The sequence below is a fragment of the Rhopalosiphum maidis genome, chromosome 2, assembly GCF_003676215.2.
Source record: "Rhopalosiphum maidis isolate BTI-1 chromosome 2, ASM367621v3, whole genome shotgun sequence".
NCBI lineage: Eukaryota > Metazoa > Arthropoda > Insecta > Hemiptera > Aphididae > Rhopalosiphum > Rhopalosiphum maidis.
In genome coordinates, this window is record NC_040878.1 from 16,679,983 (window position 1) to 16,750,450 (window position 70,468).

Here is a 70,468-nt window from a genome sequence, read left to right on the forward strand (position 1 = left end):
ATCTTCTTTAATCATCTATTATATTATAATAAAACTGTAGTATAAGTCATTTTTTTTCAAATAATTCGCGAAAAACTGAGGGATTTTGAATAAGAATCAAACGCACGATGCCTGCTTGTGCTGTGCATCCGTGTGTTGCGGTTTCATCCCATACAAGCGCGCTCTGTGGTCGACTACGACTATAACCTATCGATCGGCGCGAAAATTGTCGTCTTGGCACAAAAGGGTCACTCAGAGGAGCGTGTAGAGTACCAAATCTGCAAGACCAAAATATTCGATGAAATAAATATTTGAACACACTCTCACATATTGTGTAATGTTTGATATATATATAGGTATTATCTAAATAATATTATCTTAATAATACGGTCCTATTTAAAATATCTATATAAAATATCTATACTTACTAAAGTAAATAAAATAAATATGTATGATTGGGCTTGTGCTATGAGTTTTTTTCAATATTTTCAATATATACCTATATACTTACCTAACAATATATTTTTACCATTTCGCATATAATAATATTGCGTGAAAATAAATTAACAATTTCTTATTTGTGACTATATTTTTATCTCTCACTCTCTTTATATATACTTAACTATACTTTACAATTAATCATATTAGTTATGCAACTATAATAGTCTATAATATTATTTATTATTAGTTAAGTTTATTTAGACGTTAATATAGTGGTGAATCTGGGTTTATTTTTTTTAAAGCTAAATAATTTAAACTATAATACTTAAATATAATACAATTAATTATAAACCGTTCTGTTTTTAATTTTTATATTCTAAAAACAAAATGTCGACAAAAATCTGTGTATAACTAAAATAGTTGTATTTTACTAAAAATTGAATATAACTCCTTATATTTCTGATTATTTCCGTAAGCGTAATACAGAGGAAGATTGGTAGTACAGTATACGATTTGGCTTTATTTTGAATTGAATATAAGTACATATTTTTGTATAATACAAATTAATATTTAAATATTATTTATTTTTAAAGCAGTATTTAAAACGTATAACCCTACTCAATGACGAAGTACACTCGAATCCTACTGTACAGCAGAATGGTTACCTACTTTCCTCCTTTTTATTTATGTTTTGGACGGAATATCATTTAAAATGGTAAAACAATTTATATAATTGGGTAACTATAGCGTGAAAAAAATATTAATTAATTTTGAGTGGAATACCCCACAGCTGTAGTTTGTTCGATTGTTGTTCATTGGTAAATATTCACCTCAGATTTTTTAAGGAAAACCCTTATCTTCTGTAAAGTTTGTTCTGTTTGTAGTATATTATTATCTTTATTTTATTAATTTATTTATTTTCTATAAAACGATATTAATTTAATATTTAGCTCAATCAAATAATACGAATAATTAAATTTCTTTAAAATTATCGTCGTTAAACTCGCAGTAGTATAATTATAAATACCGCAATATTTACTTAGGTGCATAATATTGTTATTATTTTTTTTAACACGATTCACCAAACCTGAATAATTTTTTAGTTCAGTGGATTTTATTAAAATACACGTGTTTCAATATTATATAAATATTGTATCAGTATTTTTTCATAATATTAACATTATTAAAAAATGTAATTAAATTATAACAAATAAAAATTATTTACGCTGGTCAGTGTGCTAGGCTTGAACATAACATAATTTATTTTATTTTTTTGTACAAAAAGTATGAAAGTATTGACTATAGTTGTATAATTTATATGTTTTATAAATATAATATCGAATAATTATTTTGAAAAACAGTGACTTGCATTGTCGAATCACTAGTAGTTTACTTCGGTGACTATTTATTACGGATGTTTTCTTTACAAGTCCTGGTTTTTTTTTTTAAATATTATAGAACTGAAAGTTAGTTCTATACTGACGCGCAAAAAACCTAAATATATTTTTTTTTCTTTTTTTTCAATATTTACACAATTTCCATAAATATTATTGAACATTAATTAATGATTTAAAAAATATTTAATTTAGCCAAATATTTTTCTTCAATCTTTTATGTTTAAAGTCAAATTTTATTTGGGTGTATGACAATATTATATACTGTTATTAGTGGAGGTATTTATCTAAATAAATATTAAATTAAATTTTAGGTTATAAAACCCCCAAAAACCTAACAAATAAAAATAATAATATACAGTGTACACGATTATAAATAAATAAAAAACTTAAATTATATTTTTGTAAAAAGAGCATAATATAAAAGTCTTCACTCAACAGACATTCTAAAATTTATCACAATATTTTTAATATAATATTTATCTATAATAAAAAAAATAATCATTCAACGTAGGTATAAGTTTAGTATTTTATTGAATATTTTAGATCTCATAAAATCATAACAATGGTTATGGTTTCAAATGCATTTTAATAGAAATGTTTTTTTAAGTTTATGTTACAAGAACAACAATTTTAATTTTAACCTAGCTAGTAGTTTCACTTGTATTAATATTTTTATAATATTATTTTAATGTACTATCATTTATAGCTTATAAATTAATAATAAATAAGACTAATGTAACACTGGCATGCGTTGAGGCGAGCAAAGTCCCCATCACGTCAATAATAATAGTGTTCTGTCCGTAAATTTTTCATAAAAACTCTTAAAAATCACGTATATTTTTGAATCATGATAAAATTATTATATATATACACTTTGTAATACTACCTATATATAGTGGGCTGTCTAAAATAAAATAGCTTATTTACACGCAAAGAGTGTCCGTTTTTTTAATCGTTTACTATGTATAGGTACTTCATACTTTGTTTATTTTTATTAGCTTTAACCAAAACCTTTTATGCTGTATACGTATTTGAATACTTCAGTGTTAATAATTTAAAAAGGTTTATTTTATATTTAAATTTTTCACTTAATCCTTGAATTTAGACACCTACAAAGTATAAAATATCTCAAAGTAGGAACTATTTAATATTTCGTAATACAAATTTTAAATATTACCTATATTAATATCATAAATATTTTCATCAAAAGCACTAACACAAAATATGAGATATTATAAAAGTTTACTCATAAATGTACAACAATAATGTATTTAACCAATATTTGCTTTTTTTCTGAAATTTAGATGCCATGTCTTAACAAAGAATAACTACGTAACCCATACCAGTCTAAATTTTTACCCTAAGCGGAATTGGTACAAAAATATATGTACCCTTAGTCATAAACACTGTAGTCATTAGTCACCCTTCTATCTTGATATAAATCGATGTAAATAATATTTTAGTACATTTTCGCCGAACAAATAGTATTTTTTCAATGTGTTCATAAAATGTTCAGTAAAATATTACAACTTTACTTTACTCCTATTAAAAAAAAAAAATACATTTTTTATTATGTTTTAAGTATACGTAACTTATCAATTAGTTACTAATACATTAAACAATGCTAAAGCCTAAGAGTATAATATCTAAAACATTTTTTATAATAATATTGTAGAAATTAAAATCTTAATTTTAAAGCCACAATGCGATAATGTCGATATTGTTATTATTTTATTCGTTCATACTTCATTTTTATAAGTTTTTGTAATATGACTAATAAGTATAGCAAAACTGAAAAACAGAAGTTATGGTATTGCAATATTTGTGTATTTTTTTTGTTTTTTACTGTAACGGAAAAACTCTTTAAAGTAATAAATGTGTTCTGGAAACCGGATTAGTGTGTAATAATATGGTCCTATAAATTGGATGTAAAAGCTATTTCGCAGCGTGTGTTGCAAGAGATTGTAAAACGCCCATTAATTCAGAGAAAATTACATAAAACTGTCAAAAACTGCTAAATTTACGGTATAATACGCATATTACATACAAAGCTCAGTCCAGAATCGTTTAAAGAATGTAATTATCATTGTTCATTCTAGATTATAAGAATACGTATTATTATATTAAATCTTTAATTCACTCACTTAAAGGGTCTTGACTTATATATTTATATACTAATATATGCCATACCAAAAACCTTTTGCGTGACATTAACCCACCATGGAAATGTAGTTCACGTAAAAATCGTTATACATTAGCCTGCAGAGTTTTAAGATTTCTACAATTAATAGTTTGGTTGTTTTGGTAATTTTTAATTTACGCATATTTTCAGTTCCATATTTAATTATATAACAATGAAATAAACTAAATAAATATTGCATATCCTGTACGAGCATCTGTTTAAATAATATTATAATTATTAGCCACACGTATGGCTTTAAAAATATTTACATATTTATGTACCTTGTAATATGTATATGTTTACAGTTCAATATATTTATTATTTGTATTATTTTATACGTTATGGTAAAATAATTAATTAATTTTCTTTTGTTAAAATTTTAAAAATAGCATAACGTACCTATATGATAAATATGTGAGTTCCTATTTGATTTCATGTAAAGTGATCAAAAAAATATAATACTAGTATAAACAGGTACGATATAAAACTATAGACTCGCGTGAGACATGCTGCCAAAACAAAGGAGTGGAGTAGGCAATATGTACTCAAATTTACATTGACGAAACGCCGTTAAAAATAAAGATAGGCAAAATGTTTACATAAATTTAACGATAAAATTATTGACCGCTTCACTGTATGTTTTATACTTTTTTTAATGTCCATGTTTTTAATTTGGTTTAACCGTTATATGTATACGTACACTATAATTTAACCGAAATAAAAATTTGATCGATATTGTATTCCGAGTAATGTTTTCGATTCGGCTTATTGTTTGACAACTCGCACAGCGATAGAAACATCTTGCGTTATAATAATATTGCACACGCACGAAATAATGATAAAAACAAATAATGCCCGTCATATACCTACTAGAATAACTGTTAACTACAAAATAACACGGTTTTATATGTCGCTAATGGCAACACGGTAAACTATTGTTCGCAAGTATATTCTAAAATCATTCGTATTATAATATATAGGTATTATAAAATATATTTAAATATACAAACTATTGTATAAAATATAATATTTACACATATTCTTTTATCGTCATTACTTGACAATTTATGAACATCAGTAATACCGATAAATAATATTGGGTTGAACAAAATGTAATGGGTATCTATAAACATATTTAATATTCAGACAAACCCATAAAATAACTCAAAACTATTTGAAACTTACCATTCAAGACTCGACTGCACGATGTCACACCGATATCACAAAATATATTGCCATACCGATTTTAAACGCTTAAAAACAATCGAAACACAGTCTCGTTAGTTATTGAGACATATTATAATAAATTAAGGCAGTGACGACAACTGGTAAGTTACACACCTAATATTATACATATTATTTTATAGATATACGCGTAACGGTGGCAGCGACCCTCCGTCGAAATATCTAGCGACATCTGGGGCATAACTGAGGCGTAGAAAGCAGGGCGGCCCGCTGGAATGATTCGCGGTGGACCCTAATCACGTCCGAAAAAAATAATGGTTCGTCACGAAAATGTGAAATTGACTGACTTAAGCCCACGGCGACTGTTATTCGGTTTGCTGCATCTATCGAACACCGTGTTATATCGTCGATATTACGCCGGCCAGAAATGTTCGGGAGAATATAAACGACATTTTGTCCGGGCGATATAACAGTCGAGTGTTGTCAAAAAATGGAGCAGTCCGTAGAGCGTGCTGCGAGGACCGGGATCGTGGTCCACCCGCCGATTATATATATATATATATAGGTATATGTATAGAATACGCGCGACCCAGCGGCAGGGCATTGATTTTTCGACGGATTTCGGGTCACAGATGTGTAAAGCCGCTAGGCGTTTCGTCGCATTTACTTGCCGAGGAGAGGAAACGTTGGGAAATACCGCGCCTCTTCACCCCGTCTACCAGAAAGTCTTTTCGAGAATTTACCTGCGCCGCAAATCTGCGGTTGTTTTTTTTTTTCGCTACCGTTTGTTTCTTTTACGAAAATATTTTCCCAATAACACAACAATGGTTAATCAACATATTTACATACATATAACGAGCGTTAGCTATGCATAGTTGTAGGTACCTCCTATATTGCTATGACGTGAACAATGTACACAATGTACATATTGTATATACTTTAAACAAGTGGTAACGTGGCCTTTAATATACGTGTTATTGACATTTTCGTATTCTTATAAAAAATAATAGGCACAACAATTTGTAATTAAAGTATTTTCTTTTAAAGACGCAATATTTTTCTGCTAAAATACTCTGACAACACCGAATTACATATAGTTGCTTACTCGGATAAAAAAAAAAAAACAAAAATTGATTATAGCCAAAACGAAAATGTATTATAAATATATTATAAAATAACGATACAATAATATGTGTAAGGCGCGCTGAAAATTTCGGTTCCGGTCGTGAAAATTTCGAGAGTTACGCCAGTGACGACTCGCGTAACGGCGGCGGCGACGACGACAATATTGTTGAATATTACCTATACTGTTACCACAGTGTATAATATATTACAGGGGTGGCCACTAACCTTAACTTTGGGAGCCACAAATCTAAAAAGTTGATTCGAGGTGAGCCACATTGTAAAGCAATGTTTATAAAATGGAGATACATTTTTCATTTTAAAATCAAATGAAGGAACATTTATTTACATTTAATTTTAGTCTAAGTTTGGTTCAAGAGCCGCATGCGGCTCGCGAGCCTCGTTGTGGCCAACCCTGATATATTATAATATAATAAATAATATTACTCGGTCGGTACTCGTATTATGTCCACATTCCAACGATACACCAGCCACTTACCCGCCCGTCACTCAACCGCCGCGGCAACGATTTCCGGAGCGCGAGAACGAAATAACTTTCGAACGATTGTCGACGGGGCCGCTGGGGGTGAGGGAGGAGGTCGCAAGTTGGCCCAGCATTGTACGGTGGCAGGGTGGCAGACCGCCGCCGTAAGTGCGTGCGCGGGTGTGTATATATATATATATATATGCAGGGCGACAGTCGAACCTGAGTGCACCTATGTTTATATATATATGTACACCGCGAGGAGAGGTAACGACTGCCCCCCCATCACCCCACTCACACTATGCACACGAGTCGCCGAGAACGAAAGTTTCCCCCCTAAACGCCCTTTTTGCACGTAACTGCAGCCACCGCCGCCGACACCTCCCCACCACCCCGCTCCTGACCTCGTTAGCATAGACCTCTGCCAAAATCCACCACCACCGTCAACCGTCTAGAAAGCGCTTACCTTCCGTGTGTATCTCATTTATATATATATATATATATATATACCTACATAGTGTGTACGGCGGGTGATACGAACAAATTAAAAACTATCATCCGCCGCCGTCGCCGACGCTGTTCCCGCGATTGTCACGGGCGCGCCTCGGCGACGGCGGCGCACTACCTTCTCGTGAAAACGGGTCGATGGCGCGCAAAACGACGCCCGCCGAGTCCTCTCGCCAAAAACCACCCCTCCCTCCAAGTCGAAAAAATGGCGCGTGTACCACCATCGCCGCGGCTTCGCGCACGCATATCTATATATTATATGTGTTTGCGATGTATTACCGTCCGTATATAAAATAATATTTCGCCGCCGGCAAATAAGCGCGTTGTATCTAGCCACGAATATTATATGCATAATAATAACTTTTATATGGTTGTTATATTTTTGGATATCGTTTGAGCGAATAGAACATTTTTATTTGCGCATACCTAATATGACCTGTTTTCTTTCTCGAGCTGACCAATATTTTAACAAGGTTTTATTGGACGAATACAAAACTTGGCAATTTACCTTCCCGATTTTATAGTTGAGACTTAGCACTCTTTGTGATTGACTACAGGTTTCGTTAAAATTATTTAAGAAATTTGACTATACGGTATTACAGTGATATATTAAAAAAAAAATAAAAAAATAAAGTTTTAATAATATATAACAAATTATTTTGTTTATTGAACAAGTTTGTCTTAATTTTCAATTCATTTTAACTCGCCCAAATGGCCAAATAAATTGTCCTCATTTGTGTTACTTGTCATACATAAGTACATATGTTTTTTGTTCAGAGAGGGGGGTTGTATTTCCCCTTGCTTTCTTAATATTTGACACTGAAAAATAAAGATGTGTTTATGAAATATAAGAATAAATGTGTAAACAAGACAATTTGTTTTGTTTTATAATGTGTCTAAAACTAGTTGAATATAATAAAGTTTATGTATTTTTATTTTTCATTAAAATTTCTACCGTGAGATTTGTGGACATGTTACATGTGACATTTGACATACACATTTTATAATACTTTATTGACCGGTAATTATTGTAGAATATAATTTAATTTTAATTTTTTTATAAATTATTTTATTTCAATAAAGAAATTATTTTTAAGCATACAATTACACAATTATTATTACAACACTTTATAGTAATATAGCTCTGTGCCTTACCAACAGTACTTAATTATTCTAAAACTAATCTTATGGCACACAAATACAAAGATGATATATTAAAGCCTATAACATGTTACCACAATAATACATGACACAACATAATATGTTTATGTATTATAAAATTATATGTTTAATGCTACAATAATCAATACACGGGAACGTTCTTAGTGCATTAAATTATTTCAATATGTAATTAAAATTTAAAAAGTTGACTTTTGCTAATATACTAATGTTTTGATGAAATATTTAAAATAATAAAATAATGGTAACTGGAACCTATCGTCAGTAACTATATTTCTAAATCTAAAATAATAAATTTTACAGTGGTTATTAAGTTATTTAACTCCATAATAATTTATTCGGATATTTTTAAAGAGAGCTATGATAAGGTAATGTTATTTTTATTTAATCGATTAGTTCTCAAGAAATCATAAAATTTAAATGACTATTCTTATTTTTTTTGAAATGTTTAATATGATATATTATTGTTGTTTTATGCGTGTAGCGTGTGTATAAAATTAAACAGATATTAAAAAATAAGGTTTGAAACTATTAAACCGGATCTATTAATTGTCAAAGTGAGTTAACTCTGCTTTGTTTTTCATTCTTTCAAATTTGCACCCTACCCACTTTTACTGTTGTTGTCTAAAAGATAATATCAGTGCAATAGATTTTTAGATCTAACACACGTAGTACGTAGATATATATATAATACATCACACACACACACACACACACACACACACACACACAAACGCACATATATATGCACACAAATGGCTTAATTTTGTCGTAACTAGGTGTGTGTAGAAGGGGGGTATTTATCCTGAGTTCAATAACTCAAGAAAGGGATACTCTTCTCTTTCACACCCCAAGTTACCCAATATATATTTGTTTACCTTCAGGTTGTGGGATGGAAGAGGCTCAATAGTAATAAATTAAAACTGTTTAGTATTTAAAATACATTTATAAGTAATATTTTCAAATGTTTAGCTGTCATAGAATTATTAAAATGGGTCTATATTTGGGTATCAGCAAGAGATTTTCAGATTAATGAGAGAAATAGAAATAATTTTTCAGATAACTTGAAATATAATTTTATTAAGATAGTGACTAAAGAGTTATGGAGAGTTATCGTTAAAAGAGAGTATCGTAGTTAAAATAAGTACCTAAGTGAGCTAAAATACATTTAGGTTAAAAGACATTAGAGAAGTTGTTTTAAAAGAAGTAAAAGTGGATTAGAGATCTTGTACAGTAATAGAATCATTGAAAACATTGAAAGGAAGTTCATAGGAATAAGTGTATTTCAAAATGAGAGATCAGATAGAGGTTTGAAAATATCATTGAAATAAGAGAAAAAATATTTACAGAAAAGTTTTGCAAAATTTTTGGAAAAGTCAATTTTTTTGTTATTGGAATTAACATACAAAGACCTAGTGATTTCAATAGTATCTTCACTCCTTAGTTAATTTTCAAAATAAATAAAGATTGGAAAGAAGTATAGACTTAGTTTCATTAGTATAGGAATTATAGTCTTACTTTGTTAAATACTTATATTTAATTGACGTTCAGAAAAAAAAAGAATAATCCATAGATAACTTAAATTGATTAATTAAAATGTTTTATGAACAATAGGACAATAAGAGAGTCTTAAATGAAAAAAATTGCGATAGTATGATTGATAAAATATTAAAATGTTCTTGTATTTAAAATACTTACTATAGATTTAGTACCTGGGTTAGGTTAGGTATTTAAAATCTTAAAAATGTATGGCCCACACAATATGTGTTAAAATTAAAATAAGTTTTTTAAAAAGTTAAGATAATTCTGTATTTTAAAGTATGTATGGGCACAATACATAATATTATATGTACCTAAAATATTTATATACACACACAGTATACCTATAAGTACTTGAATCTAGTTGAAACCTTTTAAAAGAAACAATTTATTACTATCATTATTCATTGTTTATAATTTAAGCTCACTGTATTTAAAATTACGAGTTTTAAAGAAGAAACTGATCTCTATAACCAAAATTTACATCCCTTGTTCTTTTAAAATAACAAAAGATAATATTTTATTCTCAGCTGTTGGATGAAAATCAAAATTTATCGTAATTATCTTTTTGAACTATGCAGTGTACATCAATATTATTGTTAATTTAAAAAATGTATAATTACAATTTATGTACGTAACAACACTATAAAGTTCGATTATCAACAGAATTGTATAATATAATATTATATAATATTATACACATATATAGTAAGTTATAGTTCTATAGAACCATATTATATAGATTATATAATATAACCAATACTATTTACATACCCATAATTTACACAGATTACATAAAAAAATGTAAGAATTACATACATAGGTATTCATTACTTAATCAATAATTTTACCACTTTTTATCGTATTATTATATTAAATGTTTTATGCTTGTAATAAGTTCAATTTTTGTTAAAAGAAACTGACTATTTATTGCAAACTGTTTTAATAATGTCTGAATAATTTTAGTCTAATAGTAAAGTTAATTGTGCGTGGAGTCTGCATGATATACATTAATTAGTAAGTTAGACACTCCATAATCTACACACTTCCTTTATTTGGTCAGCATTGGACATTGCTATTATTACAGTAATTCAACCAAATTAATAAACTAAAAAGAATGCCAGCTAATTGATAGTATTATGTTGTATTATAACCTTAATAATAACTCGATATAGATTTAAAATACGTCGCATAATTTACATATAGCTTAGTTTATACCTAAATTGCATTTACATATCATTTTAAAGCATTGGAATTTTATACAATTTCTAAATTGATACTATATTATTATTGATGTCTAATATATTTAAGAAAACGCGAGCCTGTTAGAGTTAACTGTAAAGAATAAACACATGGCAAATTGTAAGTTTTGTATAATCATTTTTTTCTTGTAACTAATGAGTAATGATATAAATCTGGCCAAATATTACATTAAAAAGCTGCCCAAAGATACTTGTACTAATTTTTTAATTATTGCTTCCAAATTTTTTAATTAATTAACATATAAAATATATAAAAAAATTCCATTCTAAAACCAAAATAATGACTATATTTCATTTGATCTCAAAATATATTACAATATTTATGTTACATTGTTTATATGTTACAATATTATTATTTATTACCATCTCCTAATGAATGAAAACTACCTAGCCAATAATAAACTATAAGTTGCAATTCAATAAACATTGTAAAAATAAATATAATATGATTTTAGAATTAGGGAGTGAAAAATTGTATTGTTGATCAAAGAAGTGTTTATAATGTATACATCTAAAAAAAAAATAATATAGGTACTTTGATTAGTTAATAGGTAATACAAATTAAATAAGTATAGAAACATACACTGGCAATAAAACAACATTAATAATTAATGTAGAACATATAGGTACCAATATAAAAACTTAATTTAATATTAACTAATAGATATAACTAGTGAAATAGTAAAATATATATAAAATTAACATCCTAATTATACGTGTTCGTATTAAATCGATTAATCCGACGGCATTAACATATACCAATTTGTTGTTTATAAAAAATATACACATATCCTAAGTGTTAAAAGCTTAAAAAAATGAGTTATTGTATACTTATTAAAATAACTTAAAACTTTCGCATTCCTAGACAGCAAATGCACTGTTTAGCTGTTAACGAGTATGTTTTCCTCTAACGACACAAATACGTTACCTACCTATACTAAAATATATAATCAAATAATATAAATATTATGTTTATTGAGGTGTTATTTTATGAAGGCTGGTAAAAATTACATACGAGGTCTAATCAAAAAGTATCGAGACTGATACGATTAATCGTAAACCAGTTTGAGTATGAACTTGCATGTGCTATATTAATCTAACTTTATATGTTGGGAAAATATATTAGACATAGATTAGATTAAAATTGTTTCAGTCGGCTTCTAGGTGCGATTAAGTCAAGTATGTTTTTACGTCCCGTCGGATTTCATAATGAGCGAAAATACAGAACAACGAGTGTGCATTAAATTTTGCCATAAACTGGGAAAAACGGCTACTGAAACCTACCAAATGTTATTGTTAGCTTATGGAGATGAAACCATGTCCCGTGCTCGCGTTTTTGAATGGTTTAAACGATTTAAAGAGGGTAGAACAACTGTTAAAAGTGATGAACGTGAAGGACGCCCATCAACAAGCCGCAATGAGGAAATGATACAAAAAATACGAACAGCAATACGAGGTAACCGTCGTTTGACAATTATGGAACTTAGTAATGAGTTTCAAATTTCATTTGGATCAGTTCAAACCATATTGACGACTGATTTAGACATGAGAAGAGTTGCAGCCAAATTTGTACCAAAACTGCTCTCAGGTGAGCAAAAAGAAAATCGAAAACAGATCGCCACTGATTTGCTAGAGTGTTCCGAATCTGATGATTTTTTTTTAAAATCAATTATAACTGGTGACGAGACTTGGGTATATGGCTACGATCCAGAAACAAAGATACAATCTTCGCAGTGGAAGACACCTGATTCACCACGACCAAAAAAGCTCGTCAAGTTCGGAGTCAAGTGAAGGTCATGTTGACCGTTTTTTTTGACTACCAAGGTGTTGTTCATCATGAGTATGCTCCTAAAGGACAGACTATAACAAAGGAGTACTACATTGATGTTCTTCGCCGTTTACGAGACGCTGTACGAAGAAAAAGACCCGAGTTTAAAGAGTCTGGTAGTTGGAAATTGCATCACGATAATGCACCAGCCCATTCAGCCCATGTTGTGCAGCAGTTTTTGGCTAAACATGGTATCCCAGTTGTTTCTCAACCCCCCTATTCACCAGACCTAGCTCCATGTGATTTTTTTTTATTCCCAAAAATAAAAATGGCGCTTAAGGGTAAACGTTTTCAAGATGTAGATGAAATAAAACAAAATGCGACGGAGCAGCTACGAGGAGTTTCTAAAAATGACTTCCACAGGTGTTTTCAAAAATGGCAGGAACGTTGGAGAACATGTATGGACTCAGAAGGAGCATACTTTGAAGGAGATTGAATGTAAATAACTTTATCTAATATATTTTTTTTTTTTTTTTAACAGTCTCGATACTTTTTGATTAGACCTCGTATATGCTATTCTCCCATCCAAACACGTGCAGTGTGTCTATAATTATTGGACCTGAACGTTATAATGATAATAATATAATATGTAATAATTAAATAACTGTGTGCTGGAAATCCTAAAAATATTACATAGATATTATACACATTACGTCGTCATACATTATAATGTGGATAATTCGCTGTGATTACAAATATTATACTGCTGATTCATATTATCAGTAATTACCTACCAGTCGTGTGATACGCGTCGTTATCGAACAAGCGAACTGTTGAAAATCCAAAACAGATGTTACAGTGTATATTTTAATAGATTATTATCCATTGAACATTTAAAACGAAACACAATTGACCGAGACTGACGTCTCAGAATAAATAGATCGTGACCCATCATCGTCATGACGGTGTTATTTAATTGATACGCTGTATACGAGAACTACAATATGTTAATTCAATAGCACGCGCTCGACAAGTACAAAATACGAATTCCTTTTATACAAACTATAATAAGTCGGTTTTTTTTTTAATTTTACAAGCCATTAAAAATAGTGACTGTAGAGACATTTATTCTTGTTAAAATTATCTGATTAGTATTTAGGGTTACAAGTTTTTATAACATACAAAATATTGTACCCATGGAGGCATTATTTTTTTACGCAAAAATTGAAAAAAAAAATACAATATAATATAATAATAATAATTTGTGTTGACAATTATAATTTACCAGTATACATGGTATACATTTAAAATTTATATTACAGTTAAATATCTGTTAAAGTTAATTGATAGTTTTTAATATTTATTTGTATGTGTTTTTAAAAAATAAAATACATTACGCATAATACAATATATTTTGGGGTAAAATCTTGTAACTATACAAAGCGATTAAACCACTCGTGGAGACTCTGTACTACAATTCAGAGATAAGGCACGAAGAACTATTATTTTGCTTATCAAATGCAACCAGTGAAATGATTGACGTTATGCATAATAAACTATACATTATTCATAATATATACTGCACAAGTAAACAACAATATTATTTTATTCGCACGAAATTTTCATAAATACATAATTACGATTACTTTCAAATGAATACAATTTGAGTATAGGAAAGTTAACTGTTTTTTATATTAAAATATATTTAAATGATCATTATTCATAATATTGTAGTTATCTATCAATTGAGAGATCAGATAGTGTACGATGACATACCGCTATCCGGGTTTTGCACTTAAGGAGCGGGAAGGTTTAATAAGTTTAGGTAGAAAAGAGAAAGATAGTTATAATGGTATATCTTAATATAGAATGTCGGTGGAAGAGGATAACGTCCTTTTTTATTACAAAAATAAATGTATAATGTATTGCTATAACAATTCCTTTGTCGATGATTAGCTATTTGAATATTTCGGTTTCGTCTAAATATATTGAAGTTAGTCGCTTTATTATAACATATTATGCCTCATAATATCGTTCATATTATATTATGAGTATATTATTTATTTAATCATTTGTTGTAAGAAATATCAAACATGTTGAGTGATAATTTTTATTTTATTTTACATTTTGTTGTAATTAAATATCTGTTTATAAATACAAAAAATAAAAAAATAGGTGATTTGATGATGTGTATAAAGAAGAAAAAATGTATAATTCGCGGTATGAAAAATTATCCTACTGGAGAAACTTCGATATGATGAGTGACACTTACTTTGCAGCTAGATATATGAGTTCTGCGCAAGACCGCCATTACCTCGTATATGCACATACATATTATAATTTGAATATAACGTTACAATATTACAATTCATACTGGCGCATAATAATAAACTATCGTTGCTTATTGTGTGTATAGACGCGTAAAAAAGTCGTAATCGCAGACGTTAACGTAGTCACATAGCCGGACACGACGATAAACTGACGTTGATGACAAAACGTGCGTCACTGTAGCGCATTATATTTATAAGTAGGTTGCGGAAGCTGCAATGTTCTTGATAGACTAGACGCACAGTCGAGACGAGTGTAATATTTCGATTACTGTATAAATGTATCGTTCTTCTGTTCGCGCGTTCTCCGTCTCCGTGACACAACTACGCGATGGGCGCGTGTAATACATATACCTAATAATATTATTTAAAAAACAATTTTCCATTATAATAACAGCCATCGATGGTCAACATTACACAAGCAGATCGTTATCATAATATCGCATGACGATTGAAATGCGTGAGATACACAATAACTGCGAATCGTCGATGATTTATTTACGCAAACAATGAACTATAAAGTGACGAAATAATAATTATTATTATTTATTATTCACAAATATGAATACACACATTTATCTTGTACGAGCGCAGGACGCAGGTTAATGTCCATTATTATTTATACATATATAATTTAAAATGATATATGATATAGGTATAGATATTATGTGTTGTGTTATAACAGCTGTATAGCGCAGTTACGCCAATGGGGACGGGTGCGCACACGCGTAATTAATATATCTGATATCAGTGTAATGATACTGCCGATGTCCCTTTCGTGGATGCATATAAAAATCCCCTAGCTAACGCGTATTCCGGTATAAAACAATGGACTGGAATGATTTAACTTTTAGACCATCCTGAGAAAAAATTGATGAGAATAGAGAGTTAGAGAATGTGTTTTGTAATTGTTGGACGTTTGTTACAGCAGCGGATGTTTTATCGAAATAGCAAAAATATAAAGTGATTTGTACTTAATATATTGTAGCATTTGGGGATTCGCATATACATTTTATTATATATAATTAATTTTTTAATATATATTATATAATATTTTTTCATGTTTAATTACTATCATCTATGTACCAGGTATATATTGTTTTATTGGGCATCTGCCCATTAAATAATTAAATAAATAAATAATACGTGAATGCGTCCAGTGTGAAAATTTTGATTTTAATTTGTATTTATTATATCTCATATTTAATCATGATTTTTTCTTATTAAAGTAAATTTATCTGGGAAAGAGAAGATATTATGACAAAAAACACTAGATATGTAACAATTATTCTCTAACATTCTATACTTATTCATAATATTGTTTAATAGAATGTCAGCTGTCACTGTTTGTTTTCTCTCTCTGGCCCATGTGCAACATAGACAAACGAATTTTTGTATTATTCTCTATAATTTTTGTAATAGGTCATTTTACTCTAAGATTATTCAAAAAACATAAATAAACGATTTTGGGTGAAAGCATTTTATTTGTATTATCCGCGGATCTGAAAGATAAAACAAGTAATGCGCTGACATCCTTTTAACAATAATATAATATTATATTGTATTTTTATTAATTAATTTAACTTTTATTGTTATGATATTGGTATCGATGAAAACATAATATTTTTGTTTTAAACAATGTCAAATATACGATTAGCTAAAACATAAATGGCATACAGCTCATAAAATGAGAAATAATTTTGACTTTTTTATAAGGACGCGGGACATGTCATAATCTATCATGATTGGAAATGCTTACACTATGAGTAGGTACATTACTCTGTGCATAAGGTTAAACCATTTTCGATTTCTGCGAGTCTCGAAACGAAAATCAATCCGCACGTCGACGTATTATTTTAAGCCTTTAAGGTATCAATACCTCTAGTGAAAAATACCTAATTCATAGGTGATCGCAAATATCGCGTCTCCGCATGTACACCCCTATTTACCTAGGTATATTATACACGGGTATTTTTTTTACGTAACCGAATAACAGCAGTAGCAGTATCATAGGAGCAGTCATCGTCGCACATAAATATATAAAACAACAACAACAACAACATTATATAATACGTGACCGTGCGTGTGTTTGTTTTGTCACATTACACTGGTTTTGGGGCGGCGGCGGCGGCAACGCGGTCGCACACGCGCTCCTCGTCGCTGCACACTCACACCGCCAAGCAGCAGCAGCAGCAGCAGCAGCAGCAGCATAGGGACCCCTGGCCGGGATGCCCGGGCAGCTGGGGCGTACGTACCATAAATTTTGACCCAGTGACAGTTGCCCGTCCCCGCCCGTCCGCACCGGTTTCCTTCCCCCCGAACCCCGCTCCACCGCGTCACACGAATCTTTCTCGTGTATTATATACATATACAGCCCCAACTCCCAATACGGCGTAAATGCGCGGTCTACACACACACACACACACATGTATATAATATATGTATATACGATGTGTATACCATTTCTCTGCGTACGTCACCGCGTCCTTTCCGCGCCCGTTCGCGGCGATTTCGGTACGGCTTTTATTTATATACATGTATTATATATATATATATATATACGCGTTTTCGTTTCGGATCGATATTATATTATTGCGTTATACGTACTACACATTATGTATATATATATATATATATAGTATTCGGTAAGATATAGCGTTGCTGTGTACAGGCCCAGCAAAACGCGTAATATATATATATATATATATATGTTATATACGATTATATACACACACTCAGCGCGGCGTCCGGGCACATTATCCCGAACGGCGGTGTATTGGTAAATATAAATTCGCGGGTGTGTACCGCATTTTTATAACCCTTTGGAAAAAAACTTTTTATAGATACAAAATTATATAAAACGTTAACCATCGTACACAAACATATTTTCATTTATCGACAAATCAAAATACTACAGTATGTATTATAATATATACATGTATGGTCATAATGATATAATATCTATGTCTATTAACATTCATTTATCTTTTTTACAATTTTCATTTTTTTATTTTAACCGCGTACGACGTAACATAATATGATATTATAAATTTTAATGAAATCTGTGTACATTTTTTTTACAGTTTATAAAGAGGAATTTACATTATAATGTACGCATAAGTGCGATTTAATTACTGTTATTATATATCCGTAATATAATGTAAAACACAACGAGTATTTAACGTTAAATTACCGTATATGCCGATTATATAAATATCGTATCAAATTTATTTGCCGTGAGAAATCGCAAAAATTATAATTTTGCTCACAGGATTCTTGGCAGAGTATAATTCGCTTGGACGTAGTATGAATAGTATAGTATTAGAATTTTAAAACAACTATAATTTAATATTTATGTCAAAATTTCCTATATTTTCTTAAAAAATATAATGAATATTATTTCATGTTATATTCTATATTATTAATATTGTTTTATTTCCATTATAATTCAGAGATCTATTCTAAAGGCGACAACCCGACAACGACGACGGTTTCCCGAGAAAATTAAATATCGTGTCGTCTCCTACCTGTTTTCCGTCATCAACTCTAGAGATTAATGTCTCCGCGAATAGTATGATTATTATTATATTGTTGTCGTTATATTAATATTATAATACGCCTCGTTGTGGCCACAAACACCTCGGTAATGAATCTATTATAACATTACGAGTTATGGTACCGGAAATATTTCATACTGACTGTGAATGGTTTTTTTGTATTTCAAAAATCCTTATTTCTTAATTCTGATTCCGAGTTTCATTCAGAGCACCGATTACACCGTTTAATAGTTATTTCATGCTAGCACATCGTTAAAACCGTATTCTGTATATATCTGTATAAAATATATATATTGTTATGTCGATCAATATTTTACGTTGCCGTCTAAAACTCTGAATTCTAAACGTTACACATTGAAACATGAAAACCGCGTTAAAACTTTCCTTTAAACATAAAAATATATAGCCGTGGTACACAGTCCAAGCGCCATATGTATATAGAGCTGAGTTTTGCGTGAAATGCGTTTGAATGTCGACTGTAGACAATAATATAATCGTAGTTTGAAGTATAAATACACAGAAATGCAAAACATTTATGCGTTTGTGTACCTGCTAAAATGATGTAGGTGGATTCACGGAATGGAAGAATTATTAATAATTATATTATACACACTATACATATATGATTGATGCAACACTTTATTTGATTCGTGATATAATGTTATAGCTATCTACGAGCAGGTACGTGCTGTTTTTGAAAATTTTGCGTGTCTTAATAACATTATATATACGTACCTATATATACTTTTGCAATTTTCCGTAACGACTTACTATAATACGCATGATATAGAAAACTCCTACATATAAACGCACCCCTCTGAATTGTATTGTTGTATTCTTATATTGTGTATATATTATGTCACACTCGCGTTCCTATTCTGCACCGTATTTATTTTAAATCGTTTTTATTGTTCTTACGCGTTACGCCCGGTATAATGACATATTTCCCTGTATAGTATAAGACCTACCCTTCATATTATATACTAGCTAGGAACCGTGCGCGTCATATCTTTGCGATTTTAAGCCAGAAATTCACTTTCCAACGGTCTCAGCGATGAGATGTCTCTGCATCTCTAACAATTATTATCTCTAGCAGTTTTTTTTTTTATGACTTCTAGTATTATGTGCCCATAACGGATATATACCATTTAGGGTTAATATTTTAAAGATAAGGTACCCGATGGTAAAATCGTTGTTGATTTCGTACGTTCGATCAGACCCCAAAAAATGTTTTTCAAACAACTAAATAAACCTTCAATCACGTCATTTTAAGTTTTATAATATAAAATTGTCGTATTATAAACTGCTTTATATCAAGTTATAAAATATAAGAGTATACAACAAATAAATACTATTAATTGTTACCTGCAGAGACGTAAAAAAACTATACGAAACGACCTCTACACAAAATGGAATTGAAAATAGATCGGTGCTGTATAATATTATACGTAGTGTACGAGTGATATTATATAATTATCGTAGACTTTGATTGCTAGCGAAAAATTATGATTCGGAGGTTTGCCGCATGCGTCTCGACTCACGAGACATGACGGCCGGATACGTTGAAATTTGCATAATATGAATTAACATTTAAAACACCGGTTTAAAAATTAATTTATTTTGGCCAATTAATTCTTCCAACGATATCGTAGCGGAGGGAGGAGTAAGAATAATAACGGTTTTTAGAATATATTTATAAGTTATTCATTTTAAAATCTAAAAAGCACTTATCACTTATAGTGTATAGATTATATATTTTTATAAATTATTTATAATTTTGATGGTCATAAATTAAAATAATAGACAGATAGTACAATAAAGTTATTTTTTTACTGCACTGTCATACCAAAATCATTTTTCATTAAATTGTTGAATTTAAATGTTGGTGTACTTATATAGTTTCGTATAATTTACTAATTCGAAGCTGTTGGTCCATAAATTGGTCAATTAGTCAATACTATAAGAGTCTTAATATACTCTTATATTTCATTTTAAATTTATTTAAGCATGTACTTATATGTATTTTGGATAATTATAAAAAAACTGAAGTGGCACTTTAATAAAAAGATAAAAGTCTTTGTAAAGATATTTTTATTAATTCTCATAACATTTTTTAATTTCAATACTTAAAAACCTAAAAAAATGTATTCAACTTCATAAGCTATTCTTACAATATTTAAAAAAGCGAAATAAATCAAAATGTTTTAGTCAAGATTTATTGATAAACATTTATTTTTAATTTGAGATCTACTATTTGAGTAGTATAATAATTTATTATTATATAGTCCACAGTAGTACTTAATCTACAGTATTCATCATTATATTGTTAATTTCTATTCATAATGTCTATAAAATAATTTTTTTAAATTCGTTTAATCATATTTTATATTTATAGCAATCATTTTGATGACATATAATTAAACATTTGCAATTATTTAGTTTTGTAATACAGTTGTCCTGTCTTGAGCCTAGAGAATTCAATAGCATCGTCTCTACATACAGTTAGAGAGAGTGTGAGAGTGAGAGGAAAGAGAAAGAGAGGAAAATGAGGTGTGGGATGCAGATAAAAACGGGAAAAAATTAATTGCTGGGGGTGAGCTGCAATTCTCGCACCCTTCGGACAAGTGTGCCACTGTAACGGTACACAGCCGGTATCAATTCATATCTATGCGGACCGAATGCGTTGCGATACGCCAGTAAATGTACTGTTCACTGTATACTCATCGTACCTTAATACAACGCTTATATAAATTTATATAGCCTATAAGTGGTTTATCACGTGCATCATATTCGAAAATTTAACACTTTTGCAAACACTGCACATAAATATTTTTTTTAGAGTTATATACACTATAGTCAATATACATTAAATAGTACCTGCAGTGTCCGGTGCTCCATTATATTGCACGTGTTGTACAGTTGGCAATAGCACGGCGGCGTGGCTTATGAATATTATAATATATTTTATAATATAATCTGTGTTATATGCGCTCTACGTTTTTCATTTTATCGGAACGAATAATTTTTTTTTTCTAACGACATAGAATTTTTCGTGACTTTTCTCGATGAAATTGAATTAAGGACGAATCTAAGTCCACATAAAGTCCAGTTAAACGGAATAATTTTTGTTATTACTTGCTAGCAAACATCTGAAGTTGCGATAACAATGGAGAAATGATTAAAATTTATTCACATGACGTACTCGTATATTATAGGTATAATAATTATTATATTGTAATCGTCTACATATTTTTCAGTTAAAAGAATATTATCCAATTTAAAAAAAAGCCTAAATGTACGATTTAATATAGACATGTTTAATTTGTAATATAAAAAATGAAAAAAATATTACAAACCTAATCTAATGAAAATAACACAAATGTACATATTATATATTAATGGCCAAGTCGTTGATGTATTTTAAGATCAATAGTAATAATAAGAAAAAAATTAAATTGTTTATATATAAACGTACGTTTTCTATATTTTTAAAATCACAATATACTGTATAAACTGCAAAGTATTGGATAAATTGTATGTCAAAATTAAATATGTCTACATTTAGGTAAGTCAAAAATTATAACTCCGCTTAATTAATACTTAATGTTAGGTAGGAATTTTCAACATGAAAATTTATTCCAATAATATTATAATAGTTATCATATTATCGCTATCGTTATAATTGTGTTACTAGCAATTAGCAAGTGGATGATTTAAAATTCATGTGAATAAGCTTTAATATCATAAAAAATTTTACGTTAGAATTTACTATTAATATTAATACACTATACACCTATAATAAGTACGATGAATTATATGTGAAATATTTCAAACACCAAACACTATGTGTAATAAATATATTTTAAGTTAGTTTTGTGTTTTAATTTTGATTAATACACTTTATTGTTATATGGATTAAAATAAATGATTAAAGTTGAGTTAAAGAAAAACATTTAATACACACATGTTAAATATGTATTTTGATGCACTGTATTACCACTATACCAAAATAAATGTTAGTACAAAAATATCGCTTTCGATTAGGTATTTTCTAAACGCCACCCACATTTATATTAAGCCGAATAATTATAATAATAAATAATTCAGTAGTTTATAAAATATTATCCGCTATATTGAAAGTACCTCCTATTATAATATTTATATAGCTTTATAAAATGTACACCTAAGTCTCAATTTTATCTTATTAGCAGTATACTAGCTTACTAGCTAAATTAACTAAGTAAGCTATAAATTGTATTGTATTTTATAGGTATCTTAGGGGATTTAAAGTAGACAAAACATCTGATTGTAATGGTGTTAGGTCGTACTTAACGAATTAGGTAATTTATAGATACTTCGTAATAGTAATTACACGTTTAGTGTAACTACCAAAATAAATTACCTAATAAAATTCTATAAAATATAGAATATATTAAATATACGATAAAAAATATTACTAAGCTATTGTATATATTATGTATGGTAGGTATAATACGTATGGTATATGCCATATGGTATATATACAATATTTTAGTATTAAACATTTTTAACGTAATATTTACTTGGAGTGAATTTAATTTGGTCGAGAAAATAAATATTCGTTATTGCTATGGTCTATATTCGTATAATTTATACTTTGGAAACGGAACTACCTATATAATACTCAATGTTTCTTTTTATTGCAAAAACCACCAAATAAAATTGTTTAATATTCGAATTTCTATTAATTTTTTGGTACACAAACTTAAATCAACTCGTAATAGCTGCTGCCATGAAAATATTATGGTTTTTATTTGACATTTTTAACCCTGGGTTATAAATATTGGTATTCAATTTTGTATAGAAGATAATTACTTTTGGAAATAATAATGGAACTTTGCACATTTATCATTTTTAGGTTTATAGATAAATTGTATTTTATGTGTTTGTTACCCACACATATATATATATATATATATATATATATAAAGTGAGTTCCTACTTTAATATTCACAACTTAGTTGTATCTAAAATTAAAATCGTTAGAAATTATTCGTCAAATAATAATAGTATTTTAAGAAATTCTTTCTAAATATCACGTATTTGATACACATCTTAAATTCAATTATATAAATAAAACATAACTAAAGACAATATACGTTTCACACTAAGAATATTTTTGGTTCATTACATAATAATATATATATATATACAAAAATTAATATGGAATGGCGTGTTTTATATCTACATTTTTTTTCAACTTTATCTCAAACTCTATACATATTCTTCTGACTAATTAAAGATACGTTTACTAGGACTCACTGATCATATTAAATTTTAAATATAGTATTATATTTAAGATTAATGTATACATAATTGGTATGCGTATATAAATAGACAACAGACGTAACATGTTTAAGCATTGTAATATGATTTATTATGATTTATTTAATTTGGACTCCACTCCTACATAAATATGTTAGTGCATTTCCACATCAAATTTTGGACTTATTCAAGTCTGAAATTCACAAATTGCGATCTAACTATTATATGTACTACTATATACTAGTATATACGTGTCCATATGAACCTAAACGTACATAAGTATGTAAATCACACATGTTTTTGGAAAAATTAGTTAAATCAACCGAATTAGGGAAAAACTAATAAAAATAAAATATTTATATACAGTCTACACTAATAATAGTTACTATCCTTAGTAATGTAAAGAAATTACCATGACGGTTAGACGGATGGTAGTTAAGATTGTGGTGGAGGGTTCTAAAAAACGACGACAGCTGGAAATAGCTTTATTCGAATCATTACAGCAGTGCAACAGTAAAGTGTCTACTATTGTGCAATGACTACAATAGTTATATAATAATAACCATCATAATATTAATTATTGTGTTGAAAATAAATCGTGAAACGTTATTGATTAGGCCAACAGACTATATTGTAACGTGTCTATAATTTTAATATATTTATCATGTAGCTATAGGATCTATATAATTTTATATTAATTTAAGTATTGCTGTATTAAATTGTAATTATTTTATATTATATTTTTTTTCACAGGCCCGCCTTGTCAATTGCGGTAGGTATCGATTTATTTTCAAAAATGTACATCCAATAACAATTAAACATTATTAATATATAACATAATTAATCATTAAGTAGCTTGATTAGAAGTACCTAATACCTATATGTTATATAAAAAAAAAAAAAAGAAAAAGAGATCGATTTGCATTGTATCGTACTTCAGTGGAACGTTTGAACATTTCAACAATGACTTTTTTGAAGAATAAATAATTTAAAATAATTGAACATAAGTCCTGTACGCATATAAAATGAAGTACAGTATAGCGCACCCTGACTGTATTACCCACTTTGGTACACAGTCTCGGATAGTACCTACATAATCACAGTCTGACAAACCGGATACAAATCAAAAGCGGTGAACGACCGACACCACCACTGCGTTGACGGATTTGGTGCTGTCAGCGGCTCTCCCAATGATAAACGACTGTTTAACCGGTGACCGTCTAGACCGCGGGGCCGCCCTTATAACAATCATGGCCGGGAGGGTCGGAGGGCGGCCTGCGCGCGTCGTCGGCTGCTGTCAATCATCGTGCACCAAGGAGACTGCATAAAATCGCATGCAAATATATATGCGTGTATTATTGTTGCTATGTATGTTTTAATAATCACTTTAAAATTATCCCACTGTAGTTATCGATATATAGTCTACCTATATACGCGTTAAACAACAATTGTTTACATTGTCAACTAAATTTAAATATGAAATTCTTTTGAAAATTGTATGTGTGCAAAACTTAAAATTCTAACAAGTAGACACTTGAGTTATTGTTCTTTTTGTATCAAGGATTATTTGAATATTAAAGTTTATTACTGAACAGTGTACACATAATAAATGGTATGCAGTATATTCGTATTATGTTATCTCGAATTACATTGAATTCTCCTCGAAACTACCATTACACTTAATAGCGTTTTTCTCTCGATAACTCGATATCAAATTAATCATTTTTCGTTATCTTGAATACACAAATGATATTTTTATTACGGTAAAAACTAACGGTAAAGAAAATTATGCAATACATTCAGTTTAGTGATTATGACTTCGCGCGTTGGTAGTCATGACTGTAGTCGTTCGTAGTTCGTTCGTTCATTTGTAGTGAAATGGAAAAGAAACGTAAGTTAAATGTCTTTTCGATTTCGGACAAAGTTCGTTTAATACAGTTAATTGAAAAAGGTGACCGAAAAAAATGTGAAATCGCTAATGAATTTAATATTTCGCCAAACACATTATCGTCAATTATTAAACAGAAAGATACAATTTTGAAGTTCAACTATGGAAATATGAAAAAAATGAGGATGACTCCTTATTTGAATATCGATAAATGTTTATTAAAATGGTTTACTCAGTGTTGAAAAGTTCTACTATTTATAGATAATTGTATAGCTCATAATTACGATATTGAATTAAGATCCGTTAAAGTACATTTTTTACATAATACAACATCTATATTTCAGCCCTTAGACCAAGGCGTTATGGAAAATTTCAAAATGTTTTATAGAAAAGAAATAATCAGACAGTTAGTCGATAATATCGATAACAACGAATCATTTTCTATAAACATTCTTAAAGCTATAATAATGTCTGATAGGGCTTGGAGAAGTATATCATCACAGACTATAATAAATTGCTTAAAAAAAGCCAGAATTCGGTGATGTAATTTCAATAGATAACTTAACTACTATTTCTGATGATAAATGGAATTTTTGTTGCCGATCATTTTAATTTAGACGGTAACATTTTTCCACATTATGTGAAAATTAACGACAATTTACATGTATGTGGAACATGGACAGATGATGAAATTTTATTAAAAACCATCGAAAATCCCAGCAAGAGTGAAGACGAATCACAAAATGAGGAAGAAATTACTTTTGAAGTTATAATTCAACAAGCTAAACATGCTTTAAAAATATTAGAGAATTTTTTTTAGACTACTGCAGGTATGGGAGATAAGGTTTTTAGCATTATCTAATTCGGAAGACGTGGTGGCAGATTAAGTAAACTTTGATGACAGATTTTTAAAAAAAAAAATGTATTTATTCAAATATTCAATTATTTCAGTATTTTAAGCATTCGTATTATTTATTATTTATGTATTATTATTTTTAATTTTTTAATAAAACTCGATATATGTATATTATATGTTAACAGATAAAATACAATTTATTCTTTAATTGATAAATTGCTATTTATTAGTGAGGTAGAACAATATTACCTAGGTATATATAACTTATTGTATTGTTTATAGTTTATGTGTTGTATATCCATAGTTATTAATAATATTGCATTTGAATCTCATAATTCTCGATATTCAAGTAAATAAATCTTAGTGTTAAAAAAATAAACACCTATTTTGAACTCCCACCCTTTTCCCACAAAATGTATTAGTTTATTTACGCCTTTAATAAAATATTATACTCATGCATATACTACGCAATTGGGTTTTAGGCTATATAAACTACCTATTCAACCGATATTATCATGGATAGTTAGTATATCATAAAACAGATTCATAACTTAATAACATAATTACTATACTAATTATAAAAATAATACTATTAGACTTTAGAGGTTCTTCAAAAAAAATTGTTTCAAACCATTCTTGGATGACAAATTTATCATTTATGATGTTTCATAGTTTAAGCACAGGGTTATAAGCTCAATACATAATTTAAAATAAATAACATAATGTTAAGTCATTATTCATTACTCATTCATTCTGCCTACTCATTTAGCGCATATATTATTATTTCAGGAATAGAAAAAAAACTTGAAATACTTCTACGATTGATAGTATATAGCTTCAAACAACAAATATTATTATCTCTTATTGTTATTTAATATTATATTGTACATTATACATGGTTGTATTGTTATCATACATTATCTAATACATATTATTAATCACGGTTTAATTTATACTTATTTGGTATTTTATAAAAGTTACCCATGATAAATTGTCAATCATGTCTTGTGTTCAATGAGCTTATTTTCAATTACGAGAAACATTTAAATTGTATTAAATACCGTTTAGGGTCTTGAGTGTTTTTTTCAATAAATGTTGAACAATTTAAGTGCATACAATTATTTTTTAATATATTTAATTTCGTACTGACTATTGTGCTTTGTATTTTATGTTCTAAAAATACTATTTTAAGCCCAATGATGAATTAATATTTTACATTATCTATATTATGCCTTTTTAAATCCCGTGACGTTTCGACGCCTCACAACTCATAAGTGCATCGGTGATAATTTTTTTTTTATAAATATATATTATGCATTGTATATTAAGAACTTTAATTCTGTATGGTAACTGACTTAGAGTCAAATACGATGAAAAAATAACTGCGCAAATCAGTTTATGACTAGTGAAAAGATAGTTTAGATAGGAAGAGTTAAATATTTTCAAGTCGAAAAACGCCGTGACTGCTGCCCGCGGAAATCGAACAAGCTACCTACATCCGCGGGGACGTTATCGTTGGGCCGCCCGCGCACACGAGTGCAAAACATCCCAGTATAATATTGTAGAGTGTGATAAAATAAATACATGCGCACGCAATGATATAATCCCGGGAACACACGAGTCCAGCCCTCGCCAAAATATTTTCAGAGAACACCACGGCGGTGTTACCATGACGACCGCGGCGAGGGACTGTCGTGATAGTCGTATTCTTTGTCGCAAACGCTGGAAACCTTTGCTCGGTGAAGTCTGGGCCGGCACGAAGTGAAAATGAATATATTGAGGTTTAGTAGTTAATGAAAGACAGAAATAGGTGACTTATACGGCCTGACTATAAAAATTTTTCTACCTACGTTCAAAATGTATAATTGTTTTCATTACAATACCATACTAAATCATTTTAGATTCCGAACAGAGCGATAAGTGTATAAATTTTGCAATAATGATGTATGTGTGTTCTTAATTATTTTGTCTTACATCAAGTAAGATGCTTAAATGTTCAACTTTAATGCTTTTTTTGACAGGAAAATAAATCTAGTTGGTACATTAGAAGAGAGGGGTCAAAAATAAAAATATCCAAAATAATAATTGAGAAAAACAAAAAAAAAAATTAGGCATAAAAATCACGACAATTGTATTATATTATGGTAACATGAAAATATAAAGCATCACCTATTACAATTAATTAATAACTGATTATACTAAGATAAATATTATGATAATTATAACAACTTGTTTATATATCAATTAGTAATTTATACAAACTATAATATATAAATCATATATATTATAATATAGTATATTGTCGAAATTATTTTTAAAATTATCTGTAATAAATAATAAGCAAGCAAATCTTATCTAAAAAAGAGGCATATTAATAGATTAACATTTATACTGCAGGTTGTTTCCAAAAAGATATTGTTACAAAATCTATGGTGATTATAAATTTATTAAAAAACGTTCACAAACTACGATACAATATAAACTTATAAAAAAAACATTTTAAGAATAACAATAATAGTTTATTTTAAAATAATTTAATATTACTAACAATTTCCTAATATTATATGTGATAATAATGTGATAAATATTGTTTGATTAGCATATAGTAACGTGAATAAAAATCGTACTAGCCTTTGTGATACCCGAAACAAAACGTATACAACCGCCAAAAGAATGTACTGATGCAGGTGGCATTAGGATAGTGTTAAAAAAAAAAAACTGTAAAGATATTCCATCGTAATAATTTTAGAACCTTACACAATTCGCAAACTAATTATAAATCTAAGCTAATCTAAATTACAGAAGCTATTATTCTGGTATCTAATATACACTAATTTATACGAGTAGTTCAGAAAATCAATTTACTATTTTAATTTAATTATTTAAATATAATTTAAAATCATTATAAAAGACTATATAGTACATATTTACTTTATTACTCTAGTTGTATAGATTACACAATCACACAGGATAAAGTTAGATTGGGTTTGAAAGTATTACATTTGCATTTTTATAATAACGAATATCGATCATATCCCTGACCATCCAAGTTTGATAATTTTCTTGATTCTTTCCTTTACATAATATTTAATAATGTGATGTCTTCAACTTAACTGAACACCTTACATATTGTAAGCTATAGTGTCGGCTATAAGTTATAGCCAATAACAATTGGTATTGCAGCCTTCTGATTTTGGGACATTCAATACTATTACCGGGTAATTTATATAATGCCCTAATTGCCTACGTTGCCCGCAACATAAGTATATTAAATCAAACATAAAATATTTTTTATTCATTCATGTTACGCTAAATATCATTATTAAGCATTAAAACAGCAACACGGATGCATTTTTACGGTCAAAGAAGTGTACGGAAAATAAGAATTTATACTATATATAAAAAATATATTAAACTGTTATAATAATTAAATATTAATTAGATATTAACTTGGTCGGGGGGAGGGGGGAAACCATCAGTTGTTAAGTACAGTAGAACTCCGATTATCCGAACGCCAATCATCTAGACGTCCAATTAACCGGACGAGAAAAAAAAACTTTTTTTTGGTTTAAAACTATGTCACATATTATAATTAAGGCTTATTTTGTTTCAGTTAAATATGTATTAAAATTATTTGTTTATGGTTACGAATTTTAAATTATATTACATATTTATTAATCATAAATATATTATATATCACTAAATACAAAAAACGAGCTTGAGACAAAAAAGATCTGTCAACCTATATCACTACCTAAGTATATTTTATAAGCTATTTTGATATACTAAAGATTGTGCCATGTGTGTTTGTATAATGTACACAGATATAAGAACAACGTGGAAACTTTTGTACTAAATGTACAAGAGTTATAACGCAGTGATACATTTTTCAAATTCATTTTAAAAACAAATTAATTAGTTATTGTATTTAGAGCACTATATTCCAAATCCTACAAATTTCATTATTTTTTTTCCTTTAGTACACTGCGAGTCCGTATTTATTTTTCCTTTTTTTTTTATCTTTATCCCCCTTTATTATATATACCAACACATTAAATATTTAGGTGTACTCTTTCGTATCTATATATCATTTTTAATTAATAATATTATATTATGCTTGCTTGTTTTGTTTAAAAATGCCAAGTATTCAATCGCAGTTTCTGAAAAAAACATACTAAGGTTAAGTAAAACATATTATTGATACATGATATTATAGTCATAGCTACTTGTAGAGTATATGAATCCTTATTTTGGAAAAAAATTACACGAAACTAAATTGAAGTGACTATTTTATGAACAATTGACCATTTACGATTTACTAATTAGGTACCTATATTACATATTATAATAATGCGTTCTTGTTCCATAATTTAAAAATATTACAAATAGTTGCCTAATGCCCTAATTTAATTAATATATTAAGTATAGATACTACTATATTATCTATACTCAACGCCAATACATATTATTTTACTTAATCTTACATAAATTAAAGGAATGGAAATATTTAAATTTAACATTATAGTTTTATATAATATATTTATAGTATAATTCATACAACTCATGTTTTGTATTCAAGACTTAATCTATAGATTTTTTATGTGTGTACACACCGTTGTCGCCGTCATACTCCATAAATTTGTCATTTTGGTTGCCTGAAACAATTGTACAATACAATATTATTAGTTGTTAATAATATTAAATTAACATTTAGAATATGCAATAACAAAAATCGATTAAAATATACTGTTTTTCTTTTAAAATTTATAAATTATTCTTGAACAATAATATTTTAAAATTGCATCACAAACCAGTGAATCCAGCTTCAGTTAGTGTTGCTATGATGAAAGTATATAACATAATAAGTTAGTTTTTAAATTGTATATAAAACATCATAATTTATTTCTTTAAAAATTATTGATTCATTATAACAAAGTGAATATAATAATATTTATCATTTAAATTAGTAATTCATATAAAATAAATTATGTTATATGAATATTATATCATGCACTATATTATTTATTACTATACTTGCCTACATATGGGTCTATAAAACAAAACAAATAGAAATAGAATGTAGAAAAATAAATATTATATATTTTGAACAAAAATTATTAAACATAACTACTGTACATTTAAAATTATCAAATTAATACTAACCTAATACAGATTGATCCTTTTTTAGCAACCACTGTTTGTCGTCTTCGCACTGAGTACTTCCTCCGTCAATACCTAAAATATTAAAAAATTGATAAAGTATCAATAATTTACAAATACAAAAAATCATTTTAATTATTATTGATTTTTGAAAAAAATTATAACAATAGATATGTGTTGTAATAATAATATGAAATGTTATATTGTGAAAATATTATTGAGCTTGTTTTTATATTGGCATTGTTTAAAACAAAAACTTTAACACAACAATTGTATAAATATTATTGGCAGTACGTGTTTGATAACCGACGGATCAACACGTGTGTAAACCGTCCACGAGTGTGCTTTTACAGCTTACGATAGCAAACATATTACGACACTTACTTCGATAACGGGTAATTATATGATTATTTAATAATTATAATACGCCTAAACGTCTTCCTAATGAGCTCCAATAATCGGTGCTCACAGCCCAGAGAAACTCTTTCAAATAGAACACCATCTTCAGTTTCCCTAAATATAGAAAATGTCATCCAAAATAAACCAAATGTTCAGACAAAAGTAAAAACTAATACCAAAACAGTTACAAATACTTCGCCTCACACACCTATCAATAACAAAACTGGTTTGAGTCTTGTTACAAACTACACTACTACTACACATACACCCCTATCTCTTCTGCCACCACACACTTTTCCATACATACATCTGATGACAGCCACGCAACACCTAAAGATAACATATTATCTACCGATAAAAATATAAACAATAAACTGAACTATGCCTTAGTCACGGCCAACTCAAACACGCCGAAAAGGGAACAGGCTATTGTTCTTCATCCGGTCGGCGGATTATTACTGAAAGATTACATCATTGCTATGGGACAAATTATTTCTCCTTGCAACATTATATTCGTATCTAAAATTTCTATGAGTCGTGTATGCGTATTCTTATCTAGTGAACAAATACTATACTCCCTATTAGAAAAAACTCAAAACATAATACAAATAAACCAGCAAGAAATTCCTAAACGTAGACTTCTCAATCCAGCCAAAAGAATAATAATATCAAATGTATGCCCCTCCATCCCTAACCAGATAATACTGTACGCACTTGAGCAGATTAACATAACACCAATATCTGAAATAAATTATCTCAAGGCTGGCATAAAAGAAGCAGGATATGAACATATATTAAGTTTTAGACGTCAAATCTACATTAAACACGAAGATATCTCAAAGCTTTCCGGATCGTTATTAATGAATACAAATGAAACAAATTTCAGAATTTTTTTACTGACGATACAATTACATGTAAGTCAATAGGGCACACATCTATGACCTGCAATAAAAATATTACAGACAACAAAAATCCCACTCAGTCGCTCAACCAGCAGAATAACCTAACACAACATTCAAATGTATTCATAGACGATAACCTTGAATTATTAGAAAACACCCTACCTCCAGTAATTCCACCTTTTAATGCACAACTCATAAAAAACCAAATAAAATGGTCAGATGACGCTCTCTACCCTCCACTCACCAGCACAGTCTTGAAAAATCCAGAATCGACACAACACATTTCAACTTTAGTAGATAGCCCCCAACAGCTAGTAAGCACTGAAAACCTCGAAGAAACCACATTTATCGCTACTCTTCAAGACCAAATCAAAAGACCTCTATCTGAAACAAAATCTCAACAACCTCCCTCCTCTTCTATATCAATTGTTTGTTAACATATTATATTCATGTGCAAAATGTATTATAAATATTATTACATTCAATTACCATTATATAAAATTCTATTTTTGTATAAACTTTGTAAGTTAGTAATCTGTACTAGCACAGCAAGTACTAAGTCATCCTGTTGTAGAAATTTGAACACATTATTTTATAAAACTTCAAAACATGAAAAATATGACTATCAAAATATACGAGCAGATTATGTAAGAGTAAGTAAATATTAATAACATACTCATAGTAGGGTCAATAGGGATACCTATTGTTATCATCGCATTTATTGCAGTATATTATTATTCAGTCATAATTAATAATCATATTTGAATTTTAAAATATCAAAACTTGACTTAGTATTCCCTACACATAATAAGTTTAAATAATTTTTGAGGTATTATACTATTATTATTATACTTCCATTACTAAAATATTGAAATAGTTGCAGATTCTAGTTTATTATAAATTTATTTATTTATTTTCTTGCATAGGTAATATTTTATAAAACTGTTATTTTCAAAGTTGTTAATAAACCAAGTTGATACTATAGGTACCTAACTAGTTTAAAAAAATAGTATGTATTGATCAACATAGCATGATAGCTGTCTCTGTATTATCTTAACCAAGAATACATTAATCCAACATAATATACATGATTGTCTATTGCAGTAATATATTATGAATTTTAAATATTTTATTTTATTTTTTTTATATGACGAACGATTTGTAATTTTTTCTTGTGTTTCAAAACCACGGAATATATTAAATGTCAATGTATAATTCACAAAATTACTAGGTTCACGAAAAATAATTGTACATAAACCTACATACGTAATGTTTAAAAACATATGTGCAAATAAAATACATTTCCGTTAAAAAGTATGTCACTGTTTTCTTAGTTTTAACTATGAAAATTTAAGTTCTTTTTATGTTTGAAACGAAATATACCATTTGTCGAAGCAGCACTAATAAAAATCACCATAATAAAAACGCAAATTATGATATTTTGTAAAATTCATAACTGTGTAACGTTCCTTTATTGATATTATTTTTGTTACCATCACTTTTTAATTATTTGATTATTATAAGCATAAAGAACATTCACATCACCACCACCACTACACTGTCCAATAAGCTGTTTAAGTATAAAATAATTCCGAAATATATTTTATTTAGAAATTATAATATACTATTACTATTACTGGTACTAGTTATGTCATATTATTGAATAAAATCATAACACACAACAAAATCATGTATAATACAATATTATTATGAAGGGTTTACTTTTGTAGTCATCGGGGCGCGCTCTTGCAGAAAATACAATATACATTATTTCTATTTTCAAAAAATAAATTACAAGCAGATCGCATAAATAACATCTATTCAAATTCGAAAACCGTGAATTACAAATGATTATGTTTAAATTATACCTAATGATAAGGTACAAAAAAATAATATGGGCTTTTTGTCTATACATTATTTTTTAAATAATTGATTAAATGCCTTATTTATGTTATTAAAATAATAATTTTCCTTTTCTTTAAAAGCACCTTAATGTAAAAATTGAAACGCTGTTGCCCTATAAATTACTATAAGCTCAAAAATAGTTAAAACATATTAGAATATTAATTTATCATACAATGAAAAAGAAAATATAAACATTTGGAAAAAATGTCAAGTATCTACCAACTATTCAATTTTTTTTAAAACAAAATAATGATATTAAAAATTGTACCAGGAGAAAAAATAGAAATATTTATTTATTATAGTATAATTATGTATTGTTACTGTCTTACAAATCTATAGTTAACATAGCTAATATTGGCGTTCAATAGATTGTGTTATGTTAAATTTAAATACTTAATTATTCGATTAAACGGATCTATTACGAAAGTTAAAACTTAAAAGTATGAATATTATCTGAGCATAATACGTTGGATTTTTGTCAATATTTTAATTGTTAAATAAGATATGGATATTGTAAAGATGCTACTAAGACGGAGCAATACATGTTAGTATATAGTTTCTTTTTAAGTACCATAATAAGTTATCAACAAATATAATGACTGGTATTTTTTGCTATGTATTATTTTCTAAAATCATATTTAAATGTATTACTTTGCGTACCTATACCATAAAAAAAAAATAATTTCCCTTATAATCTAATATAATTATGTAATGTTTATATCCTTAGGTTATTTTACTTATGGCAGCGCATTAAATTAAAACCGGAAAGTTCTTCAGCACTACAACAATAGATTGTAACACATTTTCTAAAGTCATCAAAATCCGTCATACTTCCAAATCAGTGACACGTATCAACGCTATAGAAGCTGAAGAACTTGCAACTAGAAATATTCGAATGGGTACATAATATGTTTTTAACCGGTTAATATGTTTTTGGGTACGACAATAGATAACCCAATACCAAGATACCAGCTGCTATTATGTTACATATTATGGTAACAAACATAACAATATAAAACGTCTTCATCTATTTCTATAAATTAATAATTTATTATACCAAGTAATATTTAATGGTTATTGTAATAACTCGTTTATGAATTAGTTAATCAGCATACAATTTACATTATGAAAATCATTGACATCATTATATTTAAGATATATTTTTTATACATGTCATAATTGATTTTAGAGTAAAGTTTATTTAAAACATCTTGTATAAATGTCAATCTATTAATGTCCCTAAGTGTATTTGTAAAATTATCATTCTTCCGGAGTACTTTTAGTCCAATCTAATTTAGGAAAATCAACTTTTTGTACGGCAAACATCTTCCTGTAATCATCTGATACGAAATCTGTAAAATTTTACAAAAAAAGGCAATTAAGTAGACACAATTCTCCCGTATATTAAATATCAAGTAAGTCTCTATAGGTAACAAGTATGTTAGATTTGAGTTCAATAATATATTATATATCACTAAATACAAAAAACGAGCTTGAGACAAAAAAGATCTGTCAACCTATATCACTACCTAAGTATATTTTATAAGCTATTTTGATATACTAAAGATTGTGCCATGTGTGTTTGTATAATGTACACAGATATAAGAACAACGTGGAAACTTTTGTACTAAATGTACAAGAGTTATAACGCAGTGATATATTTTTCAAATTCATTTTAAAAACAAATTAATTAGTTATTGTATTTAGAGCACTATATTCCAAATCCTACAAATTTCATTATTTTTTTTCCTTTAGTACACTGCGAGTCCGTATTTATTTTTCCTTTTTTTTTTATCTTTATCCCCCTTTATTATATATACCAACACATTAAATATTTAGGTGTACTCTTTCGTATCTATATATCATTTTTAATTAATAATATTATATTATGCTTGCTTGTTTTGTTTAAAAATGCCAAGTATTCAATCGCAGTTTCTGAAAAAAACATACTAAGGTTAAGTAAAACATATTATTGATACATGATATTATAGTCATAGCTACTTGTAGAGTATATGAATCCTTATTTTGGAAAAAAATTACACGAAACTAAATTGAAGTGACTATTTTATGAACAATTGACCATTTACGATTTACTAATTAGGTACCTATATTACATATTATAATAATGCGTTCTTGTTCCATAATTTAAAAATATTACAAATAGTTGCCTAATGCCCTAATTTAATTAATATATTAAGTATAGATACTACTATATTATCTATACTCAACGCCAATACATATTATTTTACTTAATCTTACATAAATTAAAGGAATGGAAATATTTAAATTTAACATTATAGTTTTATATAATATATTTATAGTATAATTCATACAACTCATGTTTTGTATTCAAGACTTAATCTATAGATTTTTTATGTGTGTACACACCGTTGTCGCCGTCATACTCCTTAAATTTGTCATTTTGGTTGCCTGAAACAATTGTACAATACAATATTATTAGTTGTTAATAATATTAAATTAACATTTAGAATATGCAATAACAAAAATCGATTAAAATATACTGTTTTTCTTTTAAAATTTATAAATTATTCTTGAACAATAATATTTTAAAATTGCATCACAAACCAGTGAATCCAGCTTCAGTTAGTGTTGCTATGATGAAAGTATATAACATAATAAGTTAGTTTTTAAATTGTATATAAAACATCATAATTTATTTCTTTAAAAATTATTGATTCATTATAACAAAGTGAATATAATAATATTTATCATTTAAATTAGTAATTCATATAAAATAAATTATGTTATATGAATATTATATCATGCACTATATTATTTATTACTATACTTGCCTACATATGGGTCTATAAAACAAAACAAATAGAAATAGAATGTAGAAAAATAAATATTATATATTTTGAACAAAAATTATTAAACATAACTACTGTACATTTAAAATTATCAAATTAATACTAACCTAATACAGATTGATCCTTTCTTAGCGACCACTGTTTGTCGTCTTCGCACTGAGTACTTCCTCCGTCAATACCTAAAATATTAAAAAATTGATAAAGTATCAATAATTTACAAATACAAAAAATCATTTTAATTATTATTGATTTTTGAAAAAAATTATAACAATAGATATGTGTTGTAATAATAATATGAAATGTTATATTGTGAAAATATTATTGAGCTTGTTTTTATATTGGCATTGTTTAAAACAAAAACTTTAACACAACAATTGTATAAATATTATTGGCAGTACGTGTTTGATAACCGACGGATCAACACGTGTGTAAACCGTCCACGAGTGTGCTTTTACAGCTTACGATAGCAAACATATTACGACACTTACTTCGATAACGGGTAATTATATGATTATTTAATAATTATAATACGCCTAAACGTCTTCCTAATGAGCTCCAATAATCGGTGCTCACAGCCCAGAGAAACTCTTTCAAATAGAACACCATCTTCAGTTTCCCTAAATATAGAAAATGTCATCCAAAATAAACCAAATGTTCAGACAAAAGTAAAAACTAATACCAAAACAGTTACAAATACTTCGCCTCACACACCTATCAATAACAAAACTGGTTTGAGTCTTGTTACAAACTACACTACTACTACACATACACCCCTATCTCTTCTGCCACCACACACTTTTCCATACATACATCTGATGACAGCCACGCAACACCTAAAGATAACATATTATCTACCGATAAAAATATAAACAATAAACTGAACTATGCCTTAGTCACGGCCAACTCAAACACGCCGAAAAGGGAACAGGCTATTGTTCTTCATCCGGTCGGCGGATTATTACTGAAAGATTACATCATTGCTATGGGACAAATTATTTCTCCTTGCAACATTATATTCGTATCTAAAATTTCTATGAGTCGTGTATGCGTATTCTTATCTAGTGAACAAATACTATACTCCCTATTAGAAAAAACTCAAAACATAATACAAATAAACCAGCAAGAAATTCCTAAACGTAGACTTCTCAATCCAGCCAAAAGAATAATAATATCAAATGTATGCCCCTCCATCCCTAACCAGATAATACTGTACGCACTTGAGCAGATTAACATAACACCAATATCTGAAATAAATTATCTCAAGGCTGGCATAAAAGAAGCAGGATATGAACATATATTAAGTTTTAGACGTCAAATCTACATTAAACACGAAGATATCTCAAAGCTTTCCGGATCGTTATTAATGAATACAAATGAAACAAATTTCAGAATTTTTTTACTGACGATACAATTACATGTAAGTCAATAGGGCACACATCTATGACCTGCAATAAAAATATTACAGACAACAAAAATCCCACTCAGTCGCTCAACCAGCAGAATAACCTAACACAACATTCAAATGTATTCATAGACGATAACCTTGAATTATTAGAAAACACCCTACCTCCAGTAATTCCACCTTTTAATGCACAACTCATAAAAAACCAAATAAAATGGTCAGATGACGCTCTCTACCCTCCACTCACCAGCACAGTCTTGAAAAATCCAGAATCGACACAACACATTTCAACTTTAGTAGATAGCCCCCAACAGCTAGTAAGCACTGAAAACCTCGAAGAAACCACATTTATCGCTACTCTTCAAGACCAAATCAAAAGACCTCTATCTGAAACAAAATCTCAACAACCTCCCTCCTCTTCTATATCAATTGTTTGTTAACATATTATATTCATGTGCAAAATGTATTATAAATATTATTACATTCAATTACCATTATATAAAATTCTATTTTTGTATAAACTTTGTAAGTTAGTAATCTGTACTAGCACAGCAAGTACTAAGTCATCCTGTTGTAGAAATTTGAACACATTATTTTATAAAACTTCAAAACATGAAAAATATGACTATCAAAATATACGAGCAGATTATGTAAGAGTAAGTAAATATTAATAACATACTCATAGTAGGGTCAATAGGGATACCTATTGTTATCATCGCATTTATTGCAGTATATTATTATTCAGTCATAATTAATAATCATATTTGAATTTTAAAATATCAAAACTTGACTTAGTATTCCCTACACATAATAAGTTTAAATAATTTTTGAGGTATTATACTATTATTATTATACTTCCATTACTAAAATATTGAAATAGTTGCAGATTCTAGTTTATTATAAATTTATTTATTTATTTTCTTGCATAGGTAATATTTTATAAAACTGTTATTTTCAAAGTTGTTAATAAACCAAGTTGATACTATAGGTACCTAACTAGTTTAAAAAAATAGTATGTATTGATCAACATAGCATGATAGCTGTCTCTGTATTATCTTAACCAAGAATACATTAATCCAACATAATATACATGATTGTCTATTGCAGTAATATATTATGAATTTTAAATATTTTATTTTATTTTTTTTATATGACGAACGATTTGTAATTTTTTCTTGTGTTTCAAAACCACGGAATATATTAAATGTCAATGTATAATTCACAAAATTACTAGGTTCACGAAAAATAATTGTACATAAACCTACATACGTAATGTTTAAAAACATATGTGCAAATAAAATACATTTCCGTTAAAAAGTATGTCACTGTTTTCTTAGTTTTAACTATGAAAATTTAAGTTCTTTTTATGTTTGAAACGAAATATACCATTTGTCGAAGCAGCACTAATAAAAATCACCATAATAAAAACGCAAATTATGATATTTTGTAAAATTCATAACTGTGTAACGTTCCTTTATTGATATTATTTTTGTTACCATCACTTTTTAATTATTTGATTATTATAAGCATAAAGAACATTCACATCACCACCACCACTACACTGTCCAATAAGCTGTTTAAGTATAAAATAATTCCGAAATATATTTTATTTAGAAATTATAATATACTATTACTATTACTGGTACTAGTTATGTCATATTATTGAATAAAATCATAACACACAACAAAATCATGTATAATACAATATTATTATGAAGGGTTTACTTTTGTAGTCATCGGGGCGCGCTCTTGCAGAAAATACAATATACATTATTTCTATTTTCAAAAAATAAATTACAAGCAGATCGCATAAATAACATCTATTCAAATTCGAAAACCGTGAATTACAAATGATTATGTTTAAATTATACCTAATGATAAGGTACAAAAAAATAATATGGGCTTTTTGTCTATACATTATTTTTTAAATAATTGATTAAATGCCTTATTTATGTTATTAAAATAATAATTTTCCTTTTCTTTAAAAGCACCTTAATGTAAAAATTGAAACGCTGTTGCCCTATAAATTACTATAAGCTCAAAAATAGTTAAAACATATTAGAATATTAATTTATCATACAATGAAAAAGAAAATATAAACATTTGGAAAAAATGTCAAGTATCTACCAACTATTCAATTTTTTTTAAAACAAAATAATGATATTAAAAATTGTACCAGGAGAAAAAATAGAAATATTTATTTATTATAGTATAATTATGTATTGTTACTGTCTTACAAATCTATAGTTAACATAGCTAATATTGGCGTTCAATAGATTGTGTTATGTTAAATTTAAATACTTAATTATTCGATTAAACGGATCTATTACGAAAGTTAAAACTTAAAAGTATGAATATTATCTGAGCATAATACGTTGGATTTTTGTCAATATTTTAATTGTTAAATAAGATATGGATATTGTAAAGATGCTACTAAGACGGAGCAATACATGTTAGTATATAGTTTCTTTTTAAGTACCATAATAAGTTATCAACAAATATAATGACTGGTATTTTTTGCTATGTATTATTTTCTAAAATCATATTTAAATGTATTACTTTGCGTACCTATACCATAAAAAAAAATAATTTCCCTTATAATCTAATATAATTATGTAATGTTTATATCCTTAGGTTATTTTACTTATGGCAGCGCATTAAATTAAAACCGGAAAGTTCTTCAGCACTACAACAATAGATTGTAACACATTTTCTAAAGTCATCAAAATCCGTCATACTTCCAAATCAGTGACACGTATCAACGCTATAGAAGCTGAAGAACTTGCAACTAGAAATATTCGAATGGGTACATAATATGTTTTTAACCGGTTAATATGTTTTTGGGTACGACAATAGATAACCCAATACCAAGATACCAGCTGCTATTATGTTACATATTATGGTAACAAACATAACAATATAAAACGTCTTCATCTATTTCTATAAATTAATAATTTATTATACCAAGTAATATTTAATGGTTATTGTAATAACTCGTTTATGAATTAGTTAATCAGCATACAATTTATTATTTATTTATTTATTAATGATTACAAATGAAACAAATTTCAGAATTTTTTTACTGACGATACAATTACATGTAAGTCAATAGGGCACACATCTATGACCTGCAATAAAAATATTACAGACAACAAAAATCCCACTCAGTCGCTCAACCAGCAGAATAACCTAACACAACATTCAAATGTATTCATAGACGATAACCTTGAATTATTAGAAAACACCCTACCTCCAGTAATTCCACCTTTTAATGCACAACTCATAAAAAACCAAATAAAATGGTCAGATGACGCTCTCTACCCTCCACTCACCAGCACAGTCTTGAAAAATCCAGAATCGACACAACACATTTCAACTTTAGTAGATAGCCCCCAACAGCTAGTAAGCACTGAAAACCTCGAAGAAACCACATTTATCGCTACTCTTCAAGACCAAATCAAAAGACCTCTATCTGAAACAAAATCTCAACAACCTCCCTCCTCTTCTATATCAATTGTTTGTTAACATATTATATTCATGTGCAAAATGTATTATAAATATTATTACATTCAATTACCATTATATAAAATTCTATTTTTGTATAAACTTTGTAAGTTAGTAATCTGTACTAGCACAGCAAGTACTAAGTCATCCTGTTGTAGAAATTTGAACACATTATTTTATAAAACTTCAAAACATGAAAAATATGACTATCAAAATATACGAGCAGATTATGTAAGAGTAAGTAAATATTAATAACATACTCATAGTAGGGTCAATAGGGATACCTATTGTTATCATCGCATTTATTGCAGTATATTATTATTCAGTCATAATTAATAATCATATTTGAATTTTAAAATATCAAAACTTGACTTAGTATTCCCTACACATAATAAGTTTAAATAATTTTTGAGGTATTATACTATTATTATTATACTTCCATTACTAAAATATTGAAATAGTTGCAGATTCTAGTTTATTATAAATTTATTTATTTATTTTCTTGCATAGGTAATATTTTATAAAACTGTTATTTTCAAAGTTGTTAATAAACCAAGTTGATACTATAGGTACCTAACTAGTTTAAAAAAATAGTATGTATTGATCAACATAGCATGATAGCTGTCTCTGTATTATCTTAACCAAGAATACATTAATCCAACATAATATACATGATTGTCTATTGCAGTAATATATTATGAATTTTAAATATTTTATTTTATTTTTTTTATATGACGAACGATTTGTAATTTTTTCTTGTGTTTCAAAACCACGGAATATATTAAATGTCAATGTATAATTCACAAAATTACTAGGTTCACGAAAAATAATTGTACATAAACCTACATACGTAATGTTTAAAAACATATGTGCAAATAAAATACATTTCCGTTAAAAAGTATGTCACTGTTTTCTTAGTTTTAACTATGAAAATTTAAGTTCTTTTTATGTTTGAAACGAAATATACCATTTGTCGAAGCAGCACTAATAAAAATCACCATAATAAAAACGCAAATTATGATATTTTGTAAAATTCATAACTGTGTAACGTTCCTTTATTGATATTATTTTTGTTACCATCACTTTTTAATTATTTGATTATTATAAGCATAAAGAACATTCACATCACCACCACCACTACACTGTCCAATAAGCTGTTTAAGTATAAAATAATTCCGAAATATATTTTATTTAGAAATTATAATATACTATTACTATTACTGGTACTAGTTATGTCATATTATTGAATAAAATCATAACACACAACAAAATCATGTATAATACAATATTATTATGAAGGGTTTACTTTTGTAGTCATCGGGGCGCGCTCTTGCAGAAAATACAATATACATTATTTCTATTTTCAAAAAATAAATTACAAGCAGATCGCATAAATAACATCTATTCAAATTCGAAAACCGTGAATTACAAATGATTATGTTTAAATTATACCTAATGATAAGGTACAAAAAAATAATATGGGCTTTTTGTCTATACATTATTTTTTAAATAATTGATTAAATGCCTTATTTATGTTATTAAAATAATAATTTTCCTTTTCTTTAAAAGCACCTTAATGTAAAAATTGAAACGCTGTTGCCCTATAAATTACTATAAGCTCAAAAATAGTTAAAACATATTAGAATATTAATTTATCATACAATGAAAAAGAAAATATAAACATTTGGAAAAAATGTCAAGTATCTACCAACTATTCAATTTTTTTTAAAACAAAATAATGATATTAAAAATTGTACCAGGAGAAAAAATAGAAATATTTATTTATTATAGTATAATTATGTATTGTTACTGTCTTACAAATCTATAGTTAACATAGCTAATATTGGCGTTCAATAGATTGTGTTATGTTAAATTTAAATACTTAATTATTCGATTAAACGGATCTATTACGAAAGTTAAAACTTAAAAGTATGAATATTATCTGAGCATAATACGTTGGATTTTTGTCAATATTTTAATTGTTAAATAAGATATGGATATTGTAAAGATGCTACTAAGACGGAGCAATACATGTTAGTATATAGTTTCTTTTTAAGTACCATAATAAGTTATCAACAAATATAATGACTGGTATTTTTTGCTATGTATTATTTTCTAAAATCATATTTAAATGTATTACTTTGCGTACCTATACCATAAAAAAAAAATAATTTCCCTTATAATCTAATATAATTATGTAATGTTTATATCCTTAGGTTATTTTACTTATGGCAGCGCATTAAATTAAAACCGGAAAGTTCTTCAGCACTACAACAATAGATTGTAACACATTTTCTAAAGTCATCAAAATCCGTCATACTTCCAAATCAGTGACACGTATCAACGCTATAGAAGCTGAAGAACTTGCAACTAGAAATATTCGAATGGGTACATAATATGTTTTTAACCGGTTAATATGTTTTTGGGTACGACAATAGATAACCCAATACCAAGATACCAGCTGCTATTATGTTACATATTATGGTAACAAACATAACAATATAAAACGTCTTCATCTATTTCTATAAATTAATAATTTATTATACCAAGTAATATTTAATGGTTATTGTAATAACTCGTTTATGAATTAGTTAATCAGCATACAATTTACATTATGAAAATCATTGACATCATTATATTTAAGATATATTTTTTATACATGTCATAATTGATTTTAGAGTAAAGTTTATTTAAAACATCTTGTATAAATGTCAATCTATTAATGTCCCTAAGTGTATTTGTAAAATTATCATTCTTCCGGAGTACTTTTAGTCCAATCTAATTTAGGAAAATCAACTTTTTGTACGGCAAACATCTTCCTGTAATCATCTGATACGAAATCTGTAAAATTTTACAAAAAAAGGCAATTAAGTAGACACAATTCTCCCGTATATTAAATATCAAGTAAGTCTCTATAGGTAACAAGTATGTTAGATTTGAGTTCAATAATATATTATATATCACTAAATACAAAAAACGAGCTTGAGACAAAAAAGATCTGTCAACCTATATCACTACCTAAGTATATTTTATAAGCTATTTTGATATACTAAAGATTGTGCCATGTGTGTTTGTATAATGTACACAGATATAAGAACAACGTGGAAACTTTTGTACTAAATGTACAAGAGTTATAACGCAGTGATATATTTTTCAAATTCATTTTAAAAACAAATTAATTAGTTATTGTATTTAGAGCACTATATTCCAAATCCTACAAATTTCATTATTTTTTTTCCTTTAGTACACTGCGAGTCCGTATTTATTTTTCCTTTTTTTTTTATCTTTATCCCCCTTTATTATATATACCAACACATTAAATATTTAGGTGTACTCTTTCGTATCTATATATCATTTTTAATTAATAATATTATATTATGCTTGCTTGTTTTGTTTAAAAATGCCAAGTATTCAATCGCAGTTTCTGAAAAAAACATACTAAGGTTAAGTAAAACATATTATTGATACATGATATTATAGTCATAGCTACTTGTAGAGTATATGAATCCTTATTTTGGAAAAAAATTACACGAAACTAAATTGAAGTGACTATTTTATGAACAATTGACCATTTACGATTTACTAATTAGGTACCTATATTACATATTATAATAATGCGTTCTTGTTCCATAATTTAAAAATATTACAAATAGTTGCCTAATGCCCTAATTTAATTAATATATTAAGTATAGATACTACTATATTATCTATACTCAACGCCAATACATATTATTTTACTTAATCTTACATAAATTAAAGGAATGGAAATATTTAAATTTAACATTATAGTTTTATATAATATATTTATAGTATAATTCATACAACTCATGTTTTGTATTCAAGACTTAATCTATAGATTTTTTATGTGTGTACACACCGTTGTCGCCGTCATACTCCTTAAATTTGTCATTTTGGTTGCCTGAAACAATTGTACAATACAATATTATTAGTTGTTAATAATATTAAATTAACATTTAGAATATGCAATAACAAAAATCGATTAAAATATACTGTTTTTCTTTTAAAATTTATAAATTATTCTTGAACAATAATATTTTAAAATTGCATCACAAACCAGTGAATCCAGCTTCAGTTAGTGTTGCTATGATGAAAGTATATAACATAATAAGTTAGTTTTTAAATTGTATATAAAACATCATAATTTATTTCTTTAAAAATTATTGATTCATTATAACAAAGTGAATATAATAATATTTATCATTTAAATTAGTAATTCATATAAAATAAATTATGTTATATGAATATTATATCATGCACTATATTATTTATTACTATACTTGCCTACATATGGGTCTATAAAACAAAACAAATAGAAATAGAATGTAGAAAAATAAATATTATATATTTTGAACAAAAATTATTAAACATAACTACTGTACATTTAAAATTATCAAATTAATACTAACCTAATACAGATTGATCCTTTCTTAGCGACCACTGTTTGTCGTCTTCGCACTGAGTACTTCCTCCGTCAATACCTAAAATATTAAAAAATTGATAAAGTATCAATAATTTACAAATACAAAAAATCATTTTAATTATTATTGATTTTTGAAAAAAATTATAACAATAGATATGTGTTGTAATAATAATATGAAATGTTATATTGTGAAAATATTATTGAGCTTGTTTTTATATTGGCATTGTTTAAAACAAAAACTTTAACACAACAATTGTATAAATATTATTGGCAGTACGTGTTTGATAACCGACGGATCAACACGTGTGTAAACCGTCCACGAGTGTGCTTTTACAGCTTACGATAGCAAACATATTACGACACTTACTTCGATAACGGGTAATTATATGATTATTTAATAATTATAATACGCCTAAACGTCTTCCTAATGAGCTCCAATAATCGGTGCTCACAGCCCAGAGAAACTCTTTCAAATAGAACACCATCTTCAGTTTCCCTAAATATAGAAAATGTCATCCAAAATAAACCAAATGTTCAGACAAAAGTAAAAACTAATACCAAAACAGTTACAAATACTTCGCCTCACACACCTATCAATAACAAAACTGGTTTGAGTCTTGTTACAAACTACACTACTACTACACATACACCCCTATCTCTTCTGCCACCACACACTTTTCCATACATACATCTGATGACAGCCACGCAACACCTAAAGATAACATATTATCTACCGATAAAAATATAAACAATAAACTGAACTATGCCTTAGTCACGGCCAACTCAAACACGCCGAAAAGGGAACAGGCTATTGTTCTTCATCCGGTCGGCGGATTATTACTGAAAGATTACATCATTGCTATGGGACAAATTATTTCTCCTTGCAACATTATATTCGTATCTAAAATTTCTATGAGTCGTGTATGCGTATTCTTATCTAGTGAACAAATACTATACTCCCTATTAGAAAAAACTCAAAACATAATACAAATAAACCAGCAAGAAATTCCTAAACGTAGACTTCTCAATCCAGCCAAAAGAATAATAATATCAAATGTATGCCCCTCCATCCCTAACCAGATAATACTGTACGCACTTGAGCAGATTAACATAACACCAATATCTGAAATAAATTATCTCAAGGCTGGCATAAAAGAAGCAGGATATGAACATATATTAAGTTTTAGACGTCAAATCTACATTAAACACGAAGATATCTCAAAGCTTTCCGGATCGTTATTAATGAATACAAATGAAACAAATTTCAGAATTTTTTTACTGACGATACAATTACATGTAAGTCAATAGGGCACACATCTATGACCTGCAATAAAAATATTACAGACAACAAAAATCCCACTCAGTCGCTCAACCAGCAGAATAACCTAACACAACATTCAAATGTATTCATAGACGATAACCTTGAATTATTAGAAAACACCCTACCTCCAGTAATTCCACCTTTTAATGCACAACTCATAAAAAACCAAATAAAATGGTCAGATGACGCTCTCTACCCTCCACTCACCAGCACAGTCTTGAAAAATCCAGAATCGACACAACACATTTCAACTTTAGTAGATAGCCCCCAACAGCTAGTAAGCACTGAAAACCTCGAAGAAACCACATTTATCGCTACTCTTCAAGACCAAATCAAAAGACCTCTATCTGAAACAAAATCTCAACAACCTCCCTCCTCTTCTATATCAATTGTTTGTTAACATATTATATTCATGTGCAAAATGTATTATAAATATTATTACATTCAATTACCATTATATAAAATTCTATTTTTGTATAAACTTTGTAAGTTAGTAATCTGTACTAGCACAGCAAGTACTAAGTCATCCTGTTGTAGAAATTTGAACACATTATTTTATAAAACTTCAAAACATGAAAAATATGACTATCAAAATATACGAGCAGATTATGTAAGAGTAAGTAAATATTAATAACATACTCATAGTAGGGTCAATAGGGATACCTATTGTTATCATCGCATTTATTGCAGTATATTATTATTCAGTCATAATTAATAATCATATTTGAATTTTAAAATATCAAAACTTGACTTAGTATTCCCTACACATAATAAGTTTAAATAATTTTTGAGGTATTATACTATTATTATTATACTTCCATTACTAAAATATTGAAATAGTTGCAGATTCTAGTTTATTATAAATTTATTTATTTATTTTCTTGCATAGGTAATATTTTATAAAACTGTTATTTTCAAAGTTGTTAATAAACCAAGTTGATACTATAGGTACCTAACTAGTTTAAAAAAATAGTATGTATTGATCAACATAGCATGATAGCTGTCTCTGTATTATCTTAACCAAGAATACATTAATCCAACATAATATACATGATTGTCTATTGCAGTAATATATTATGAATTTTAAATATTTTATTTTATTTTTTTTATATGACGAACGATTTGTAATTTTTTCTTGTGTTTCAAAACCACGGAATATATTAAATGTCAATGTATAATTCACAAAATTACTAGGTTCACGAAAAATAATTGTACATAAACCTACATACGTAATGTTTAAAAACATATGTGCAAATAAAATACATTTCCGTTAAAAAGTATGTCACTGTTTTCTTAGTTTTAACTATGAAAATTTAAGTTCTTTTTATGTTTGAAACGAAATATACCATTTGTCGAAGCAGCACTAATAAAAATCACCATAATAAAAACGCAAATTATGATATTTTGTAAAATTCATAACTGTGTAACGTTCCTTTATTGATATTATTTTTGTTACCATCACTTTTTAATTATTTGATTATTATAAGCATAAAGAACATTCACATCACCACCACCACTACACTGTCCAATAAGCTGTTTAAGTATAAAATAATTCCGAAATATATTTTATTTAGAAATTATAATATACTATTACTATTACTGGTACTAGTTATGTCATATTATTGAATAAAATCATAACACACAACAAAATCATGTATAATACAATATTATTATGAAGGGTTTACTTTTGTAGTCATCGGGGCGCGCTCTTGCAGAAAATACAATATACATTATTTCTATTTTCAAAAAATAAATTACAAGCAGATCGCATAAATAACATCTATTCAAATTCGAAAACCGTGAATTACAAATGATTATGTTTAAATTATACCTAATGATAAGGTACAAAAAAATAATATGGGCTTTTTGTCTATACATTATTTTTTAAATAATTGATTAAATGCCTTATTTATGTTATTAAAATAATAATTTTCCTTTTCTTTAAAAGCACCTTAATGTAAAAATTGAAACGCTGTTGCCCTATAAATTACTATAAGCTCAAAAATAGTTAAAACATATTAGAATATTAATTTATCATACAATGAAAAAGAAAATATAAACATTTGGAAAAAATGTCAAGTATCTACCAACTATTCAATTTTTTTTAAAACAAAATAATGATATTAAAAATTGTACCAGGAGAAAAAATAGAAATATTTATTTATTATAGTATAATTATGTATTGTTACTGTCTTACAAATCTATAGTTAACATAGCTAATATTGGCGTTCAATAGATTGTGTTATGTTAAATTTAAATACTTAATTATTCGATTAAACGGATCTATTACGAAAGTTAAAACTTAAAAGTATGAATATTATCTGAGCATAATACGTTGGATTTTTGTCAATATTTTAATTGTTAAATAAGATATGGATATTGTAAAGATGCTACTAAGACGGAGCAATACATGTTAGTATATAGTTTCTTTTTAAGTACCATAATAAGTTATCAACAAATATAATGACTGGTATTTTTTGCTATGTATTATTTTCTAAAATCATATTTAAATGTATTACTTTGCGTACCTATACCATAAAAAAAAAATAATTTCCCTTATAATCTAATATAATTATGTAATGTTTATATCCTTAGGTTATTTTACTTATGGCAGCGCATTAAATTAAAACCGGAAAGTTCTTCAGCACTACAACAATAGATTGTAACACATTTTCTAAAGTCATCAAAATCCGTCATACTTCCAAATCAGTGACACGTATCAACGCTATAGAAGCTGAAGAACTTGCAACTAGAAATATTCGAATGGGTACATAATATGTTTTTAACCGGTTAATATGTTTTTGGGTACGACAATAGATAACCCAATACCAAGATACCAGCTGCTATTATGTTACATATTATGGTAACAAACATAACAATATAAAACGTCTTCATCTATTTCTATAAATTAATAATTTATTATACCAAGTAATATTTAATGGTTATTGTAATAACTCGTTTATGAATTAGTTAATCAGCATACAATTTATTATTTATTTATTTATTAATGATTACAAATGAAACAAATTTCAGAATTTTTTTACTGACGATACAATTACATGTAAGTCAATAGGGCACACATCTATGACCTGCAATAAAAATATTACAGACAACAAAAATCCCACTCAGTCGCTCAACCAGCAGAATAACCTAACACAACATTCAAATGTATTCATAGACGATAACCTTGAATTATTAGAAAACACCCTACCTCCAGTAATTCCACCTTTTAATGCACAACTCATAAAAAACCAAATAAAATGGTCAGATGACGCTCTCTACCCTCCACTCACCAGCACAGTCTTGAAAAATCCAGAATCGACACAACACATTTCAACTTTAGTAGATAGCCCCCAACAGCTAGTAAGCACTGAAAACCTCGAAGAAACCACATTTATCGCTACTCTTCAAGACCAAATCAAAAGACCTCTATCTGAAACAAAATCTCAACAACCTCCCTCCTCTTCTATATCAATTGTTTGTTAACATATTATATTCATGTGCAAAATGTATTTTAAATATTATTACATTCAATTACCATTATATAAAATTCTATTTTTGTATAAACTTTGTAAGTTAGTAATCTGTACTAGCACAGCAAGTACTAAGTCATCCTGTTGTAGAAATTTGAACACATTATTTTATAAAACTTCAAAACATGAAAAATATGACTATCAAAATATACGAGCAGATTATGTAAGAGTAAGTAAATATTAATAACATACTCATAGTAGGGTCAATAGGGATACCTATTGTTATCATCGCATTTATTGCAGTATATTATTATTCAGTCATAATTAATAATCATATTTGAATTTTAAAATATCAAAACTTGACTTAGTATTCCCTACACATAATAAGTTTAAATAATTTTTGAGGTATTATACTATTATTATTATACTTCCATTACTAAAATATTGAAATAGTTGCAGATTCTAGTTTATTATAAATTTATTTATTTATTTTCTTGCATAGGTAATATTTTATAAAACTGTTATTTTCAAAGTTGTTAATAAACCAAGTTGATACTATAGGTACCTAACTAGTTTAAAAAAATAGTATGTATTGATCAACATAGCATGATAGCTGTCTCTGTATTATCTTAACCAAGAATACATTAATCCAACATAATATACATGATTGTCTATTGCAGTAATATATTATGAATTTTAAATATTTTATTTTATTTTTTTATATGACGAACGATTTGTAATTTTTTCTTGTGTTTCAAAACCACGGAATATATTAAATGTCAATGTATAATTCACAAAATTACTAGGTTCACGAAAAATAATTGTACATAAACCTACATACGTAATGTTTAAAAACATATGTGCAAATAAAATACATTTCCGTTAAAAAGTATGTCACTGTTTTCTTAGTTTTAACTATGAAAATTTAAGTTCTTTTTATGTTTGAAACGAAATATACCATTTGTCGAAGCAGCACTAATAAAAATCACCATAATAAAAACGCAAATTATGATATTTTGTAAAATTCATAACTGTGTAACGTTCCTTTATTGATATTATTTTTGTTACCATCACTTTTTAATTATTTGATTATTATAAGCATAAAGAACATTCACATCACCACCACCACTACACTGTCCAATAAGCTGTTTAAGTATAAAATAATTCCGAAATATATTTTATTTAGAAATTATAATATACTATTACTATTACTGGTACTAGTTATGTCATATTATTGAATAAAATCATAACACACAACAAAATCATGTATAATACAATATTATTATGAAGGGTTTACTTTTGTAGTCATCGGGGCGCGCTCTTGCAGAAAATACAATATACATTATTTCTATTTTCAAAAAATAAATTACAAGCAGATCGCATAAATAACATCTATTCAAATTCGAAAACCGTGAATTACAAATGATTATGTTTAAATTATACCTAATGATAAGGTACAAAAAAATAATATGGGCTTTTTGTCTATACATTATTTTTTAAATAATTGATTAAATGCCTTATTTATGTTATTAAAATAATAATTTTCCTTTTCTTTAAAAGCACCTTAATGTAAAAATTGAAACGCTGTTGCCCTATAAATTACTATAAGCTCAAAAATAGTTAAAACATATTAGAATATTAATTTATCATACAATGAAAAAGAAAATATAAACATTTGGAAAAAATGTCAAGTATCTACCAACTATTCAATTTTTTTTAAAACAAAATAATGATATTAAAAATTGTACCAGGAGAAAAAATAGAAATATTTATTTATTATAGTATAATTATGTATTGTTACTGTCTTACAAATCTATAGTTAACATAGCTAATATTGGCGTTCAATAGATTGTGTTATGTTAAATTTAAATACTTAATTATTCGATTAAACGGATCTATTACGAAAGTTAAAACTTAAAAGTATGAATATTATCTGAGCATAATACGTTGGATTTTTGTCAATATTTTAATTGTTAAATAAGATATGGATATTGTAAAGATGCTACTAAGACGGAGCAATACATGTTAGTATATAGTTTCTTTTTAAGTACCATAATAAGTTATCAACAAATATAATGACTGGTATTTTTTGCTATGTATTATTTTCTAAAATCATATTTAAATGTATTACTTTGCGTACCTATACCATAAAAAAAAAATAATTTCCCTTATAATCTAATATAATTATGTAATGTTTATATCCTTAGGTTATTTTACTTATGGCAGCGCATTAAATTAAAACCGGAAAGTTCTTCAGCACTACAACAATAGATTGTAACACATTTTCTAAAGTCATCAAAATCCGTCATACTTCCAAATCAGTGACACGTATCAACGCTATAGAAGCTGAAGAACTTGCAACTAGAAATATTCGAATGGGTACATAATATGTTTTTAACCGGTTAATATGTTTTTGGGTACGACAATAGATAACCCAATACCAAGATACCAGCTGCTATTATGTTACATATTATGGTAACAAACATAACAATATAAAACGTCTTCATCTATTTCTATAAATTAATAATTTATTATACCAAGTAATATTTAATGGTTATTGTAATAACTCGTTTATGAATTAGTTAATCAGCATACAATTTATTATTTATTTATTTATTAATGATTACAAATGAAACAAATTTCAGAATTTTTTTACTGACGATACAATTACATGTAAGTCAATAGGGCACACATCTATGACCTGCAATAAAAATATTACAGACAACAAAAATCCCACTCAGTCGCTCAACCAGCAGAATAACCTAACACAACATTCAAATGTATTCATAGACGATAACCTTGAATTATTAGAAAACACCCTACCTCCAGTAATTCCACCTTTTAATGCACAACTCATAAAAACCAAATAAAATGGTCAGATGACGCTCTCTACCCTCCACTCACCAGCACAGTCTTGAAAAATCCAGAATCGACACAACACATTTCAACTTTAGTAGATAGCCCCCAACAGCTAGTAAGCACTGAAAACCTCGAAGAAACCACATTTATCGCTACTCTTCAAGACCAAATCAAAAGACCTCTATCTGAAACAAAATCTCAACAACCTCCCTCCTCTTCTATAACAATCCAACAACCAGACAAAAAAATAGCAAAAGTATTACCTCGGTCTAACTCATATATTAAGCTAAATGTTAAAAACTTCGATAGCACCTTACAATTAACAGAGCCCTTCTTCTCTAGTACGGATAACAATAGTTCTATTAAATACCTGCAATTTAAATATATTATAGAACATTTTGGAAATAAACAAATTAATATACATACATTATGCGAAGATATAGGCTCAAACATACCATTAATTCTAGAAACAATAGAATTAATCAGCCTTCTCATCAATGATCGTTCTATGAAAACAAAGTTAACCAAATTATCAAACCTATTATTCCAAATCCAACCTCCTCAGGACAACAGTGAATCCCTTTAAAATTAATTACTACCAATTTAAACTATTCTCAACAAATATATATTTATATGTTTAAAAAAAAAACCTTATGAACATAATTCAGTGGAATATAGATGGATTCTATAAACGCAATATAGACATTCAACGAATAATATCCGACTTTAATCCTAATATATTATGTTTCCAAGAACAAATTTAAAATTTTCGCAGTCAAGTCATATTAAACATTATAATGGATTTTTCAAAAATCGTATAAATCACGGCCGAGCAAGTGGCGGTGTAGCTATATTTATTAAGAATAATGTAGAAAGTAAAGAAATTAACCTTAATACACACCTCGAAGCCATAGTAATTACTGCAAAATTCCATAAACAAATATGTATACTTATTACATATACTTACCTAATAGCACTCCATTCACACAACAAGACCTAATGCTAATAACAACTCAACTACCCAAACCCTTTATTATCGTAGGAGACTTTAACAGTCGTAACACTCTATGGGGATCCATATACACCGATAATCGAGGCAAAACCATGGAACATTTTATAGATCACTCTGATCTAATACTTCTCAATAACGGTAACCCTATAAGACTCAATCCTATCAACGAGAATCTTTCTGTAATTGATCTTTCTATCGCTACCCCTACAATTGCGCCAGACATAGAATGGGACCCACTTACCTCTTATAATGGAAGCGACCATTGGCCAATAATACTTAAACTATCTCATCTAATTCTCCAACCTGAACCAATAAATAAATGGAGACTAAAAAATCCAAACTGGGAGCTTTTCTCTTCTCTTGTAGATCACGCACTACAAAATTCTCAGACTAATGAAGTAAATCTTATAACTCCGGACATAAATCAAAATAAAATTGATGAACTCGTCCTAAATCTAACAAACTCCATCATCGAAGCAGCCACCGTCGCAATAGGAAAATCCAACCGCCAATTAACCATAAAATAGTCCCTTGGTAGAAGGATGAGTGTAAAACATATATAAAAATTATGAAATAGCTTTAAATCGTTTTGAAAAAACCAGGTTACTAGCAGGCCATATTCTTTTAAAGAAAGCTCGAGCCGAATTCTAAAAAAAAATAAAACTTCCTCCTGGAATAATTTTACTTCAACTATCAATAACCATACTTATTCATCTACGCTCTGGAACAAAATTAGAGCATTCAAAGGCATATATACTACGAACATGAGAATATTCAAGTGGAATTATCATCAACTTGCGATATTGCTCAATCTTTTGCTAATTATTTCCAAGCTAATAGTAGCAATTCAAATTTCGATAATGATTTCGCCATATACAAAAGAGCCAAAGACGAATCCTTCAACATAAATTCATACATACGCAATAATAATAATGAGTATAATCTCCCGCTTACAATTGAAGAGCTACACTCTGAATTAGGCAACTGTTCCAGTAAAAGCCCAGGGCCTGATGATATCCCATATATTTTCATTAAAAACCTTTCAATATTCGCACTCAATAAAATACTTACAATCTACAACCTCATTTGGGTTCACGGAACACTTCCTATTAAATGGCACCAAGCAATAGTTATACCCATCCTAAAGGCAAATAAAAACAAATTTTAAATCAACAGCTACCGCCCAATTTCTCTCACTTGCACTCTTTGTAAACTACTGGAAAAAATTGTAAATAGGCGCCTTGTCTGGTATCTTGAAACGTCACATAAATTCATCAAACAACAATACGGTTTTCGTCGTCACCACTCAACACAATATGTTCTCGCTACTCTTCATACCAATATAAGCGAATCCATTAAGAAAAAACAACACACCATCCTTGTCGCCCTCGACCTGGAAAAAGCTTATGATATGGTCTGGGAAAATAGAGTAATTGATATTCTGTCCAGCTGGTCCATAGACGGTAACATGTTAAAATTCTTACATAACTTCCTCGCTGACCGAACAATTCAAGTCAAAGTCAATAATGTCCTCTCCGAACATACAGCAATAGAAAATGGACTTCAACAAGGATCGGTAATTAGTGTAACACTATTCCTAGTTGCCATCAATGATATCTTTAGCGACATACAAAAACCCGTGAAGCAGTGGCGAAGCGTCATAGGAGACAAAGAGACAATGTCTCCCCACTTAGAAATTAGAACACGGGACAAATAAATAATTATTATTTTGTTTTATACAATATTTAAAAATGTGAATTTTATTTTATATTATAAAATATTAAAATATATGATGTATGTTTCAGTATTTGTTAAAATCGGTTTTTCGTTATAAAGTTATAGAATTCTTAAAATAGATTAGATGCACGCGATACGGGCATACGGCGGCGATACAGCCGTGCGTACGTGTTGGCGATACGGGTCATTTCAAATACGGTATTATATCTAAATCTAAAAGACGTTGCGACGCATTGTCTCACAAATATAGGTGCGCGGGTACAAGGGAAATGTTAATGTGAGTGGGGATTACTATGTACTCGATGAGACAAGTCTCGCCGTTCGTAATTACCTCAATCCTCAATAAACGTCGCCGTCGCATTGTCACGCCGCGCAATCGTAATGTCGTACGACTGTTTTACAATATTTATTATTTCTTATTGTAATTGTAATTAATTGTCCTCGTAATTCATAATGGCTGACGATTTAATTAATTCCATTTTGGACGATGGAATTAATAATTATTCATACGAAAAAAAATATGAACTTAAAAATAAAAAACCATGTCCCTTATTGCATTTAACAATAGCTGACGGAAAAACAACTAGAAAATTTCAATTCGTGTGGTATTCAAAATATAAATGGCTTACTGGTAGTCAGGTAAGAAATAAACTATATTGTTTTTACTGCTTATTATTAAGAGGAGAGAAAACCTGGAGCAACGAAGGTGTGTCAAATATAAAAAATTTCGAACGAAAAGCAAACAAACATGCTATTTCTGAAAGGCATCTCGTTTGTCAGGAACAATTTAAGTTACTTGGTAAAAATATAATTGATCATGCACTATCGGAAGGGCGACGCTTGCAAGCCATAAAATATAATGAACAAGTTGGCATTAACCGTCGCATATTAGCTCGATTAATTCATGTTGTGTGTTATTTGGGGAAACAAGAGTTAGCTTTCCGAGGACACGATGAACGAAAAAGCTCATTAAGTAAGGGTAATTATTTAGAGCTATTAGAACTCTTATCGCAAGAAGAACAAATACTCAAAGAACATTTTTTGTCTAACTCTTTATTTAAAGGAACGTCTAGTGATGTGCAAAATGATTTAATTGCTTGTATTACAGATGTCGTAAATACTAAAATAATGAATGATTTAAAATGTGCAAATTTTGTGTCTATACAAGCCGACGAAACTACCGATGTATCGTGCAAATCACAAATGAGTATTATTTTAAGATACGTTGTTGACAACAACATTGAAGAGAGATTTATAGGTTTTTTTGATGTATCAAAAGATAAAAGTGCTGTTGGGCTCTCAAATATTTTATTGGCAGAAATAACCAAATGGAATATAAACGATAAAATTATATGTCAGACTTATGATGGAGCGGCCGTCATGGCTGGAAACCAAAATGGAGTCCAAGCCATTATTAAAAAAACTTATCCAAAAGCCCTATTTATTTACTGCTATGCCCATCAACTGAACCTAATTTTTTTACATGGGTCAAAAAATATTAAGTCCGTCCGTATTTTTATAAGCGACCTTACAATGTTTCACACATTTTTCAGTAGATCACCAAAACGAACTGAGCTGCTTCGGGAAAAAGGTTTTAAGTTGCCAAAAAGTTGTGAAACAAGGTGGAATTACCATTCAAGAGCAGCAGCTACTATAAGTACACATTTTAAAGAACTACAAAAAGCGATATCGTATGTAACAGAGGGGGAAGACTGGGATCCGATTTCTATAAGTACAGCGTATGGGTTACTGCATAAATTATCAAATCAAAAATTTGTGTATTTATTATGTCTGTTTCATCGAATATTTATATACTCGGATCATGTATTTTTAATACTTCAAACAAAATGCACTGCGGATGTACAAACTTGCATAAATGAAATAAAAAATTTATCTACACAATTATCAGCTATGAGAAATGACCAAAATACTATAACCGAGTGTTGCGAGTCTGCAATGGAATTGAATAACGAACTTCAATATACAGACAAAGATATAAATAGTCTCAAAAATCTGACGTATGAAATATTGGACTCAATAATTATCCAAACTGAAGTTCGATTTCAAGATTTTCACGTTTTGAAATTTATTGAGCTCGCAAACAACAATGAGTTTATTAATTACAAAAAACATTTTCCAATTGAGAAACTAAATCAACTACTAAAAGTTTTCCCAGGAGTATTCGAACAAGAGAGATTACAAAATGAATTAACAGTTATTTACAATGATAATAACAAACATCTTCCACCAAAAGAATTGCTGAATTATATTATTAAAGGTTGGTACATAATCATTATTATTTTTAAAATCTATGTATTTAATTATAATATAATCATATTTGTTTCAGCTGAGTTACAAGAAGTGTACGTAGAGCTTACAAAATTGTTACAATTAATTTTGTGTATTCCTGTAACAACGGCTTCTAGTGAAAGAAGTATGAGTACTTTAAAAAGAATCAAGACGTTTCTAAGAAATACAATGACACACGATAGATTCTCAAATTTGTGTACTATGGCTATCGAGAAGAAAATGTTGAGTGAATTAGCCACTGACCCAACATTTATTGACAATGTCATTGACTTATTTTCTAAGACAAAAAATAGAAAAATAGATTTAACGTATAAATTAACGTAAATTTGTTTTTAAACTTCATGTTAATGCGAGTTGCACATATACAGTTTATTATATTACATTTTATTTTGTTTTGTTGGTTATAATTTATAAATTATAATACATTTGTTTTATTACATCAAATATTATTATTTTGGAAGTTTTTAAATATAATTTAATTTTGTTTTTAGTTTTTGAACATTTATTTATTACCGTTTAGATAATGGCCATAGTTGCCGGGTTCAAGAAAAAAAGAGGGGGTCTAGGCGTATTAGTGCCATTTTTTTTTCAGTGTCTCCCCAACCAAAAACCTCAAGCCTCGCTACTGCCGTGAAGTATACTTTATTCGCAGATGATTGCAATATTTACTGTAGCGGAACCGAATCCCGGACCACCGTAGCTCATTTACAAAACTCCATAAACTTACTAACACGATGGTCCTCGAAATCCGGCTTTAAATTCTCACCATTAAAACCCAATGCATAATATTTAATAAAAAGAAAAATAACCTTTTACATCACATCTACATCAATAATATCCCAACAATATATACAGACAACATCTGTATACTTGGAATGATATTTGATAGCAAATTCTCGTGGACACCTCACCTCAAAAAACTTAAAATAAACTGCAATACCAAGATGAAAATCATAAAAACTCTCTCCCACCTTACATGGGGAGCTGAAAAAGATAGCCTACTTCTAATTTATAAAGCATTAATATTTTTACGAATGGATTACGGCTCTATAATATATAACTCAGCCAAACCAAACACCATACCTCAACCCAATTCATAATCAAGCAATTCGACTAGCTATAGGTGCTTTTCGTACAAGCCCCATAGATAGTATATTATGTATTTCAGGAGAACCTCCACTACAAATAAGAAGAAATAAAGAAATTTTTAAATATGTTACAAAAAAACTTAGGTATACTCACCAAGCAACATACCATCTATTCAATTCACCAACCCAAACAAGACAACCAAAAGATCCAGCAACAATTATGGAAACATATTTACGCATATGTACAGTCTCAAATTTCCATTTTAAAATCGAGACAACATCTCCATTTCTATCAACTCCATTCTGGCTGTATTATCCCAAGATTCACACCCAACTATCTCAACTGAATAAAAACTCAAATCCCCATTCCATTATCGCCTCATATTTCAGAGAAATTATAAGTTCAGATTTTTACGACTTTAATCTTTTTTACACAGATGCATCCAAAAATATTAATGGTACAGGTTGTGCATTCATTTCTGGTGCTTTTAAAAAACTCTATAAACTCCCTACTGAGACTAGCATCTTCACCGCAGAAATTATAGCCATCAAAGAAGCAGTTATTCATGCCGAATCTATTCCCATGAATAAATCACTTATCATAAGCGACTCTCTCAGTGCCCTAACTTCTCTCCTATCAACTAACCAGTCTAATGAAATCTCCCAACAAATACTCAACATAACGTCTAAATCAAATAATATTATCGAGTTCATGTGGGTCCCTTCTCATACTGGCATCACTGGGAATGAAGAAGTTAACCTATTAGCAAACCAAGCTATACTATCCACTGATTCAAATGAAATTAAATCACTACCATATAAAGACCTATTGAGAATAGGCCATACAATAGCTCTCCAACAGTGGCAATCCCAGTGGGACTGCATAACAAATAATAAATTAAAAAATATAAAAAAGACCATCAAAAAATGGCGTCCTCCCACTAACACAGCACGTCTAGTAGACATTGCCACCACTAGAGCTAGAATCGGCCACACACGGCTCACCCATTCTTATTTATTTAACCCACAAGAATAACAGCCAATCTGCCATCAATGCAATGACATTTTGTCAATCGAGCATATCACACTTCAATGCCCTATGTTTAATGAAGAACGAAAAATTTTAAGTCACCCCACTAATATGGAGGAAGCATTAGGGGAAGCCAACGTTGACGCAATTTTTAATTTTTACAGATTCATTAATCTTATAAACCTATTATAATATCCCAAATGTAAATACTTATGTATATATACTTTTAAAATGTAAAACATTATTTATTTTATGATATTGTAATATTGTATATTGTATCTTTTATATTGTAATCTTATCTACCATATCTAAAATTCTAAGTTAATTTAACAGTGTATAAGCTAATGACCATAGATGTCGACGCCTTTATTATTAAAAAAAAAAAAAAAAAAAATATTATGGCCACAAAAAAAATAAAATGTATCATCAATTATTTATAGAAGTTATGTTAAATTAGAAATAGTGAGAATATAACTAAATATTTACTTTAAATATTTTTATTCTAGAAAATGTTTTTTTAAAGTTATAATTTTTGGAATATCTACTGATCGAAATTATATTCTATATTTTTTAGCTGTATAATAAGTACAGTTGTAAGTCAATTTTGTTTATTTATTTTTATTTTATTATTCTTTTGAAAAATATTTTATTTTGTGATTTTTCCTGAAGGAAAGAAAAATATGTTAATCTTCAAAATTAAGAGTATTTTTATACCGTACATGAGCTTCCAATTTTAAAAAATAAATAAATTAGATTTTCAGTGAATTAAGAGGTAAAATTAAACGATGAGTAATATTTACATACGGTACATAGAGTATAACTATCTAGTATTGCTAACGCTGCAAAACTAATAACTGACAGTGTAAAATTAATTGATAACATAACATGTATAAAAAAAAGCTCTACTATTTGTCCAAAATTTTCGTAGATCAAAATACTTTTATGAATATTCTGCTTAATAAATGTGAAGCTCAAAAAACGATAACAATAAAAATTAGTTAATAATATTTTTTTTTAATGATTTAAAATTATAGAAAAGAAATATTTTTATAGACGTTAGTGTTTTTGAAATTATGAGTGTCTTATATTAATCTAATCATCTCGTATATCTCTTAATAATAATAAAATTCAAAGGTATTTATAATCTAATACTTATGACTTACTTGAATCAGATGTAAAATTATTTCTCCCCCTACGGGCTCATTGCAGTATATAACACTATAATAGGAATATACTATTATTGCCAACGATTTTTATGTTTGGTACACTCAGTAGTTTAATAGTTAATTTGATAGCCCGCAGGTCACGTTCATTAAAGGGAAATGTCTCGGAGCAAATAAAAATTATATTATAAATACAAATAAGATATACGATATTATAGTAAAATAGTTGTGTTTGTTTTATATATAGTGAAAATATGAATACCATAATGAAATGGTGTAAAATCCGATGTTTATATTAAAAGTTAGTTAAAAAAATAATTTTATTATAAACGATTAATACAGTTTCTAAATATTATACTCCTATGTACCCTACAACTTCTTTCACTCTATTTCTCTAGTTCTTATTTTAATAACATTATTTTACATAAACTATAGTATGACGTATACTTAAAATCAACTTTCCAATCGAATACTCCAATAAAATATTGAGAAATTCTTCAGTAATTTCTATTAAATAAGTAGTCATCACTTTGTGGTCATGGTATTTATCGAATCCAATCCTAAAATGAGATGCTTATGATGCTGCGAATACGATAGCCAGTATGCACGATTAGAAAACTCCACAGAACGTTGATGGTATTCAATGTTCATATTATGCATAATCGTGCTGATTGGTATCAATCAATGAATTGTGTAATGAAGATACAATATGACTGTTAATGTAGTACACACTTTCTGCAATGATATTTTTTCTCGAAGTTTTTAAAACAGTAAGCTAACAGAATAGTCCTGAACAAATTATTGTAATATACAATATTTAGTTTTATTATTAAAAAGCCAGAACAATTTTTATAACCGATTATTATAGCCAATGTGACGATTATCATTAAGAACATGTTCAACATAAGAACATCAAGTTTGTCATTTGAAAACAAAAATTAATAATCTGTATTCTTAAAGTTAGGTTTAGCGCCTTTTTTCTCAAAACATTTCATAATTTCATTCCTTCAAAATCTCATTTTATCGACGCATCTTTTAAATCCAATTTTAAAGTTCTATTTACCCTCATGTAACTCGTATACTACTTGAAAATAATATTACTATTTATTTAATAAATCTCTATAGCTGTTATTGTGTGTTTGCCAATTTAGAGGAATATTGTAAGTACAATGTGTTTATACTTCATGGGCTTTACTTTTATTATGTATTCAATTTCTTTGGTCGTTTTTAATCTCATATATCCAGTGCTACCAGTGCTAACCTTTTATTCACTACTGAGCTAATATTTTTGTACAGTGGTCAATGAGAAGGAAAGCTAAGTTATTTTAATATTATCTTTATCCGTGCACTTAATTTTTATAAACATATTATATTACATGTTATATGATAAAATAAAAAATATAAACTATTGTCAATAAATAAGAACCCATGGTTATAAACTACGATTCGAGATTATAAAAAAAAACAATAATTTAATATTTAATACATATTATATTATTAATATTTGTCGAGTGCCACTACTGGGTAGCTACTCACCTCAAACATTCAAGCCCATATCTACCTGTCGCGCTCACGTGCTTATTGTAAACAATTTTTACATTTTATAAATCCTATTAAATGTTAAATAATTATTATTAATATACAAGATAATACTATAATATTCACAAATTAAAAAGTTATAACTATTTAAGTATTTCAATTTCAATTTGTTAATATACAGGTGAAGTGTATGAGGGACGCAATAAAATATTGGAGGAGATAATTTGGTTAAAATATAGAAATGTAAAAAATATCTGCGTATTATACAACGTAAAATTCCTTAGACTTTAAAAAGTATAAATTATATTTCAATTATTAAATTGCTAATGCAACTTTAAGAACCAACTACAAAAATTACAGAATAAATATTCAGGAAAAAAATGTACGTTAAATGTAAACTAAATACATCATTATAGTAACTTACCCAATGACAAAGTGCACAGACTTAGTCACCTACTAGCTATATAGCGGTTTTTATTTAGCAACTTCTATGTAAATTTAGTGGCCCCAATATTATTTTAAATACTTATGACAAATTTCTGAATAATAATAGGCATACTTACTTACTTACCACCCACCCCAACTCACACGAGGTTCAATAACTCCGTCTTAACAATTTCAATTTTCAAGTCTCATTAATGGTCTGAACGAACTGAATCATATCATAAAATATATCCTTTTTAATTTATATACTGATTATCCTACTGTGCAATTTATGCTTCATAACGTTTTAGGGACGTTATTATACGAGTGTTTAATTATTAACGTTGCTTTATAACATAAGCACGATATCACCTGTTTGTTTTGTGTGCTATACAAAGTTATAAACAGTGAAGTACTACATGAAACGTACCATAGATATTTTTGTGTGCTGTTTATATTTCCAAAAAATCTGGTACACATAATACGTACCAGTATCGTTAATCTGTTTTATTAATTTTAATGAAATCATGAAGAATCTGTTAAGAGTCATAAAACTTCTATATATAAATACCAATTCTAGTTTTAAAGGGTTTTCGATTTTTTGCGGTTTAGTTCTAGGCATGTAATTTTATTCTGATACATATAATATAAATTTAAACAAGACATTTAAAAGTATACAAGGTGAAGCAATTAAAATACTAATAATGATTTTAAAAAGTTAAAACTTTTCTAATAACAAGTTATACATAATTTGAAAAAAAATTATTTAGTATCAAAAATGATAAATACTAAAATAATTAATAAAATAAATATTTTTAAATAATATTATTATTTCAATAATTTTAATTTTCAGAAAATTTGACCGCTAAAATAACATTAATTAATTCAATGCCAATATTTTAAATAGTTTAAAAGTAATATTATAAAATTCTCACTGATAATTATAAGATGCGCGAAGATAAAAAAAAAAAACAATAGTAATAAAACCATACAATTTTAAATTAAATTGTAATACATCCAACTGTTGACGTATCTCGTCATGTATTGGGGAATTTTTTCGTATGTTTTTGATGTGATGAGGAGCGTGTAGGTCGTAATTTATCTATCCATATTCAGATATTCCAACCAAGAGCTAATATGCCGCAACGGAATTGAAGGAAAAAATAATTTGGACCTGCAGAGTCGTAATATAGTATAATATGTATTATTTATCTTCAATCATTTATTATAATATAAGTATTGCATGTACTGATGTAATTACATATTTTGTTATTCGAGTTCAAATGGTTGGAACCCGACAAAAATACCCAGAGATTATCGTTATACTGCACCTACAGTAAATGTCGAGTGTAGAGCGGAGGACAAGATTTTGAGAGAGTTCGCTGTATAATGGATGTGTGACTTATATTATCTTAAAGTAACGTATAGACAGTTAAATGTGTTTTGTTCATGGATGTAAAAATAATAAATTGAAATAAAAACAATCGAAAATCATTGATTGTATACTATTTAGGTAATTATAATTTTATCAATAAGTGTTCATGCAATAAATAATAAGTATAAGAGAATGTGTTAATATTTAAATACTATTATTATTATTGGCCACTTAAGGTCAACGTTATTATTATTTACTTATTTAAGATTATTATTAAATTGTTGACGTTTATATTTTTTATTTACTGATAATAAATTGTTTAGTTTATTTGCACACAAAGTTTTACAATTTTATTAAGATAAAGTACCTACTTCCAGTAAAATTTATTAAGTTTAACTATATTATTATAATAATATGTAGTAGCAATGATGTTTATTAAACTATCTTTATGGTTGCGATGGCAAATTAATTGTATTTAAATAATGTGCTGCTTATATATTTTGTATTAAATCAAGTAAATAACATAAAAATAAATACATTTTTTATTTCTCATCTTTTTTAATTAAAAATATTTAACGCTTTAGGAATTGTTGTATTTATTAAATTATTATTCTATAATACAATATTATAGTGTATTTTGTACTAACTTTTTTGTAATTTAGTTGTATTTTAATTATAAAACTAAAAAAAAATTGTTGTTCGAGGTTACGATTATTTGGATTTTAATTAATATATTATATTATATATATAATATATTTATTTTAGTAAATATAAATTATATAATTGAAGTAAGAAAATTAAATATTAGACAAGTCTCAGAAAAATCTTAATAGACGATCTAATTCCAAATTCGCAAATTTTGAACATTTATCCTGAAACTACGATACGCTACGATTTATGATTGTATGAAATACGTTCAAAATTAACCATGCGTGATTTAACGTTTTCACGGTTGCTTCCTGATTAAAAATAAATATATATTTAATATTTTCAATGCTCACAGCACATCAATTAAAATCCACTAAATTATGCATTTAATTTAGATTTCCATACACAAATTGCAATTTTCAAAATATTCACACTAATTTATTGATTTCAGCTGACAGCTACACATCAATTGTAAAGGATCAGTTCTCCGCTCAGAATCGTTTTTGAGTATGTACAATAACTTAAGTCGAACCGAGATTAAATCTGACACTGACAAATCCAATAAAGTAGAAACCTCTCTCTATGCCAAAGTACACCGAAAACATGCTATACAGCAGAGTTTCTTCTCGGGTTTTTTTTAAAAATGTTATTCTCGTGATGTGTTTTTCACACATAATGCGTATATAACGGTTAACCATATAGGCAATATAGATACGTTAGTGCGTTGTAAAACAACATTAATCAGGCTATTACAAACCGTCATCGTCATCCGATATTTTTTTCGTCCACAATAAAAAAGAAATCTCACAAGAGTTTATAAATGTACTACATTTATATTATTCTAAAGATCGTTAGAAAATGGTACAAATGGTGAAAATTACAATACCACAAAATATATTATGCGAATAACAGTTATCTGGCGGTGTTATAATAATAATATGTCGATGCCTGAAATAGTGAAATGTTTAATTATGATACGTCTAATAATATATAATTATTATTGTGATGGATATATTTTGGTTTTATTGCAATAAATAATATTGGTAAAACTAAAATATCAACACACAAACATAATAATATAATTATATATATATATATAAATTATTATTATTTATTAAAAAATCAATTAGTTGTTCGTATACTTTGATTTTTAATGTGCGAGTAGTGCAGCTGTAGATACAGTATATGTGCTGCAATAAAATAAGTTATGACAGATTTAAAAAGATTTCATTGCTGCGAGCACAGCACACACAAAATGAAGGTTGACAATACAATAATATATATATATATATATATATATACAATATTGTACAAACGATACTCGAGAGTCGAGAATGAATAGTATAGATGCGTATCACATAAATCTTATCTTACACACCTACTAAAAATAACCCAACTTGACACTCGTGATAATATTATGACGAAACAATATATAATGAAAAAAAAAATCGATTTTGACTCACTTATGGCTCATAGTCTAGTAACATATATTATAATATTACTTATATTCTTATGTACATTTATCAACAAGCAGTGTATGAGTTATACTTATAATATATTTATATTCTATTTTTCACACATTAGAAATCAACTCCATATTATTCTAGTAATATATACTTTTGAGTTCTATGGTAGCATAATAAATGTATATAATTACAAAAAAACCATTTAGTGAAGTATTCGAATTTGTGAAATAATTCAAAATATAAAAACTTATTATATGTTTTGAACCTAAATAAAATAATGCTTACATTAATTTTAAAACCTTACGTGATAAACTCCTGGACCGACTAAACGTAAGTATTTTATTTATAATAATTTTTATAAGCTGTTAACTGCATATGACGGGTGTCGATTGATTAGTACAACCAGGACAAATGACGCAATGAACGCGCGCGCGTATTTTGATAGTTTAATACAACGAACAGTAATTATGATAATTTTTCCCGTCAACAGCTTCTATTTAATAAATAAAATTGCATTATACTAACTCTAATTTGCAGACACAAAGAAGAATACTTAAATATCATTATTTTTCACTGGGCACTAAGATTAGAATATTAAGATGTTATATCTTTTCTATTTTATTATATGGTGCTGAAACATGGACATTAACTGAAATATTGAGTAAGAAAATTGAGGCATTGGAAATGTGGCTGTACCGCCATATCCAAATATCTCATGGGCAGATCGACTATCCAACGTGTGCGTACTTCAATGAATGCAAAAAGAAAAAGAATTACTGAAGATTTTAAAAACACGGAAATTAGAATACCTAGGTCACATAATGAAAAATAACCATAGATATGGATTGCTGCAACTTATACTTCAAGGAAAATAGACGGCAAGAGAAGTGCTGGTAGACGAAGGATATCTTGGCTAAAAAATCTCCGGGATGGTTTAGTATATCATCAATCGAACTATTTCGTTCATCGTTAGAAAGAGAAGCAATATTCAATATGGTTTCCAACATCCGAAACGGATAGGAACTTCAAGAAGATGATAGATACTTCAAGTTTACATAAGTGGAGTAGTTGATCAACATTTGCTAGATACCTCTGTACTACTTCACTTTACTCATCTAAACTTGAAATAGGTATCTAAAATAACACATAAACTATACGTCTGAAATTTGATTTACACATAACAAAATATTACGAATATTTTTCTACTTTGTAATATTAAAATAAAAATGTTTGTTATAAAAAAAAAAAAAAAAAATTTTAAAAAATAATAAAAATATAATTTCTTAGAATATTTTTAACTTTGTTTTATACAATTATGTATTTGTTGTAATATATTCTTATAAAAAAAATATTTATTATAATATTATATAATATTTTATTAGTATTTAACAATGAAATACTTTCAATCTAGTAAAAGCACAAACTAGATCAATTTGTTATCCAAAACCATCCTCTAAGTTGAAAATCAAAATGTTTTATCAACTAAGTATCATGTACAAATGC

The 70,468-nt window shown here is 28.0% G+C and overlaps 5 protein-coding genes and 1 long non-coding RNA gene across 7 annotated transcripts; 4 read left to right on the top strand and 2 right to left on the bottom strand.

Annotated features, from left to right (window-relative positions):
- Positions 1 to 12,295: 12,295 nt before the first annotated feature.
- Positions 12,296 to 13,068, top strand: LOC113551019 (protein GVQW3-like). Its single transcript, XM_026953008.1, has 2 exons — positions 12,296 to 12,733; positions 12,794 to 13,068. The coding sequence occupies exons 1-2, from the start codon at positions 12,487 to 12,489 to the stop codon at positions 13,066 to 13,068; spliced, it is 522 nt and encodes a 173-aa protein (XP_026808809.1). The 5' UTR covers positions 12,296 to 12,486.
- A 19,374-nt stretch (positions 13,069 to 32,442) lies between these two features.
- Positions 32,443 to 51,805, top strand: LOC113550972. Of its 2 annotated transcripts, XR_003405094.1 has the most exons (5): positions 32,443 to 32,532; positions 36,071 to 36,242; positions 42,211 to 42,382; positions 45,297 to 45,468; positions 51,438 to 51,805. It is a non-coding gene; the product is annotated as an uncharacterized LOC113550972 (long non-coding RNA). The 2 variants fall into 2 exon arrangements; XR_003405095.1 differs by lacking the exons at positions 32,443 to 32,532; positions 36,071 to 36,242 and adding an exon at positions 38,584 to 38,673.
- Positions 36,372 to 38,485, bottom strand: LOC113550970. The gene is made up of 6 exons (XM_026952948.1): positions 38,282 to 38,485; positions 38,157 to 38,168; positions 37,930 to 37,956; positions 37,732 to 37,773; positions 37,240 to 37,278; positions 36,372 to 36,695 (listed from the first exon to the last, which is right to left on the bottom strand). Exons 1-6 carry the CDS (start codon positions 38,406 to 38,408, stop codon positions 36,604 to 36,606), a joined length of 339 nt encoding a protein of 112 aa, XP_026808749.1. The 5' UTR covers positions 38,409 to 38,485; the 3' UTR covers positions 36,372 to 36,603.
- Positions 45,636 to 47,711, bottom strand: LOC113550971. Its single transcript, XM_026952949.1, has 6 exons — positions 47,508 to 47,711; positions 47,383 to 47,394; positions 47,156 to 47,182; positions 46,958 to 46,999; positions 46,466 to 46,504; positions 45,636 to 45,921 (listed from the first exon to the last, which is right to left on the bottom strand). Exons 1-6 carry the CDS (start codon positions 47,632 to 47,634, stop codon positions 45,830 to 45,832), a joined length of 339 nt encoding a protein of 112 aa, XP_026808750.1. The 5' UTR covers positions 47,635 to 47,711; the 3' UTR covers positions 45,636 to 45,829.
- Positions 51,806 to 57,742: 5,937 nt separating the features above from the next.
- LOC113551024 (zinc finger MYM-type protein 1-like) lies at positions 57,743 to 59,391 on the top strand. Its single transcript, XM_026953017.1, has 3 exons — positions 57,743 to 57,762; positions 58,604 to 59,218; positions 59,283 to 59,391. Exons 1-3 carry the CDS (start codon positions 57,743 to 57,745, stop codon positions 59,389 to 59,391), a joined length of 744 nt encoding a protein of 247 aa, XP_026808818.1.
- A 9-nt stretch (positions 59,392 to 59,400) lies between these two features.
- On the top strand, positions 59,401 to 60,589 carry LOC113554508. Its single transcript, XM_026958390.1, has 2 exons — positions 59,401 to 60,201; positions 60,271 to 60,589. Exons 1-2 carry the CDS (start codon positions 59,457 to 59,459, stop codon positions 60,555 to 60,557), a joined length of 1,032 nt encoding a protein of 343 aa, XP_026814191.1. The 5' UTR covers positions 59,401 to 59,456; the 3' UTR covers positions 60,558 to 60,589.
- The last annotated feature ends 9,879 nt before the right edge of the window (positions 60,590 to 70,468 follow it).

Excerpts from the sequence above, each read along its gene's own strand:
- LOC113551019 (XM_026953008.1), top strand. The coding sequence starts at position 12,487 with ATGAGCGAAAATACAGAACAACGAGTGTGCATTAAATTTTGCCATAAA. Across the intron at positions 12,734-12,793 it reads AATACGAACAGCAATACGAG|TTCAAACCATATTGACGACT; the intron begins GTAACCGTCGTT and ends CATTTGGATCAG.
- LOC113550970 (XM_026952948.1), bottom strand. The coding sequence starts at position 38,408 with ATGATTTTTTGTATTTGTAAATTATTGATACTTTATCAATTTTTTAAT. Across the intron at positions 37,279-37,731 it reads GGAGTATGACGGCGACAACG|AAACTGCGATTGAATACTTG; the intron begins GTGTGTACACAC and ends TGTTTTTTTCAG. Across the intron at positions 36,696-37,239 it reads GGCATTTTTAAACAAAACAA|ATTTCGTATCAGATGATTAC; the intron begins GCAAGCATAATA and ends AAAATTTTACAG.
- LOC113550971 (XM_026952949.1), bottom strand. The coding sequence starts at position 47,634 with ATGATTTTTTGTATTTGTAAATTATTGATACTTTATCAATTTTTTAAT. Across the intron at positions 46,505-46,957 it reads GGAGTATGACGGCGACAACG|AAACTGCGATTGAATACTTG; the intron begins GTGTGTACACAC and ends TGTTTTTTTCAG. Across the intron at positions 45,922-46,465 it reads GGCATTTTTAAACAAAACAA|ATTTCGTATCAGATGATTAC; the intron begins GCAAGCATAATA and ends AAAATTTTACAG.
- LOC113551024 (XM_026953017.1), top strand. The coding sequence starts at position 57,743 with ATGGACTTCAACAAGGATCG. Across the intron at positions 57,763-58,603 it reads ATGGACTTCAACAAGGATCG|AGGAGAGAAAACCTGGAGCA; the intron begins GTAATTAGTGTA and ends CTTATTATTAAG. Across the intron at positions 59,219-59,282 it reads AAAGATAAAAGTGCTGTTGG|ACTTATGATGGAGCGGCCGT; the intron begins GCTCTCAAATAT and ends ATTATATGTCAG.
- LOC113554508 (XM_026958390.1), top strand. The coding sequence starts at position 59,457 with ATGTTTCACACATTTTTCAGTAGATCACCAAAACGAACTGAGCTGCTT. Across the intron at positions 60,202-60,270 it reads GCTGAATTATATTATTAAAG|CTGAGTTACAAGAAGTGTAC; the intron begins GTTGGTACATAA and ends TATTTGTTTCAG.